The following is a 72,089-nucleotide window of genomic DNA, read 5'->3' on the forward strand; positions in this document are numbered from 1 at the left end:
AAATGTGAGGAATAATTTCATATGATCAACCAATCTTGCGATATACTCAAGGATTTTGCAAGGCATATAAGACAAGCTTTTGCAATTCATATAAGTCATGCTATCGATGTGCATAATTCATTTTTATTCATGATAAGGCATATAAGACAAGCTTTTACAATTCATATAAGTCATGCTATCGATGCGCATAATTCATTTTTATTCATGATACGTACAAGTCATCACTTATCCCCCTTTGTCATCAACAAAAAAATAATGAGATGAGACTTGAAACACAGTTTGTGATCATATCATACAAAATTTGAATTCATCATACAAAGTTAATTTTGAATTCGTCAGCAATTATCCAGAATTTAACAATACATCTCAACAAAGGTTCAGTTTTTGTTCAAAAGAAGATGACAAACTTCTAACTCGACATCAAAGAGTAATCAGAACAGAATAAGAAAATGTATCTATTAATCCTTAGGAGGTAATCCACAGTGCTGATATATGACATCTATTTTTTGATTCATTTGTTGTAGTTCCTTCAAAATTTTAATTTGCTGGATTTGAATTTGTTCTTGCTGCGATTTGATCTGAGACAATTCTACCATAATGAGTTCTTCGGAGGATGAAACAGGAGCCGAAGGTGCTGCGCCAAAGGGACTAGGAGGAGGAGATTCATTTCCCCTAAGAATTGGTGTTTCAAGGTGTTCTACTAGTGGGGGAATTGGATCAGTCCTTCTAGGTTGCCTAACCCATATACCGTTGCTAAATGTGCACCTAAGTCTTTTCAGCAGATTTCTATTGATGATGTTATACCGATCATTTTTGAATTGTTTCTTCATCGGGTGGGATACAAATGTCATGGGCAAGTAGGAATCGAGTGATTAACCCTCCATGTGGCAACATAGTGTCTTTAGCTATAATATCCTTCATGTGTTGCCGTATTGAGTATCCAAAACAGTTATGTTGACTAGTCATAATCCAATACATTGTGCTTATTTCTACTAGACTCATTTCATCAAGATGAAATTGCTTAGGGAATAGTATGCTTGTTATGATATGATGAAGGATTTTAGAGTTAAAGGGCAGTAAGTGCTCGCAACTCTTGGGTATTATGCTGAGGTCCGGATTTGCAAAAATAGTTTTGATGGCTTCGGAGTAAGTTGCTCCGATTATATTGACATCCCATTTACCTCTAAAATAGCATCCCCTATCTTTTTCAGTGATTCCAATTAGTTCAAAAATAGTACTATCAAAAATTCTAATTTGTGTTCCTAGTAGGTAAGTACTTAGGCTATCATTATCCACATATAAGTTTGCATAAAATAGTCTAACTAACCTAGGATAAATTGGTTCATTTATTTGTAGTAGAGGTAGGGCATCTAGATGTGCAAACCACCTAATGGGTTCAAGGTTTCCTAGTTCATTGAGATCAACGTGTTTACCTTTATGGATACATCTTGTTTCGAAGTTTGGAAACCTAAGAGCTACTTCTTTGGATCTAAAAAGGTCTTGGTCATATGAATCTCCTTCAACCCTTTTCCATTTTGATCTCTTAGGAGCCATTATCTAGACAAGATGATAGATGAAACAGTAAAGAATAGGTAAAATAATGAGAAGAGAGGAATGATTTTAGATTTTACCTTAGTGAGGATTTCTTGGAAGATGGAGAGCTTGGACCAACAAAAATCCCTCTCCAAGGCTTCTAAATGCTGGAATGAAGGTTTAGAGAGGTTGTGGGAGAGTTTGAAGCAGGTTCTCACAGGTTGGGGGCTGTGTCACCGTCGGCCCTAACCCCTCGGCTTATAAAGGGGCTCTCGGGCGGTGCCACCGCCAAAACGAGCGGTGCCATCACCTGGCGCCCGAGCGCTCAAGCGGTGCTACCGCCGATTCTGGCGGTGCCACCGCTGGCTTGCTGCGGAAGAAAATAAAAAATTCTTTCTTCCCCCCCTTTTGTTTTTCAGAAGTGTTTGACTCAAGATATGTGGAGATATTGGGTTGTACTTTAATATATTATTTGGAATCGAAAGAGAAGGATGAAATCAACTCCACAAAAGAATGGAACAAGGATGATACATTTTTCAAAAAATACATTCAAACAAGCTTATTTTCAGGGACAATTTAACATGCCTAGTTCCCTTCTAATGAATTCAAATTGGTCTTCATTTAAGGCTTTTGTGAAAATGTCAGCTAATTGATGCTTTGTGTCAATAAATTCTAGAACGATATTATTGTTAAGGACATGATCGCGTATGAAATGATGCTTAATATCGATATGCTTAGTTCTAGAGTGCTGAATTGGATTTTTGGTAAGACATATGGCACTTGTATTATCACATTTTATGGGAATATTTTTTAAGTGAATTCCATAGTCTTCTAATGTATTTTTCATCCAAACAACTTGTGTACAGCATGCACTTGCAGCAATGTATTTGGCTTCCGCCGTAGATAGTGCAACTGAATTTTGTTTCTTGGAAGTCCAAGAAACAAGTGCATGTCCTAAAAATTGGCATGTTCCGGATGTACTTTTTCTATCTATCCTACATCCGCCAAAATCGGCATCTGCATAAGCTATTAAATCGAATTTATCATATTTTGGATACCACAATCCTAAATTTGGAGTTCCTTTAAGATATCTAAATATTCTTTTGACGCTCTTAAGATGAGATAATTTAGGATTGGATTGAAATCTAGCGTAAAGTCCTACACTAAACATGATATCCGGTCTAGTCGTGGTGAGGTAGAGTAGACTACCTATCATTCCCCTATATGTTTTTTTATCAAAATTTTCACTATTTTCATCCATATCTAACTTAGTCGAAGTACTCATAGGGGTGTTTATCGCTTTTGAATTATTCATGTTAAATCGTTTTAACAATTCTAATGTATATTTAGATTGGTTCAGAAATATACCATCACTAAGTTGTTTGATTTGTAATCCTAAAAAGAATGTTAATTCACCCATTAAACTCATTTCAAATTCATGACTCATACATTTGGCAAATGATTCACATAGCGATTCATCTGAAGAACCAAAAATAATATCGTCAACATAAATTTACACAATAAAAAAATTATTTTTAAAATATTTGATAACTAATGTAGTATCAACCTTGCCTTTGGTAAAATTATTTAAAATAAGAAAGGAACTAAGTCTTTCGTACCAAGCTCTAGGAGCTTGTTTCAAGCCATAGAGAGCCTTAGTCAATTTGAATACATGATTAGGAAGAAGAGAGTTTTCAAATCCAGGAGGTTGTTCGACATATACTTCTTCGGAAATAAAGCCATTCAAGAATGCACTTTTGACATCCATTTGAAATAGTTTAAAATTATTACTGCTAGCGTAGGCAAGGAGCATCCTTATGGCTTCTAATCTTGCCACAGGAGCAAAGGTTTGTTCATAGTCGATACCTTCTTCTTGGTTGAAACCTTTGGCCACTAATCTAGCCTTGTTTCTAACCACGATACCGCATTCGTCTTGCTTGTTTCTAAAGACCCATTTAGTACCAATGACTAAATGGTCACTAGGTCTAGGAACAAGTTTCCATACCTCATTCCTCTCAAATTGGTTCAATTCCTCTTGCATTACAATGACCCAAAAATCATCTTTTAAGGCCTCATCAATGCATTTAGGTTCAATTTGAGAAAGGAAGGTGGCGTTAGCACAAAAATTCTTGAAAGAAGAACGAGTTTGAACCCCTTTTGGTGTATCTCCTATAATTAGCTCCTTTGGATGAGCATCTATATACTTCCATTCCTTGGGTAAGGAAATTTCGGAAGAAGATGCATCCAAGTTACCATTTTTAGGAGGGGGTTCATTTAAATTCAAATTATCAAAACCAAGATCATCATCAAAATTATTTTTCTTTAAATTAGAAATTTCATTAAAAACTGCATGAATAGACTCTTCTATTACTAAGGTTCTTTTGTTAAAAACCCGAAAAGCCTTAGAAACGGAAGAGTAACCAAGAAAGATGCCTTCATCGGATTTAGCATCAAATTTTTCTAAGGCATCTCTTTCGTTCAAAACAAAGCATTTACAACCGAAAACTTTAAAATAGGAAATATTTGGTTTTTTGTTATTCTATAATTCATAGGGAGTTTTTGATAGGGACGATCTTATTAGAACCCTATTCATGATGTAGCAAGCTGTATTCACGGCTTCGGCCCAAAAATACTTGGGTAGACTATATTCATTTAATATCGTTCTTGCCATTTCTTGTAGGTTTCTATTTTTTCTTTCAACTACTCCATTTTGTTGAGGATTTCTCGAAGTGGAGAAGTTGTGATTGTATTCATTAACTTCATAAAAATTTTGAAAGTCACGGTTTTGAAATTCGCCACCGTGATCACTCCGAATTGATGAAATCATGAAGCCTTTTTCGTTTTGAGTGAGTTTACAAAATTTAGAGAAATACTTGAAACAATCACTTTTGTGAGCTAAGAAATAGGTCCAAGTGTATCTAGTATAGTCATCCACAATTACAAACACATATTTGCTTCCTCCTAGACTTGTCGTGTCAATTGGTCCAAATAAGTCTAAATGAATCAATTGTAATGGTCTAGTGGTGCTAATTTGAATTTTTGGTTTGAAACTAGTTTTTATTTGTTTACCTAGTTGACATGCATCGCATACTTTGTCCTTAATAAACTTCATATTTGGAATTCCTCATACTAATTCTCTAGATGAGATCTTAGATATTAGTTTCATGCTTGCATGGCCTAGTCTCCTATGCCAAAGCCAAGCATCATCATTTAAAGCGGAGAAGCACATTTCATTACTTAGTTCATCAAGGTTGATGGTATAGATATTATTTTATTTTAATGCAATCATAGTTATGTTATGGTTTGGTTTTTCAATAATACACATATTTGATTCAAATCTAACGATATAACCTTTATCGCATAATTGACTAACACTCAAGAGATTATGTTTCAATCCATCAACTAGTAAGACATCATCAATAGAAAATTTTAATTTGTTACCTATGGTTCCCTTGCCAATGATTTTGCCTTGGTTGTTGTCTCCGAAGGTGACGTACCCTTCTTCTTTGCTAGTGAGCATAGAGAAATAAGATGGATCTCTAGTCATATGTCTTGAGCATCCACTATCGAGATACCATCTCTTGTTCCTAGCTTGTGATGGTGTATGTTTCTACAAGAAGGGATTATTTTTAGGTACCCATTTTCTTTTGGGTGCCTTAAAAACTGATCTGACTTGTTCATCATATTGCATAGAATTGATCATAGTTCCTTTAGGAACCCAAATTAGTTTGTTCGGACTAATTTTCTTGAATGGACATTTATAAGTTTTATGTTCATATTTGCAACAAAAGTTGCAATTGCTTTGGTGCCGAACATGTAAGACAGGGCCTTTAATGAAGGTGGTTGGATTTTGGTGAGGACTTCTCACAAATCCGATTTCACTTCTTTTAGGAACGTGACCCTTATTTGTAAGGATCATGTTTAAAGACTTACTACCAACCTCAAATTTCTTCAAGGTGTCCTTAAGTAGCAAGTTCTCCTTTTGGAGAGTTTCTAGATCATGGCATTTTATACATGGAGCTAAACTATCATGATATTGAGTCTTTAATTTATCGAAATTACAAGTGAGACTATCATGCTCCTTTTTTAGCAATTTGTATTTTCTACTAATTGTCTTACATTCATCAAATAACTCATGGAAGGCATTTAATAATTCATGATATGGTAAATCTGCATCAATTAAATCCGTTACCTCTTCCCCGATGGCTATTAGGGCGTAATGAGCAACTTGCTCGGTGTTGGACTCCTCTTCTTCGGACGCGCTTGAATCATCCCACGTTGCCTTGAGCGCCTTCTTCTTTGATGTTCTCTTTTTGGCTTGAGGACAATCGTTCTTGTAGTGTCCCAGTTTTTTGCACTCATAGCAAATCACTTGGTCCTTCTTGTGTTCAAATTTATTTTTTATATTATTTTTAAATTTGTTCTTTCTTAAATATTTTTTAAATTTTTGAGTCAAAAGTGCAATGTCATTGTCACTGTCCTCATCACTTGATGTTCCTTTCAAGTGATCTTCTTGTGATGTGAGTGTCATATCCTTCCTGTTCTTTGGAAGGGGTTTCTCGAGCTCGTCATGAGCTTGACATGTCATTTCGTAGGTTATTAGAGACCCAATAAGTTCTTCAAGAGGAAATGTTTTAAGGTCTTTGGCCTTTTGAATGGCCGTAACTTTTGGATCCCAACTTTTATGGAGGGATCTTAAGATTTTAGTTACTAGTTCAAAGTTAGTAAAATCTTTACCAAGAGCTTAGAGTCCATTGATGACATCCGTGAACCGGGTGTACATGTCTCCGATGGACTCACTTGGTTTCATTCGGAAAAGTTCGTAAGAGTGCACAAGGATGTTGATTTTGGACTCTTTCACTCGGCTAGTGCCTTCATGAGTGACCTCAAGAGTTCTCCAAATATCAAAAGCCGAATCACAAATTGAAACACGATTAAATTCATTTTTGTCTAGAGCACAAAACAAGGCATTCATAGCCTTTGCGTTTAAAGCAAAAACCTTCTTCTCCAATTCATTCCATTCGCTCATCGGAAGAGAAGATTTTTGAAATCCGTTTTCGACAATAGTCCAAAACTTGAAATCCATGGAAATGAGGAAGATCCTCATACGAGTCTTCCAATAAGTATAATCCGACCCATTAAACATGGGTGGACGTGTGATAGAATGACCCTCATGTATGCCGGAGTAAGCCATCTCTCTTGGGTATCAAACCGAATATGAGAGTGAACCTCGCTCTGATACCAATTGTTAGGATCGGAGTGGCACTAAGAGGGGGGGGGGTGAATTAGTGCAGCGGATTAAAATTTTGGTTTCGACAAATCTTTTGATATGATAAAAATCGAACTTGAAAAGCTTAACTTGAACGCGTGTTCGTAAAGGAATGCAGCAAGGGTAATGAGAAAATAAAGCACGTAAGAAGGTTTGCAGTAATATAAATAGTAATAATAAAATGCAAACCAGAGATCACACCGATTTTAAAGTGGTTCGGTCAAATGACCTACATCCACTTGCGAGGCCCTCTTCGATGAGGCTCCCACCTTCCACTAGCAAATCTCTTGAAGGGGAAGGGCAAATACCCCTCTTACAATATTTTACAAGCGGTTCACACTCTTACAAATTTTCAGCAAGAAAGAAGGAGGTGAACACTCTAGCAAATTGAAAACAAGACTTGCTAAGACTTTTCTAAGACCTTTCTCTCAATCAATTGTTTCTCAAAAAGTTGTAATCTCAGCTAAGAATTAAGGGGTATTTATAGGCCTCAAGAGGATTCAAATTTGGGCTCCAAAATTTGAATTCTCTTTGGTTCCCGATGCTGGCGGTGCCACCGCCTGTCGGTGTCTGACACTGACAGTGTACTGGCGGTGCCACCTCCCAACCAAGCGGTGCCACCGCCTGGCTCTCGGGTGCTGGGCGGTGCCACCGCCCAGCTAGGCGGTGCCACCTCTTGGCTCTTGGGTGCTAGGCGGTGCCACTGCCAGACCCTTCGGTTCATAGGTTGGGCTTTAAGTTTAGCCCAAACCAAGTCTAATTTTGGGCCCAGTTGGCCCCTAACCAGGATATAGGATTATCTTTTAATCGTAATCCTAATTACATGTGAACTACATAACTAAAAACATCCCAAGCAAGTTTTCAACCGCGAACGTCGAGTCTTGTTCCGGTGAGCTTTCCGACGAACTTCCGGCGGACTTCCGATATGCTCTCTCGGGTTTCTTCCGACGGACTCCCAGTAGGCTCCCGATCTTGTGACGACTTCAACGAGTAGCCGAGCCTTCTCGGTGATCTCCGCGAACCTCCGACGATCTCTTCAGCGAACTTCCGAAAATTTTGACAAGTTCCTGATTTCTTCTCGGTTGGTTTCGGCAGCATCTCCGACGATTCTTCGGACTCTTAAACGTCCATCAAACTTGACTCCGGTATTCTTGCTTTATGTTTTCTAGTTATCGTAGTTAATCCTGCATACTTAACTCAATAATATGGATTAGATCAATTAACCCATCAATTGATTTTATCATCAAAATCCGAGATTCAACACTCATCACTTGATGTTCCTTTCAAGTGATCTTCTTGTGATGTGAGTGTCATATCCTTCCTGTTCTTTGGAAGGGGGTTCTCGAGTTCGTCATGATCTTAACACGTCATTTCGTAGGTCATTAGAGACCCAATAAGTTCTTCAAGAGGGAATGTTTTAAGGTCCTTGGCCTCTTGAATGACCGTAACTTTTGGATCCCAACTTTTAGGAAGGGATCTTAAGATTGTATTTACTAGTTCGAAGTTAGAGAAATCTTTACCAACAGCTTTGAGTCCATTGATGACATCCGTGAAACGGGTGTACATGTCTCCGATGGACTCACTTGGTTTCATTCGGAAAAGTCCATAAGAGTGCACAAGGATGTTGATTTTGGACTCTTTCACTCGGCTAGTGCCTTCATGAGTGACCTCAAGAGTTCTCCAAATATCAAACGCCGAATCACAAATTGAAACATGATTAAACTCATTTTTGTCTAGTGCACAAAACAAGGCATTCATAGCCTTTGCGTTTAAAGCAAAAACCTTCTTCTCCGATTCATTCCATTCGCTCATCGGAAGAGAAGATTTTTGAAATCCGTTTTCGACAATAGTCTAAAGCTCGAAATCCATGGAAATGAGGAAGATCCTCATACGGGTCTTCCAATACGTGTAATCCGACCCATTAAACATAGGTGGAGGTGTGATAGAATGACCCTCATGCATGCCAGAGTAAGCCATCTCTCTTGGGTATTAAACCAAATATGAGAGTGAGCCTTGCTCTGATACCAATTGTTAGGATCGGAGCGGCACTAAGAGGGGGGGGTGAATTAGTACAGCGGATTAAAACTTGTAAGTTCGAAAATGATTCCGTAAAAATGCAAGGAGATTTCGCTTTGATTGTAACTTGAGTAAAGAAACTAGAAACGATTGCAGAAAGGTAAGTACTCATAGATTCAATGAACACGCCAATTTAAAGTGGTTCGGTCAAATGACCTACATCCACTTGCGAAGCCTTCTTCAATGAGGCTTCCATCTTCCACTAGCAAATCACTTGAAGGGGAAGGACTAATACCTCTCTTACAACCTTTACAAGTGGTTCACACTCTTACAATTTTTCAACAAGAAGAAAGGAGATGAACACTCAAGCAATTTTAAAACAAGACTTGCTAAGACTTTGCTAAGGCTCTTATCTCAAACTAATGCTTTTCAAAAGTTGTATTCTCTGCTGAGAATTGAGGGGTATTTATAGGCCCCAAGAGGATTCAAATTTAGGCTCCAAACTTTGAATTCTCTTGGGTTTCTGAGACTGGCGATGCCACCGCTTGTCGGTGGCGATGTCACCGCCTGTCAATGTCTGTCAGACGGTGTATTGGCGGTGCCACCGCCTGATCTCAAGTGCTGGGCAGTGCCACCGCCTAGTCTAGCAGTGCCACCACCTGACACTTCGGGCTCTGGGCGATGCCACCGCCCAGTCCGGCGGTTCCACTGCCCGTCCCTACAGATTTCTGGTTGGGCTTTAATTCCGTCCCAAACCAGGTCACTTTTGGGCCCAATTGGCCCCTAACCAAGATATAGTTTTGTTAATCCCTTTTGGGCTTTAATCCCTTAATCCTAACCCTAATTACATATGAACTACATACCCAAAAACATAATCCTAAGCAAGTTTTTAACCGGCAAACGTCGAGTTTTGTTTCGACGATCTTTCCTGCGATCTTCCAGCGGACTTCCGATACACCCTCGGGTTTCTTCCGACGGACTCCCAGTAGGCTCCCGATCTTGTGACGAATTCAACGAGTAGCCGAGCCTTCTCGGTGATCTCTGCGAACCTCTGACGATCTCTTCGGCAGACTTCTGAAAGTTCCGATACGTCTTCGATCTTTCTTGGTTGGTTCCGACAGCATCACCGACGAATCTTCGGATTCTCATCGAACTTGACTCTGGTATCCTTGCTTTATGTTTTTAAGCTATCGTAGTTAATCCTGCACACTTAACTTCAATAATATGGATTAGATCAATTAACCCATCAATTGATTTTATCATCAAAATCCAAGATTCAACACGGACAACATAATTATTGCTTAGTATTAATTGTCTAGATCAAAGTGTGTTTTTACATGTACAGGATTAACTACGATAGCAAGGCATGAAGCAAAATGAAGTCTCGTAGTCAAGGATGTGATTTCGTTGGGAGTTCGAGAGTTCGTCAGAAGTCCGGACGTTCGTCGAAAGTTCTACCGAGAAGTCCCGGAGCTTGCCAGAGAAGCTCGTCGGAACTCGCTAAGAAGATCATCATGAAGTCCAGGAGCTTGCCAAAAGTCCGTTGGAACATTGTCGGGAGATCATTGGAAGCTCGCCGGAAGAAACCAAGACTTAGGGACTTGTTTATCTTAAGTATGCTTTAGATTTCATAGTTAGTATGTAATTTGGATTGGATTTAGGCCAACCCAATTAGGGGCCAGTTGGGCCCATGTAAGAACTATGTTGGGCCCAATGAAAAGGCCCAAACAGTGTCCCAAGAGATGATACCGTCGTGGCACAATCTCCGAGACTATGTCAGGTAGTGGTACCGCGAGTTTGGGTGGTGGTACCGCCCAGACACAGCCTCCGAGAGGCTGCAGACGGTGGTACTGCCAATCTGGGCAATGGTACCGCCAACACAACCTCCTAGGTAGTGGTACCGCCCAGTGTAATGTCAGTGTCAGACTAACACAAGCGATGGTGCCGCCCAACACAAGCAGTGGTACCGCCCGGACCAAGGAAACCCGGGATGAGATGTTTTTAGGCTCCAAGTTTGAATCAACTTGAAGCCTATAAAGACCCCTCTCATCCCTGGTTAAATACACAAGAACAAAGAGTTTAAAAGTGAAGAAATGCTATTGCAATCAGTTGAGAAATCCCCTCCTCTAAGTCTAAGTTTAGAATTCTGTTTAGGAGAAGTGAGTGCTTGTAAGGGTTGTCTCCTAAACCCAATAAAAGAAGAAGAGGGGTGTAAGAAGGAGGTTGATCTTCGTCTATTAAAGAAAAATCAATAGTGGATGCTAGTGGCCTCAACGGAAGAGGAATCAGCGAAGTGAATGTAGGTCACGACGACCGAACCACTCTAAAATATAGTTTACATTTTACTTTGAGCAATTTATCGCAAACCTTTTTAATAGCTTACTGCTTTCAATACATTTACAAATGTGTTTCAAGTTTCCGAAATTGGTTTTCAACGTACGAAGAAATTTTTGTAACCGACGAAATTTTTACCGCTGCATTAATTCAACCCCCTCTTAGTTCCGACCACGTTCCTTAGCCCATAATAGCAACTCCCATACAATACGTCGCCACCACAGTAGTGTTGCCAACTATAAAGCCAATGACCCATATGCGAGCAACAATAGCAGCCCCTAGCAAGGCAACGATCACAACATGTCGTCGCCCCTCCACGTGGGACAACACCCTACCAATGCCCGAACACAATAACTCTGCTTTTTGTTTATTCCTCATGAGTGAGACATCTCCACCGTCCGCAAACAAACAAATAGTTTTGGAGAAAAAGTCTAAACAGATCATGCAAGCATCATATGATCGAAATAGAAATAATAATTTGATATAATCAAAATAGATCTAATGCATAAATAGATTAAAAATAGATCTAATATATAGATAGATCTAGTTTCAATAATAATATATGATAATTTAGATTTTGATGACATGATTCTGATACCAATTGTAAAAAATAAAATTATTATATAAAAATTTAATGTCAGAATTGAAAGGTATTTTGATTTGCATACCTCGTTAATCAACAAAAGAAAGGAGCTAGTCTCTCGTTTTCTTCTCTTTATATTTTCAGAACTAATTAATGGAATAGGGACCTATCAAAAGGTGAAGGAAGAAATCTCCATAATGATATGATCTATAAAAGGTTTTACCTATATATATATATATATATATATACACACACAAAAGAAATTAGAGAAATGTGGAGAATTTTTACCATCTCCTAAGATATCCTAACATAAATAAATTTATAATCTATTGATAGATAATCTTAATTAAAATCTTAATATATCTTAACCTAGCAGAACGATGTGAAGATTGTTTCAGCAAGTACAAGCTCAAAATTAAGCAGCATGCTTATACTAATGATGTGCTTAGTGCTGATCAAGGATTGAAACTCCTGAAAGTAGAGTTGTGCAGCAAGAAACATCACTGTCAGATTCAAGAATACAGCACCGAAGTCTCGAAGTTATTAGCAGTATGCAGTATCAATGTAGCTAACAGGTTTGGAAGGGTTATTGGGCTAATCACGCCCATTAATTAATGAAGTCCTCTTATGATATTGTCATGCACCTTTTGCACTGAAAATTATCATATTGAGTACTACCTCAGCCTACAATTATTATAGAGTTGAGCCGTGGAAGGCGCATCGGTTTGTGATATCCTCGTGGATTTGATGCATGATCAACGATTGTCTCATTTTTGCTTCTGTTTCTTATTGCTCTCTGTAGCTGCTTAACAGACTGTTCATCTTTCTTTAACCATCGGCAAAACGATGGCCGTGGTGAAAGTGTACTGTGATCAAACCCTGATGCTGCATTGAATACATTAACGACTTCCATCCACAGCGTTGGTAGGAAGGTGGAGACCCGAGCCACCCCATGGTCGGGACTCAAGTCACGAATTGGACCGTGATGACGACGTCCTGTGATTCGACTCAACTGAAATAACCGCGCCGTAGTGTATCTTCATATTTTATTAAAAATATATATACTGATTTGCCAATGTGACACCTTGTTGCTAATGAACTGACGATTACGCTTTAAAAGACATTTTAATTGGATAAAAATGAATAAAAAAAGTTTATTATACCATATGAAACTTTCTGATTAGATATTAATGAATCAAAAAAAATTTTATTATACCATCAAATCTAGAACCTTATTCTTTCCAAAACTTGTGTTATCTTTTCATACATATAAAATTTATATTATCTTTCCAAAATCACTCTTTTATATTTATTATAAAAAATTAACCAAAATAAAAATATCAAAAAATTTATTAAAATAAAATTTAAAAATTCCATCCAAGAAAGAATAAAAGGTTAAAGTAAATCTTATATCAAATCTATGAAAATAAAACCAAAAGAAATATCTTGAATAAGTCTAATGATCACTTACAACTTTTATCAAACAAAAATTAGACTTGAAATGAATTTGATTACATCTTGCCGATTGAAACAAAAAATGTTTGGCTGAACAAAACATTTGTCCGAATCACCCAACAGCAACTCGGCCCATTGACCCGTTACTCATTCTCCAGCTCAATCAATGCTAGGAAGTAGAGATAACAGGAGATTGGATTTATTGGGATGCCCATAATTTACCCAATCCACTTAAATCAAATATAGATATTAATTATGAGATGAATTCAAAAAGAAAAATAGGCAATGGAAGCATAATTCAAGGGTACAGATGATGTCAAGGCAAAAACCACAAGTTTCACATGAGAAGCAAAAGCTGCATTGCAAAACTAAGCCTGTGCTGCATTTTGAGAGCCTTGCAATTAGATGCTGATATCCCTCTGATATCTCTTTCCCCTATATGCAGTAACCATTGCTGGTAACATACTGCAGCTTTAAGCTTTAAATGAATTGCTTGTCATGCAGGCTGTTCTCTTATCCTCCAAAGCTGATTCTTTGTTGGAGCAGCAGTTCCAGTAGTCTGAGAAAATAAGTGACGTCGAGTCCAAAGTAGTCCAACTTTTCGATATTACATGCAAGTAATGCACATAACATGCAGCCTGACCCATGACATTCCACAGAAACAGCTTTGGATTTCACAGATTATGCAGTCGCACCAATTCAGAGCTTTGACGCAAACAGCTCACAGGTGATTATGTCCTCCATAGATGCAGATCTACCTGAGCTCAGCACTGGAATGAGACTAAAGATTGGCTCCTTCCCCATCTCAAAACTTTTGCTGTCCTCTGCAAATGCTGCAAAGACCTCATAAAATATGAGATTTAGGGTCTCCGCTGTCATGGAAAGATATGCTGTGTAGTAGAACTTCAAGTGCTGCACATTAAAGAATTCCATTTAGATTTATGAAATAATTCTAAAGGAAAAGAAAAGGGAGCCCAAGAAAAAGAACAATGAATCAAGAAAAAGTTTACACTAGACTAAATTAAAAGCGCACTGAGGTTCATAGTTTAGAACAGAGCCTGCTTCTATGCAATTGGGATGCTATACAAAGCAGAATTTGAACCAAAAAAAAGACAAGATGAGCACATTTTCATTATTATGTGTTTAGATAAATAGCCTTTAGTTATATTTAGGTACTAATGGCTAATCATATGCACACAACATAAATATTTCTGATGTAAAACACAATGACTGGTACAGTTTGTGGCATACCAATTTTTTCAAAAGGCGCTTGGACTCTCACCGAAGCGAGCTTGCCTCGTAAATTAACAATTTATGTTTCATCTCACTATGGCTGGTACAGTTTGTCGCATACCAATTTTTTCAAAAGGCGCTTGGACTCTCACCTAAGCGAGCTTGCCTCGTAACATTTCCAGGTGAGGCATTTAATAGAGGTGCCACTCTGGCATGTGCTTGAGCCTAGGCGCTAGGTGACTCAGGCATGCACCTGATTCAATCGAGTCCAGGTTCAATCAATTTCACATAGTTGGCTCAACTTAACCAACTAATCACAGCACAACACTACTCCCCTCGCCCTCCTTGCACCTGACCTAGTGTAAGGAATCAGAAACCCTACCGTGAGCTGCATTCGCCCTATGGCAAGCCACCTTCGCCCTACGCTACCGGATCACAAGCTTCCTCTGCCCTACATCGTCGGATCGCAAGCTTCAACCCACATCACCAAACCGTGGGCTTCCTCCAATATACGCTGCTTGACCACGAGCCTCTTCCTCCCTATGTCATCGAACTGCAAGCCTCCTTTGCCCTATGCTGTTAGACCACGAGCCACCTCCACCCTATGCCACCATTTGTAGCTTCGTTTATCTGTCGTTTGTGTCGACCAGCTTCATTTTGCTGTCAGTTGCCACTTTCCTTCGAACTAACCACCACCTTCCTCCATCAATTACTTCTCCATCTCCTCCTCTTTCTCAGTTTATAACTAACAACAGCTTTGTTATATGATCATATTTATCAATCATAATACATTTTTTAAAATTTTAATACTTGGGAGCGCCTCGTTTCGCTTGGGCGAACACGTAGGTGAGCACCTAGTACCTCAAGCGTGGCACCTTAGTGCCTTTGGTGGCTAGCACTTTTGAAAACACTATGGCAAATAAATCAGCACTAAAACAACACAGATCCACTGCACAGTAATTTAATAATATCTATGCAACTAGTCTTATGTTTTATGTGATCATATCATGGGGAGAAGGGAAACAGACACGTATAATGATGGTTTTCTCAGATTTACAACAGAAAATATTATATATTGCAGAAGTTTCAATCTCCTTCCTATATCATCAACAGAAAATTACACAAACATTTCCAAGTCATGAAGAAAATTCAGTTCATTGTATTATAAATTTTCTCAAACTGACTATATCCTCCCTGGTTCACTATGTTAAAAAAATCACATGTAACATAAGAAGGGAAGCATGATAATAAAAAAATAGGCCTAATGGCCTTCTAAGATTCTACGATTATTTACATTTAGTTCAATTAAATGATGGAAGCATGGTAAAGTGCTACCAATTGAAGCCAAGTCCAGGGAGTCAGTTTATGATGTTCTCTACATTTAGTTGCGAAGTCCTAGACAAAATTGGGTTCAATGAGAAACCAATTGTAACTTGTAGTTCAAAAGGCTAGATCAAAACCTAAACAAGGTTACATCTTGAAATGAGAGGACAAATGATAGTCTAAAATCAAAGAAAAAAGAAGAGGTCATAATTATTGTGCAGAACAATCATATGTGTAAACTTCTAATAAGAAAAATAAACACATCAACAAGTTTTCCCAATCAACTGGAAATTGTACCAATGAAAGAAGTTACCAATTTTAAAAAATAAAGTCCATATGAAACTACCAGGCGATGATAGAGTGGTCTGATGGGACTGAAAGTACTCCAAATGATAAAGGAGGGGAGAAGAAATAATTCTCAAGATCACCAAGTGAAAAATGAATATAGGTTTCAACAGCTAGTCAGAAAGCAATGTTCACTGTTATGAAAAACCCTTTCCATAGAGCAATAGAGTCCTAAAGAACTTATCCAATCAAACAAGAAGGTATAGTTATTTTGCGGTGATACCAGTGAAAAAAATAAAGCCTCATAGCATTTCGGAGGTGAGGCAACATTAATTTGAAACTGCCCCTTTTCCATACAGCAATAAAGCCCCATAGAACTTTTCCAATCAAACAAGAAGTTATATCATGGTTACCTATGTTATTGGTGCAAAGAAAGAAAAGGCCTCCTAGCATTTTGAGGTAAGGCTGCATTAGTCTGAAACTGCATATCCAGCGTTTAGAGAAATGTTCAGCAGATTTTATTCTGACATTATTTCTTCAAAAAGTGCACATGACCTAAGAGGTCAAAAGCCGCTGGATCGAAAGGAATTCAACAGATTTTGGATTGCTACTCTAAAAATAGGAGTAAACCATAATTAGCAAAAATTCTTGTTCTTCAGCAGAACATTTGCTATCTAAATAATCAAAGTCATCAAATAGAACAAAATATTAATATCAGTCTTATCTAATTAAAAGATATTTTTACTTCAATTAATAACCTAAGTGAGACTACTGATGCTAATTACAGGCTCCAAACTGTAAAACCAAGTACCAGAAGCAAGTCCAAAGGCAATTTCATTTTAGTGAGAATCTTACCATCAAATCTCCCCAAAATAAATAGTTGTCCAAAAGGACCTTATTGACAAGAAAGACACAAAACTTTGCAATCACTCTTATGTGATCGCCAGAGATAAGTTCTGGTTCAGTATTAGGGCAGATCTTTGCTGCCACATCTTTTGTAATAGAAACTAAGGCCGCACAAATCTTTCCACTGATGGTGTAAGTCTGAAAATCCCAAACCATTTCTTTGCTATCTGATCCTAGCAAATTATTTCCAATTCCATAATCTCCGTTTTCTGGAATGTAGAGAACAGGTTTTACTTCAACAAGAGCTCTGCAAAACAGTTCAATGTCATAAACGATGAACACAACATGCAATAAAGAATATACAGTTATGACAAGTAATCACACCCTTTGGGAAGAGCAGGTGCAAGAATATATAAGAAAATTGGGCTGGCCACTCTTTTCACATCGATCGAATCAGAGTCGTCATCAAAGAAAGATTCCATTTTGTGCTGAATTTCAGTTCTCTCACAGAATGTGAGAGAGGCAGCACAATATACTGTCAAAAGAATTGCACAGGAAACAAGGGAGCTGTTGAAGCAATTAGCTATGGCCTCGCTGTTTAGTAGTGCTTGCTCTATTTCAATAGCCGGACCTCCTGAACAAAGTGTCATTGTTGGGGGATCCAGCCCCAACTGCCCAGCCATATGGAGAACTTCTCCATGCAAAGTTGCCTAAATAGTGAGGAATCAAATTCAATTACTCATGCCAGTAAATAACAAGATTATGAACTGTAAGCAGTGATTAGACCCAATATGGTAGCAACTTTATCTTAGAAAACATTAATATTACCTACTCAGGAAACTAAATGTGTTGTGACCCTATCTAGAAACCCTTAGAGATCATAGCTAACAATTTAAAATATCCAAGTGGTATCCTAATTACCAAAATATCCTATAAAACCTCAGAGCAACGTTAGGAGGCATTAACAGAAATCCTATCATGAGAAGAACAGAAGAGAAATGAAAAAGGCAAACAAATAGGAAAAGCAACAAATGATAGAAATCAGTCTTCTAGAGTACATACAAGTTTCTGTTTGCCACTTAATGTCAAGCGTCAATGACTGCAAACTCTAAAACGATATGACAATATAACAATATATACAAAATCTATAAGCATACTACCATTTAAACCTAACCAAAAACAAGAATCCAGAAAATAAACAACAAAAGTTTTCATTTTCTAGAGAAATACCCATTAAGATATGCATCAATAACAGTTATCAAATTCTTTTCATTATAGTATCAATTTCTTGTAATATGGTAAGGAAAAGATCACTATAATGCAGAACATTGCTTGCTAACGCACATGATGACAAAGCACAATAACAACTAGAAAACACTCAGAATAGCAAGATTTGAAATATCATATCGTACTGGCATTTCGACATTCGCTCAATACGGTACGATACAATATACCGTTCGGTATACCGCTCAGTATATATATATATAATTCGGCGACGTCGCCTCGTTTATACATATGTATACATATGTATACATACATACATATATATATATATATATATTCGGTGATGTCGCCTCTCTCTTCTCTCTAGGCGGAGCGACATCGCCTCGTTTATATATATATATATATATATATATAAGATTTTTTTATATATAAATTATTTTTATAAAAGGCAACGTAACGTCACCTTTAAAATATTTTTTTTTCCTTCTTCGGGCGACATCGCTAAGGTGACACGACGTCACCTTTTTCGACGACGTCGCCTTTAAAAAAAATAAAAAATTATATATATATATATATATATATATATATATATATATATATATATATATATATATATATATATATATATATATATATATATATATATATATCATCCGGTAACGAGCGGTCCGTGTACTGATCAGTTGACGGACCGGTACGTACCACTCGGTACGGACGGTATTATTCGAAACTGCATACCTTGCATAATAGATCATGGCAAGTTTTAGTAACAGCTATCTTCTTTAGTATGACTAATTCTTAAGATGCATGAATAGGGAGTCAGTCTAAACATAACTGTTAGCAGCCACCTTGAGTCATGAAAATTGGTTTTTCATATGCCAACTAGTGATGGTATTTTAACCAGTGGATCTTTCTTTCATCATGTTGATAATAGTAGAAGTGCTATTGTAATGCCAGTGATCCAACCTCTGTGATCACATGATAATCACCAAAGTGTATACCAATTAGAGCACAAATATGAATGAAGTAAACATTCAAAGGTACAAGAAATAAAGATGTAAGGAGTCCCATGGAATTTGACAAAAGTCAAGCATAGGATCTCACATTTTTTACTTGTCAACAGCTGGGCTACTTGGATGTTCTCCAATCATCAGCAAATTTATAATGTTGAACAAAACTCTATTATAGGTTCTTAATTTATAATATCTTTTTCTTAAGGACATTATAGGACAAGGCTGTTATTATCGTAACTGGGACTAAATTTCGTGTAAAAAAAAAAACATATCAAATGATATCAAGTCACAAGAAGATTACCAACAATGTGTCTAAATAATTGAGTGTATATGTAAGCAACCAGCGAATGTTTACTGAGCTTGCTTCAGATTGTAAACAGCTTAATATAGAAGCAGGGTCTATGGACCAGTAAATATAATCAAATGAAGTCTGCAAGAATAACAATGAGGAGCTCAAGTACATGAGAAACTACTTTCAGTGTCTATCTTAAATCCTACCAGGAATATGCGCCTACCTAATCACGGCAAAGTGAAATAAGCTTATTGTTCATTTTCAATATATAACCTTTGAGATCTAAACACATCATGTTTCAGTATCAGATGAGATTTCGATGAACTGCATATCTACAAACATTTTAAGAGATTTCATCAACCAAGGACAATAAGAAACATAGATAAACTTACGGAACATCTTAATACAAAAATACATTTCATCGACACTAAAAAAATTCCCGCAAGATTATATGCTCTGCTCAGGATTGGCTGGTCAGTGCAATCACAAGGAACTTACAATCAGTTCTGAGCTTTGATGAACTGAACATTCAACTGAATGAGAACTCTACCTGGCTGTATGGACCAATGCAACTAGGTGCCCAGCATGAGATACTTTGTACATGTAGAACTCTTTTGCTGTGATCATTGGCTACTAAGACTTCAACGAAGGCATTACCCAGGCCAACCTGCACCAATGGCAGTTCAATTGTACTTCTAGATGGGACACCCAAGAAGCATTTCTTCTCTGTGATAAACTTCACATACACTTCATTAGCCAATGTAAAATCCTTCATATTGGAAATGTAGAGGTGAATGTATATAACGTTCAGCCAATCAAAGCCATCTTCGTTTAGTTTCAATTCAATTTTTCCAAGAACAGAAATGAGATCTTCCTGCAAGCCTGCCAATATAGTTGTGAGCAATGGAACTTCCATTGAGAGTATCAAAACAAAAAAGGTAAAGCACTCTAACCATCTAAAGTCTTAGAGACATTCTGAATCCAACAACCAATAGAAAACTTGTCCCTGCTGCCTCTTGAGATGCACAAGTTCAGGTTCTTAGTTGTACAATTACCAAGCTGAGAGCACGCAGAAAGAGACTGCACCATATGATCTGGTGTAGAATCTCCTTGTACTTCACATACATATCCCACCTTGCCTGAACCAATGTCACAACTGCCGGAAGACAGAGGCTCCATCTTATGTTGAAGATGGAAAGCCAAGGGATGAAGGAAACCAACAGGTGCAATGTTATCTGGTGAGTGCAGAATCACCTCAAACTTGTCAAGAAAAATCCTAGCATTCTGAAATTTATACATGTCAGACTAGTTCTAGTATATACACAATACATAAAGAAAGAATCTTAAGCCTACTTCTTTCCTAAAATTGCCAGTTAATGACAAATAGATTTGCTAACCCCTAAAATTGAACAAAAAACCTTAAGCCTACTTCTTTCCTAGTTAATGACAGATTTACAAGAGCACATAAGAGGTTTAATTTCACAAGTCCAAATTTCCAGCACTTGTTCACAAAAACAAAGAAATCTATAACTGTAATACCCTAATTTTAATAAGGGGTAGATTGGTAATTTTATTACATAAGCAAACTTAGGGTTAGGGTTGATCCCTCTCCCCCTTTATTTTATAGCCGCCATCTCCCTCCTCCCGTGGGAAAGAGAGCAGCCCTTGAGGAAAGAGAGGAGTAGCTAGGGCGATGACCTACAAAAGTCCAAGGTAGGGATCTAAATCCTTTGTTTTTCCGTCTTATGATTATAAGATATAGAGATTCAAATCCTTGGTTTTCCTTCCTATCCTTTGTTTTTCCTATCTCATGATCATAAGATGCAGAGATCTTTTTTGATATTCTATATTCTTATTTCTCTTCTATCAGCAGGCATTATTTTAATCATTTTTTAAAATAAAAGATTGTGATCATGATATTGATTGGGTTATATTTTAAATGAATAGAAGTGAAAATTTGTCAAAGATTTAACTGTTTTCATTGTTTCTTATGCCTATGATATTAGTTGAGGTTCAAGATTGTTTCACCAAGTCATTTTTCACCTCTATTAACGGGATTAGATTATAGTATCTTGAGTGTTAAAACAAAAAAACAAAAACAAAGGAGAGAAGCAAACCTATAGCAAGACAACCACAAAGAGGTCAGCCACTACAAGTTTGCAGAAGTCTCACCCATACTTCCAACCACAAAGTGCTCCTAAGCCTAAACATGTTTGCAGCCACTAAGCCCATATGTTTTGATATGCTCAAACATGCACGTCATTGAACACATGCATATAACTCCAACCCATAACTTCCTAAAGAGTATGGTAGACTGCATATGCAATTAAAGGTGGTTAGTGAGAGAAACTTCAACTTATGATATGTTGACCCATGAGAGAATGACAGGTATACATGATCTTGATTCAGGTTTTGGGCCTATTCACAACTTGTACGTCTCATTTCATCTCATATGGATCATAGAATCTTACTCCAACGATCGTTCAAAATATAAGGATTTGTCTTAGAAGCTTTATCACTAATACATATAATGAGAAGATGTAACGTATGAGAATTGAATTCAACTGGTGCTTATTTTAATGTAATATGACTAATGTAGTGTGATACAGTGAGCTTAATGTCAGTAGCAAGTTAATTTATGACAGTGACATTAACTTATACAAACTGCCTGAACCTACTAGTAAATAACTTGGCAGAATATTATTGGTTTTAATTAAAATATACATGATAAATTAGGGAAAGAATATAGATCAGATTAAAGGAATTAGTCAATACGATTTTAGTAATGATGAATAAAAAAAATCTCTAGTTAATTATAAGAAGAAAGATAATTAAGCCTGGAACTCAAGATTATCAAAAATTTGTATGTATCATTTTAAAGTTTATCAAAAATTTGTTTGAACCTGGAAGATGATACTTGGTTGAGGTACATATCAAACAGAGGATACATTGCTAAGGAATTTACAATTTGAGTGAAAAAGAAATGATACTAAAAATAGAACATGGGTTAATGTGCAAGAAGGGACATTTGTGGGAAACAAGTTACAAACATATAAATTTAAAAAAAAGAAAGATGGATCAAATGACTTCAAAAAAAAGTATCTAATTATGAGCAGGAAATAGTAAGTAATAAAAAGAGTATTCACCCTCTTGGATAATTAAATCGTTATTATAAAAGAAGGTCTCCTAGAGCCCATTAATTGTGGATAACAGGAATATATATGTTTGATTCTCACAACCCACCTATCTTTTGTCATCTCTTGCTAGCTCTATATTAGGATGCATCATGACTAATTTATTACATGTTAAACTCACAGAATTAAGGAGAATCTTGTATAGACTAACTAAGCAAAAGCACCATGAGTTGAAAAAAAAGGTTATAGGTTTAAAATGTGTGCATGTGTATGGGTAAGGATGTTGATTATGTAATAAAATGACATGTGATGAATATTACATGTTGGTTAGGTAAATCAAATTTACTAAACAATCCCAATATGATATGAATAAGTGTCACATTTGTAATGATATGCCTCAAAAATATATAACTAGATATTTTGTTAATTAAATTGAGAGATTGATTATGATTAGTAGGCAATACAAGATTTAATTGCATGAGTATTTATAGTGCATATAATTGAATGAAATAGGAAGTAGATAATTAAGTTAGAATAAGTTTGAATAAATTCCTGGTTAATGATTAACTTGAATAAGTAAAATAGAAACATGGATTGAAGTAACACATAACCCTTAAATCTTTTTAAGCACTAAGTTTAAGCATATATTTTGTTGCATGTAGAATTTTTATGTTTGAAATAATAGATTTATTTTGTAAAATAATGAGTATGTATATTTCATGTGTTATAGCATCTATTGTGGTTAATTATTAATTTAATGTCATGTAGGAATTTCATAAGTTATGATTCAGTGTCTCGAGACTTGATATTGCCATGCTATTTATTTTTTTACCAGGCATACATTTAATCGATCAATTGACTATGATGAATCGTGTTTAAAGTATAAATATTGTTTTATTGACATGTGCTATGGTGAATTCTTATATGACTTGTGTTATGAGATTCAGTATAGTCAAATAATTAATTTTTTAGTTTTATGTCATGTATCAAAAATCATTAACCATGATTTGGTTTTCCTTAAAGATGTATAATGGTGCAGTGTTGACATGAGACAAGTGATTGAGCAGTTGTATTTATTATATATATAATTTCAATTTCAATTTAGGTTCTTGATAGTTCTCTTACCACAGGCTTATACCCCATTGCAGATTCCAATAGTAAACATTTTGATCAACAAAGGGATTGCATTTAAGTCCACCAAGACAGATAATGGGATAGTATGTTTTACCCGGTGATAGCCTTAGCAAGAGAACTAGAAAGAATACTTATGTTAAAATGAATTAAGTTTCATGAATATTATGTGAACAACGGTGACATACTATCATCATGTAAGAAATGTACCCTTGGGTGTAAACCCATGACCCAACAAGTAGGATGTCCACCAAGGATGTTGTCCACAAGGTGGAGCTGGTTCCCTCAGGTTTAGTACGTACTTGAATTCTATAATTATTTTTATTTTATTTGTGAATAAGGGATTATTATGTATATAGTATGACATGTGATATGAAAGGAAGAACAAAGAAAAAAAAAGAGAAAGCAATATGATGTGTGATATGGATTTGATCCTTCTTATGTGATGTGCATCAAACATGATGTGTTCTTTCTTAGAATACTATTATTTCATGATATGCAATTGAAGTAAATGTTTGAATAAGTGTGCCTTATGTATTATTGATATGATTGCTTTTTGTGGCATTTCTGAATCATTTATTGTGAGTATACTAATGCTATACAAGTATACTCCTGTTAATCTGTAAATCTTGTTTGTTGATGCTGTGCTCATGCATGACATAGACCCTTGTAATTGTTGACATTGATTTAGCATATTGCTACATGCTTCCTTTGAACTCTATCCTACTCTCTACTAGACATTTGTGCTCAAAAAACAAAAGAAACTATAAATTTGTTTGAAGGTAGCATGGTATCTGGAGCGAGAGATAGGGGATATTCATGGTAAAGATGGATTTGGTAATTATCATTATTGTAACAAATGTATTAATTTTTAAAAAAATTATACAGTCCTGTGAAAAAGGATTTTGTTCATGCACGGACTGATCTTCTCCAGAATGAGTTAGGTCAGCTCAGGGCGTGACAATAACAAAGTCATTGATAAATTCCAAGATGATTCTAATGTGATCAAAGCTGGTTATTGGGAATGCATCTTTGTGTGCACATATTTGCATGTCAACATGACAGAGTTGAATTATGTACAGATAACAAGCTACATAAACAGATAATGTGCAGAAACATGATTTGGAATTGAGAACTCACTTTAAAGAGAGGGCAGTCAAGTGTTAGTGTTTCATATTCTCCTCCTTCGCCACAGACATTTATACCACATAATCTATCCAAAAGGAGAGATTCAATATTATTGTATAGAGATAAACCAATTTCTTCACTAGCAAGACAAATTTGACAAAATCAATTATTCTACACAAAACCGCATCACTAGTAAATAAAAGGACACATCTTTCTGGAGGTTGAACAGCATGATAAATGATAATAAAACATAGTCATGGATTAGTACTTTAAAGAGCAACTATAAAACAGAAGTAGATCAATCCAAATGCAAGTCTAGTTTCAGCACAACAATGTCCAAGTGTATGTTGAAAGAACTAAAAAACAATCTGTCATTGTTATTCAATATCTCAATCATCCTAATCATATCTAAATTGAATTTTAAATGGTTGATGAATGTTACTCTGCAACTTACTGCTTTAAATCTCGTAGCTTCTTGTAGTAATAGTTCATTTATGTGCTGAAATTTCATCCATTTTAGACCAAAATCAACTTAAATTAAGATTCTGCAAAGTTATTTCTCACTGCTCAATAAATCAACAGTCACTAATGATGATGGGCCCTGACATACTCTTTAATTTGGAGCAGATACGGTATCAGATCTGCAAGTTCTCGTCCTAAATGCTTTGCAGGATTCAACCCCATAGCTGCGACCTGTGTGACAAACAAATCAATGCATCAAAACAAACTATCATAGTTAAGTTTCTGCGCTAGGGACATAACTTGTTTGAGATGTTTCAAAGTGCAACCTAACATACAGAATAGATTCAGAAAATGTCTGATACAAAATAGGCAAAGAGAATGTCATTTTGAGACAGCAGGAAAAGATTTATGAATTATTAAAGTAAATATAATTAGACTTCTTCCTGTTAATGGACAGACATTTTCCTATCTCATCAAATTTGATTCCATTTTCTGTCAACATAAGACCGGTAGTATACTAATTTAACCGTACGATGACTATTGTTTACCAGATTCCATCTTTCTCAAGTGTTCGTGTTTGTTTTAGTGATCAGATTGTCTAAGAGATATTATAAAGATAACATGCTCAATGCAACAGAAACTAACAAATAGCTAGAATCACTCTATTAAAATAACTCATTTGAATCACCAAAGACTAATAATACATGTCACCTAGGGTGATGTAAATGAAGACTCATGTTAGTTCCTTTTTCTTACTTATCCTCAACATATGCAAGCTTAAATGTGAATAAAAAGACTTGGTTTTCCAATTTAATAAATAAGGTTAAAAATGGGTCACAATCTTCTTCTACGTACTTACAAACAGGAAAAACAGAAGTTGAGCAAGTTTGACACTATCCTAATCATCCATTCCATATTTAAACAAGTCGAATAGAAATATACATAAAGACTAAGTATATGAATCCCAATGAATATTCAACTATTCAATGAGCCCAAATTACATAAAGAATTGAATCTCAATACACTTAAGCAAGAAGGAAGAAGTAAAAGAATTTTCTACTCATCTGATGCCAAGACCCTAGCTGCAACACCTCCCCTTTCTTTTATCATTATTTACCTCCCAGCTAGTTTACATTTTTTAACAGTGGGAGTTATCATTCCATAAATCTGGAAGAACTGATCTCCATACCTCATCTTTATCAACTTTTTTAGTGGACAAGGAGAAAATAACAATGCAGATCCTTTCTAGAGACTGAGGATTACATTTAGATCCATCATGATGAGGTAAGTATATTGACTTCTACTGCACAAGGATCAGATATCAAAGCAGGTCTTTTCTCAAGAAGTGAGGATTAGATTCAGATCTATCATGATGAGATAAAACATAGGGACCAGATCTTGAAATTTCAGCCACAGATCACAAGTCATTTAACATAGAACAGTTAACAGATTGCAAATCAGTTAATAGCATCGAATGCAAAATACAGCTTCCAGTACCTTAATAGTGATAGCTATAATGCCCCTTTCTATCTGATAAAAACCAGCAGGGGAGAAAACCAGTTAGCAACAGGTGAAATTTTGCATGTAAAAATTCATTGATATAAAGATTCATTCACAAACTAACGAGCAATGCAAAGATTACCATTTCCTCAAGGAGTAAAGTTTGATCTTGTTTCCACAAATAAGCCAGAGACACGAGGCCTAACCTTGAACAAACACTCTCCACTCGCAATCTCTGATAATCTGATGCAATTGCACCTGAAGAAACTGCTGTGATAGAGGGAATCTGCTTTTTAACTTCATTTAATAAAACAAACATATCTTCAACTTCATCTCCTGAAGTCATTTTGTAATTAAGATGTTGATGCCTACAGTTGAAACCGACATAAACCAATGGCAGTAAGTTGAGCTTAATAGCAGAGGATGCAAATTAAGAAGATATACACAAATAGAGCCCCAGACAGCAATTTTATGTGCAGATTTTAAAAAGAATAGTATTTTTGCTGTTTTGCAGTACATTGAAATGTAAACTTTCTTGTTAGAGGTGTTAAAAGAGCATTTGAAGACAATGTCCTAACAAGGTTACATATTTGAAATTGTAAAAATAACTCATAGGAATCTCCATTTGAGTAAAATTCCAAATGACAGAAAACAGGGAGAAAATTTACAGAACATCAACCAGAAAGAAACAAGGATACAGAGTAAATGCAACAGCAGAGAAACATACTGCAGTCAGAAAAGATAAATGTTCTGAGTTCAGAACTTTTGTCCAGCATACTATTTGTGAAAGCAGAACCTCTGTTCCATAAGTTGCAGAACAGGCCTCTAAATGAATCATGCTTCTTTAAGCAACCGTGCATCATTATGAGGGTGGGAGTACATCCATGAAAATAGGAACAATCCTATAATGCTTCTTTTAGCAACTATGCATCATTATGAGGGCAGTACATCCATGAAAATAGGATCAATCCTATATTATAATCCAACAGTTTGATAATAAAACAGATTGATAATCATTTTGTCTTTAAGACAGAAATGGAGAAAAGATTAGTAAGAGAGATGTCTAAAGAGGAAATGAATAGCAAAGCTTTGATAAAGAATCATTATTGAAAAGGGGTTGTTGAATGTATATAATGCCTATGCTAAGGTCACTAATATGCCGAGTTATCAAGACCCAAATATGGTCACAACATAATCTGATAAGGTTGCTCTTCAGCCTGACAGATAAGAAGAACCACACCAGAATCAGCATAATCAGACCGAATTTTAATATAATTATGGGTCAATGACTAAACCATTGATCTGCTTCAATGATCTAAAAAGCACTATGCGCCAAAAGACGCTAAGGTCCCAAAATGCCTGAGGCACTAGGCGCTCGCCCGAGCGAAGCGAGACGCTCTGAAATATTAAAATATAAAAAATATATAATATAATTGATAAATATGATTATATAAATAAAAATATGACATTAAATTAAAATGATCTAATAATTTTAAATAAACAAATATTAGCAGTGTTAAAATCTAAATAGTATATTATCAATCTAGTAAATAGAGATTACTTAGTACAGTAGTTAACAGTCTACTGTTAACAATATATTATTTACTGTTAACAGTAGTTAAAGAGGAAAAAAGAACTTTTAACAATAGCAGAGGGGGATAAAAGTATCACCGACAGTAAAAAGTGGGGAAGGAGAAGGCAGCGGTGATGAAGGAAGCTGCGCACGACAACAACAGCAGCGGAGGATTCAGCTTAAGACAGTCGCAGTAGCTGCGAAAGCTATGAGTGATAGCGGGGAAAGCTACAGACAACAGCAGCAGCAGTGGCAGCGGCGGAAGCTGCGGACAACAGTAGCGATAGAAGCTCCAAACGGCGTCCATCGGGGGTGAAGGAACCTAAGGTCCTCTCCCTCAACAATGGAAGGAACTACACACAGAGCGATAGTGGAAGGAAGCTACGGGCTCTTGTTAAAACGTCGGACTTGTCCGCTGGAGATAAAGGAAGGCTCAATCCGCTATGTCTACGGTAGAGGCAATGGTAAAAAGCATCAACGACGGAGGTAGAAGCAGCGCTAGGGTTGGCTCGAGGTCGCATGGGCATGCAAGGGTAGCTTTTACGGGTAAGAAATTGGTTAGTTGATTCAATCGAACCAACTAACCACTGTTGAACCGAACCAAACTTAAAAGTCTGATTTGGTTGCTTTATTTGAACCGAGTGCTCACCCGAGGCGCCCGACACCTAGGTTCAATGGAGCACCCAAGTGATACCTCACTGAAGCACGCCGCCTAGTCCACCCACGAGGCGCTCGGGCTAGGCAATGGAGCACCCAAGTGATACCTCACTGAAGCACGTCGCCTAGTCCACCCACGAGGCGCTCGGGCTAGGCGTTTATTTGAACCGAGTGCTCACCTGAGGCGCCCGACACCTAGGTTCAATGGAGCACCCAAGTGATACCTCATTGAAGCACGCCGCCTAGTCCACCCACGAGGCGCTCGGGCCTCGCCTAGCCCGAGCGCTTGGGCGCCTATTTAAATCACTGATCTATTTGTAAAATATTCTGTTGGAGATTAGATCTGATACCATTCAAATAAAGGGCATAGTCATCACTGCAATGAATAAGCCCATCTCTATTCATATGCAACATTATCATCATAACATAACGATAACTGGAACATAGCTTTTCTGGTCTATTTAAGGGACTAAAATAAAGGATTAAGCAAAAAAAGGACCAAGACTACATATGAACCTTCAAATGTTGTAAGCCTCAGTTTTCTTTTTGGCCTCATTGTGGAGACATTTGGCATCTATCAGTTCTCCACTAACATCAAAAGGGCGATGAGTACGAAGCTAGCTACCTAAGAACAACATTGTAAGTCCTAAAGACATTGCAGTTGAGATACATCTATGTTCCAATCCGTTGATATGGTTGTCTTCATTCTTGAAGTTCTGTTAAACCAGTGTTCAATATCATTGAGAAGGAACAAGCTGTACCAACATTTGTTAATTCTATAATTAAGAGAAATCTTTTATCAATTTATTTTTTCTTTCTATAGTGTTGGATATGACACCTTTGAGTTATACCTAGGAGCCACCCATAAGGAAGAGAGAGAAGATTTTGATAATAAGCCACTTCCATCAAAGGTGGAATATTGATCTTAAAAACAAAGGGAACTGACTACAAAATTAGCCATCTTTCATTTCTCTCTCACTGAAAGGATAATGGATTAATAAAATGTCCACCATTTATCCAATAGAGTAAGTACAAGCCGACTTCCTCAGTTCAAAATTAACTACAAACATGTTGCAAGTTGCAATTCTGAATGTTTTAATTTACAAGATTATCTTATTGTTTAATGCATAAAGAACAAGAAGGATAGAATCTATAACTACAAGAGAAGAAAAGTTAACATATAAGGTTACTAATAAATAGAAGTCATGTAACTGACTACAGAAAAACTGCAAGAGCCACAAGACCTTTCACATGGACAACAGAGATACATCCAAAAGAGCATAAGTAACAGAAAGTTACCAAAGAAAGGAAGGCATAAAGTAGGTTGAAACAGGAAGTTAAGTGCAAATTGAACAGTTATATAGCGGAACTTCCAAAAGTTAAGTGCACACCTTGTGGCTGAATCAAGGGAAGGAAATTACAAAAGAAACACCATTAACATAATAGAGGATAAAAAGAATATATATATATATATATATATATATATATATATACACACACACACACACACACACACACATATATAAAGAGAATAAGCCCAGATAGCACACACCTTGTGGATCCTCGTATCCTCCTTCGGAACAATGGTAATCCCATGCATTCTGCATAACCAACTACTATCTGATGTCCAACCTAATAGAATGGCAAATGTATCAAAAGAACTTTGAGATATAAGCTAATTTGAAACAACAGTGGACAGAAAATACAGTATATCCATCATACAAGATTACAGCCAGTGTCAACGGAACAGCATTTGTGGACAGAACCCTCTTAAATCTAACATCAACATGCCTAAGTGTTCCTCTGTTAGAAAAACAGAAAAAAAGTAAAAGCAAAAAAATAAAAAAAATTACGCCTAAGGTGGTCCACAAAAACTTGTTTCAAACCACCGCTTTCAACTACAATAGAGGTTGACCAAGTACCATGGACAAAGGATTCCAGACCTTTTCATGTGATATAACAACCTTTTATCATGACAGAAATCCAACCCTAGCAACAGAAATATTGAATAAAATGTTACTAGAATATCTTTGCATTAGGTCATACATTTCCAAAACTGACTTTTGAGTTTATTTGCTATAACATCAAACCCTCAAGTTGCTTTAAATTCATTTCTCACGAAGAAAATATGAACTTCACATAACTCAAAGTTCACAGGTTAAAAATCCGAGCAACTAAATCAAACTCTACTATGACGAGATCCAATCAAGTAGCATCATTTACAAAACACGAAAAACTGAGGATGCATTCTGCGAGCGGCGCAGCACCAAAGCAAGAACCAATGAAAGGGGAAAGGAATAAATAAGAACCAAACATGAAGTACCACATAGCAGAGGCTTACAGTTTGATACATGTAGCTATCGAGCTCGTCCACCGAATCATCCAGGGGCATGAGATTGGCCAAGGCAACGATCTGCATATCAACGGAAGGCCCATCAAACTTGTGAAAGAACAACTCATCAGGAATTCGACCGAGGTGACCGAATAGACTGACCTCGTGCCCGTAATCGATGCATCGCATCATCGCATAGCAGCTGTCCTTGCCGCCGCTCACCAGTGCCACCACCTTCATTGCTCCTCCGCTGGATCGATTCCTTCTCGTCAGTCTCCGTTGTTGTGTTAGGGTTTTATCGCGAGGGTTCAGCGTCGTTCCAGCGAGTGAAAACGGATCAAATCTCTATTGGGTCGGATCTCGGTTCCTCCGGATCAGCAACTGTGTCCATACTCTATTAAGCCGATAACGGAGCTCCGATTCCAGTTTCCTTATCACGTAAGTTTAAGACGGAGAAAATAGATGCAATTGGTAGTTGTAGACATTGTGTATAAATATCTGTACATGATTTGATATACATGCGATGGTAATTATCTTTTGATCATTCGGAGACAGAGTTGACACGTGCACACAGGTTTTTTATTGGAAATGATACGTAGAACGTAATGTCTAATATCATGTTAATTTCCGAACATGACAAATAGTCTACCAGAGATGCTATGTTAGCTGGGCAACTAAGTGAAAAATTCCTTCGTTAAATTTATAATTATACAATTGATAATATATAAAATAATCTCTTCAATAACTTTCTTTTCAACCGATTGAACTTGTACTTTTTTTACTCCTCCCGAATTATCATATTATAAATCTATCTTAAATATGAATATTATAATTCATTAACAATTAAATTTATAATCCAAACTAATATTTGATAATATTAAGAAATATTCGAGATAAAATTCACATCCATAAAAATTTTGTATAGTTTAAAATCATACATCACATCACTCAAACATTTATGAAAATTCAAACTAACTTAATAAAATACTAATCATATTTATAAATCCTCAAGCATAAGAATTTATACAATCAGAACTCCAATGATTTATCATAAGTTCATATCATCGTAAAACTAACTTAACATTCTAAAATTCTAAACGTGAGAGGTCTTTTAAAACTTTTACATGATACATCTGTTAGGATTGAGTCGACACTAAAAGGGGGTGAATTAGTACGTACGTGAAAAACAACGTCGATTTTAAAAAATTACATTTAATGAAAACTGTATCAAAAGGTGTTTAACTTTAGAAACGTTCGTAAAAGTGTGCAGCTAAAGTAACGAGGAAGTAAAGTAGTTTCAAAGTAAGTAAATAGCAGCGAAGAAAGAAAGCACATTAATTTATAATGGTTCGGTCGTTGTGACCTATGTTTATTTTCGATTCCTCTTCCGGCGATGTCATCGGCGTTCACTTATGGTCTTCCTTTAATGGGCAAAGACCAACCACCCTCTTACAACACTATCTCCTTTTCACGGGTTTATGTGATAACCCTTACAAGCCTCACACCTCACTTGAATGATCACAAGACTTAGAAATATAGGAGGACACTTAGCACTTTTACAACACTTTCACACCCCAACACTTCAAGATTTTTGTTCACACTTTGTTGCCCTTTTATGCAGAAAAGAGTGGGGAATTTATAGGCCCCAATGACTTCAAAATTGGAGTTAAAAAGTTTCTCATCTCGAATTTCTAGGGTACTAATGGTACCACCGCCATTACTGGGCGTTACTACCACCTACAAACTGACACTAAGCAGTACCATCATCTAGTCTGGTGATACTACCGCTTGACAAAGCCTCGGAGACTGGGCTTTGACAATACCACCACTTGACAAAGCCTCGGAGACTGAGCTCTGATGGTACCACGGCCTAACAAGTTGGTACCACCACTTGACAGCATTAACTATCGATGATACCATCGCCTAGACCACTTAGGAGACCGAGTCTCAAGCAATGCCACCGCCTAACGTGGCTTTGGGTCACTGAATGGGCTAAATAGCAAGCTCAATTCAATCCTAATTTGGGCCCAATTGGCCCTTATCTGAGTTAGTAGGGTTTCTCCCAAGCCTAACTTAAATTAAGACTTAACTATGACAATTAAGGCATTACCTAAGTAATCTTTGTCTGTTGTGTCAATTGTTCTTCCGACGAAACCTCGATGAACTTCCGTGAAATCTCGGTAAGCTTTTGGAGAACTCCCGATAAATTCTTAGCAAACTCCCGACAAACTCTCAGCGAACTCTCAACGAACTCTCAGCGAGCTCCCGATAAACTCTTGGCAAGCTTCCGGCACATCATCCGAATTTTTGATGTATCGTCCGATCTTTGACTCCGGCCCAACATCTGCTTTATGCCTTATTTATTATCATAGTTAATCCTGCAACAATCTCTTGGATTAGATCAATAATTTATCAATTGATTTCATCATCAAAATCTGAGATTCAACAATCTCTCCCTCTTTGATGATGATAACCAATTGATGACAGAGTTAACCTTAACTCCCCCTATCTATATGTCATATTGAGATAAGGTAAACTTGAATTCAAAAGGAATCACAATCGTTGAATTTAAGTTAAACACTTTCAATCATAGTGATCAAATGCAATATATCATATCAAAATTTCATATGTTGTGCATCATTATAGTTTCAAATTGAGACATGCACAATTTCAAAACATTACATTCCATCCTCACTTCATGCATGATATCAAAAATAAATCAATATCACTATGGGCATAACATACATGATACTAAAGCATTCATGATACCAAAATTAATATCATTTTGGACATAACATACATGATGCTAAGATATTAAAATTGTAAGCATTTATCACTTCATGCATGATACCAAAATTAAATCAATATTTTGGTCATGATACCATTCATTCATCATTTCTCCTTCTTTGTCATCAACAAAAGGGAGAATCATTCAATAATTTATGCAAATATTTTAAACTATTTAAGTTTTCCACTAATTTATGCAAGCTAGCAAATTTATGAAATGAGAAGTTAAGCAAACACTTTGCAAGATAATTCCTTTTGCTTTTTGAAATGGGCAAGCTAGCATTATTGCTTTAGATGTACATACTAAAAAATTTATGAATCAAATCTTTTTCTTGTAAATAGAAGGAAGAAGGATTCATAGGAATTGATTATTACATAAAAGATCAAGTCATTAATCTAAAAATCTATGAATCATGGCTCCTCCTTTGCAAATAGAAAGAGGAAGGACTCATGATCATCACATGAAAAATAAGGAAACAATTTAAAAGGAAAATTCAACCGAGAAAGTCAAAAAATGTACAAAGGAATTTATGTATTCAGAAGATTTAACATACCTAATTCTCTTCTAATAAAATCAAATTATTCCTCAATCAATGGTTTTATAAAAATATCAGCTAATTGATATTTTGTATCAATAAATTCTAGAGATATATCATGGTTATTAATATGATCTTTTATAAAATGATGCATAATATCGATATATTTAGTTCTAGAGTATTAAATAGGATTTTTTGTTAAACATATTGCACTAGTATTATCACATTTTATAGGTATATTTTTCAAGTGAATTTCATAATCTTCTAAAGTATTTTTCATCTAGATAACTTGTGCACAACATGCACTTGCTGCTATATATTCATCTTTGGTCGTAGATAATGCAATTGAGTTTTGTTTCTTAGAAGACTAAGAGATAAGTGCATGACCTAAGAGTTGATATATAATCGATGTGCTTTTTTTTATCTATTTGACAACCAGCAAAATTAGCATCAATATAAGCAAGTAACTCAAAGTTTTTAGAATTTGGATACCACAGTCCTAGATTATGAGTTCCTTTTAAATATCTAAAAATTATTTTAATAGCTTTTAATTGAGATTGCTTAGGATTAGATTGAAATCTAGCACATAGTCTAATACTAAACATGATATCGAGTCTAATTGCTGTAAGGTATAATAAACTACATATCATACCCTTATAAGTCTTTTGATCAAAATATTCTCCATTAATGTCTATATCTAATTTTGTAGAAGTGCTCATTGGTGTATTAATAGCCTTAGCATTGTCCATATTAAACCGTTTTAATATATCTAATGCATACTTAGTTTGATTAACAAAAGTTCTATAACTAAGTTGTTTGATTTGTAAATCTAGGAAAAAAGTTAATTTGCTTATTAAGCTCATTTCAAACTATTGACTCATATTTTTAGCAAATGATTCACATAAAGTTTCACTTGAAAAATTGAAAATGATATCATCAATATAAATTTGGATAATGAGAAAATTATTTCAAAATATTTAATAAACAATGTAGTATCGACCTTACCTTTCATAAAATTATTTTGAATAAGAAAAGAACTAAGCCTCTCATACCTAGCCCTAAGGGCTTATTTTAATCCATCGAGTGCCTTAGTCAACTTAAACATATGATTCGGAAAGTTAGCATTCTCAAATCCGGGAGATTGTTCTATATAAACTTCTATGGAAATAAAGCCATTAAGAAAATTACTTTTAGCATCCATTTGAAATAACTTAAAATTATTACAACTAGCATAGGCAAGGAGAATCCTTATGGCTTCAAGTCTAGCCACAAGAGCGAAGGTTTCTTCATAATTGATACATTCTTCTTGGTTGAATTTTTCATAATCGATACCTTCTTCTTGGTTGAAACATTTGGCCACTAATCTAGTCTTGTTTCTAATTATGATACCAAGTTCATCTTACTTTTTTCTAAAGTCATATTTAGTACCAATTACCAAATAGTCACTAGGTCTAGGAACAAGCTTCCACACCTTATTTCTCTCAAATTAATTTAATTTCTCATGCATTGCAATAATCGATGAATAATCTTTCAAGACCTTGTCAATGCATTTAGGTTCAATTTGAGATAAAAAAAACTACATTCGCACAAAAATTTTTAAGAGAAGAACGAGTTTGAACTCCTTTTAATGTGTCTCTAATTATTAACTCTTTAAGATGAGCATTTTGTTGAATCTCGGATTTTGATGATGAAATCAATTGCCAATTGTTTGTCTAATCTGTGTGTTGAGATAAGTGTGCAGGATTAACTACGATGAAAGTAAGACATGCAGCAGGAGTTGCGCCGGAGTCATGACAATGATCACGTTGGGAGTTCAAGAGCTCGACGGAAGTTCGGACAGTCGTCGGAGGTTCTGCGGGAACAAATCCGAGAAGTCCAGAAGCTTGCCAAAGGAGCTCGTCGGAACTTGCCAAGTGGATCGTCGCAAGTCCAGGAGTTTGCCGGAAGTCCGCAGGAGGATCACCGAGGGTTCGTCGGATGATCGACGGAAGTTCGCCGGAAACTTGCCGGAAGAAGCGATTGACGCACCGGAGCAAGCTGCAGAATATGTCTTAGGAAATAATCGTAGTTAGCACATTGATTAAGTTAGAAATGGGAGGTGATCCCATTAGCTTAATCTTGGGGCAATTGGGCCCTTGAAAGAATCAAATTGGGCCGAATGGATTAACCCATTCGGACCCTGATTGCTGTGGGAGGTGCAAACCGCCCAAGCTAGGAGGTAGCACCGCCCAGACTATGTCTCCCAACGAGACTGGGCGGTGCAACCGCCCCAGCCAAGAGGTGGCACCGCCCCGGGCTCAGTCTCCGAGCGAGACTGGGCGGTGCAACCTCTTCTGCCAAGAGGTAGCACCGCTAGAGCTCAAGTTTCGAGCTCTGCCAGGCGGTGGAACCTCCCCAGTCAGGCGGTGCAACCGCCTAAGCTTGGTCTTCGAGATCTGGCAGAGAGGTGCAACCGCCCCTGACAGAGGTGGCACCGCCCAGAGGCTCAGTCTTCGAGCTCTGCCAGGCGGTGCAATCGCCCCAGTCAGGAGGTGCAACCGCCTGATCCCGGAATTCCGGGAATTGACAGATTTGAGCTCCAAATTTAAACTGGGTTGGGGCCTATAAATACCTCACTCATTCAGCACTGAAAGCACAGAACACACACTCGAAATCTTGTTGTCTTTCTATGGTTCTTAGAGCTCAAAACTGCTAGTTCTCCTCTTTTTGTTCTTCAAAGTTTGAGTTGTAAAGAGAGGAGAGAAAACTTCTGTAAGGGTTGTCTCCTAAGCCCGTCAAAAGGAGTGAATCTGTAAGAAGGTGGTTGGCCTTCGCCTATTGAAGGAAGGCCTCTAGTTGACGTCGGTGACCTCATCGGTGGAGGAAGCCAAAAGTGGAGTAGGTCAAGATTGACCGAACCACTCTAAATCTCGGTTTGCATTTCCTTTAAGCGTTTTACCTTCACTGCAAACTTCTCAATAGTTACTGCCCTCTGCGATTTTACAAACAAGTTTCAACGTTTAGACGTAAATATGCGTTTAAACGTAAATCTGCGTTTAGACGTAAATCTACTTTTTCGTATGATCATCATATTGCAGATTGCATTTACGCTTTGAGCTTTACCAATACTGCACACTGCCTTTATACTCCTGCTTAAACTGCGTTTTATCTAATCAAGTGATTTACGAATCAACATTTAGACGTAAATCAGTTTCTTCGTACGAACTTCGGATTTCAGTTTGCGCCGATATTCTGGTTTTCATCATAGCTGCAAACTGCCTGCTTAGTTTGACATTAACATTGATTAGTATCAACTTTCATACAGAAGTTGTTTTTATCGGTCGAACGCAGCTTTCGATTTTAATCGCAGAAAGTTTTCCGCTGCACTAATTCATCCCCCCCCCCCCCCCCCTCTTAGTGCTCTCGATCCTAACAATTGGTATCAGAGCCCGGTTAACTCTCAAACGGATTAAAACCCAAGAGAGATGGCTTACGCCGGAAACCAAGAGGGTCATTCTATTACACGTCCACCCATGTTTAATGGGACGGACTACACCTATTGGAAGACCCGAATGAGGATCTTTCTTATCTCTATGGATGTTGAACTTTGGAATCTTGTCAAAAATGGTTTTTCGAAGTCTTCTCTTCCAATGATCGATTGGAATGATTTGGAGAAGAAGGCTTTCACTCTTAATGCAAAGGCTATGAATGCCTTATTTTGCGCACTTGATAAAAACGAGTTTAATCGTGTTTCTATTTGTGAAACTGCATTCGATATTTGGCACACACTCGAAGTGACTCATGAAGGCACAAGTAGAGTGAAAGAGTCAAAAATCAATCTTTTGTTACACTCTTTCGAACTTTTCCGAATGAAACCGAGTGAGACTATTGGCGACATGTTTACCCGTTTCACGGATGTCGTCAATGGTCTAAAAGGACTCGGAAAAAGTTTTTCGGATTTTGAGCTCGTAAATAAGATTCTAAGATCCCTTCCTAAGAGTTGGGATCCTAAAGTCACTGCTATTCAAGAGGCAAAAGATCTAAACAACTTCCCTCTTGAAGAACTAATTGGGTCATTAATGACCTATGAGATGACTTACAAAGCTCATGAAGAGCAAGAAGACATCCTTCCAAAGAACAGGAAGGATATGACACTTAGAACTTTGGAAGACCACTTGAAAGAAAACTCAAGTGATGAGGACTGTGACGATGACTTGACACTTCTAACAAGAAAATTTAAAAAATTCATTAAAAGAAACAAGTTTAAGAATGACACTAAAAATAAACTTGAACCCAAGAAGGACCAAGTTATTTGCTATGAGTGCAAAAAGCCGGGATACTACAAGAGTGATTGTCCCCAAGCCAAAAAGAGAACAACAAAGAAGAAGGCGCTCAAGGCAACATGGGATGATTCGAGCGCATCCGAAGAAGAGGAGTCCAACACCGAGCAAGTTGCTCATTACGCCTTAATGGCCATCGGAGATGAGGTAACGAATTTATTAGATGCTGATTTATCTTTCGATGAATTATTAAATGTCTTTCATGACTTATTTGATGAATGCAAGATTATCAATAGAAAATACAAATTGCTAAAAAAGGAGCATGATAGTCTTACTTGTGATTTTGATAAGTTAAAAACTGAATATCATGATAGTTTAAATTCATGTATCAAATGCCATGATCTAGAAACTCTCCAAAAAGAAAACCTGCTACTTAAGGACACCTTGAAGAAATTCGAGGTTGGTAGCAAGTCATTGAACATGATCCTTGCAAACAAGGGTCACGTTCCAAAAGGGAGTGGAATTGGATTTGTGAGAAGTCCTCACCTAAATCCAACCACCTTCATAAAAGGCCCCATCTTACATGTTCAACACCAAACCAAATGCAACTTTTGTTACATATTTGGACACAAGACGCATTATTGTCCATTTAAGAAAATAAGTCCAAACAAACTGACTTGGGTTCCTAAAGGAACCATGATAAAATCTATGCAACGTGATAAATAATGTAGATCTATCTTTGAGGCACCTAAAAGCAAATGGGTACCTAAAAATCATCCTTTCTTGTAGAAACCCACACTATCGCAAGCTAGGAGCAAGAGATGGTACCTTGATAGTGGATGCTCAAGGCATATGACCGGAGATCCATCTCAATTCTCTAAGCTCACTAGCATAGACGAAGGCTATGTCACCTTCGGAGACAACAACAAGGGTAAAATCATTGGCAAAGGAACCATAGGTAACAAATCCAACTTCTTTATTGAAGATGTTTTGTTAGTTGATGGTTTAAAACATAACCTCTTGAGCATTAGTCAATTATGTGATAAAGGATACACTGTCAAATTCGAATCTAATGCTTGCATCATTGAAAAACCACATAAAAACATGTCCATGATTGCATTAAAACAAAATAACGTATACACTATTGACATAAATGATTTGTGTAATGAAATGTGTTTTTCGATTTTGAATGAGGATGCTTGGCTATGGCATAGAAGATTAGGTCATGCTAGCATGAAACTAATCACTCAAATATCATCTAAAGAACTTGTAAGAGGAATTCCTCATATCAAGTTCATCAAAGATAATGTATGTGATGTTTGCCAATTAGGTAAACAAATTAAGGGTAGTTTCAAGACTAAGAATCAAATAAGCACCTCTAGGCCCTTACAATTGATCCATATGGACTTGTTCGGACCAATCTCTACATCGAGTCTAGGAGGTAGCAAATACGCCTTTGTCATTGTTGATGACTATAGCAGATATACATGGACCTACTTCTTAAAACAGAAAAATGAATGCTTTAGATATTTTACCAAGTTTTGTAAACTTGTTCAAAATGAGAAGGGTTCTATGATTTCGTCAATTAGAAGTGATCATGGTGGAGAATTTCAAAACCATGATTTCCAAGAATTCTGTGAACTCAATGGATACAACCATAATTTCTCTACTCCAAGAAATCCTCAACAAAATGGGGTAGTAGAAAGAAAAAATCGAAATTTACAAGAAATGGCAAGAACCATGTTGAATGAACATAGCCTACCCAAATATTTTTGGGCCGAAGCCGTAAACACTACATGCTATATTTTGAACAGAGTTCTAGTAAGACCCCTACTCACCAAAACTCCTTATGAGTTATGGAATAACAAAAAACCCAAAGTTTCATATTTTAAAGTCTTTGGATGTAAGTGTTTTATCTTGAATGAAAAGGATAACTTAGGAAAATTTGATGCTAAATCCGATGAAGGAATCTTTCTTGGTTATTCTTCGGTTTCTAAAGCTTTTCGTATCTTCAATAAAAGAACTTTAATTATTGAAGAATCTATTCATGTTGTTTTCAATGAGATTTCCGAAATTAGGAAAAATGATCTTGATAATGATGTTAATTTTGATTCCTTGAATTTAAATGAAACCCCGTCTCCAACTGGCAACTTGGATGCATCCACTTCCCAGATTTCCTTACCCAAGGATTGGAAGTATGTAGATGCTCATCCTAAGGAGCTAATCTTAGGGGACACATCAAAGGGGGTTCAAACACGATATTCTTTTAAAAATTTTTGTGCCAACGCCACCTTTCTCTCCCAAATTGAACCCAAATATGTTGATGAAGCCATGAAAGATGATTCATGGATTATCGCAATGCAAGATGAATTGAATCAATTTGAGAGAAATGAGGTGTGGACGCTTATTCCTAGGCCAAATGACCATTTAGTTATTGGTACTAAATGGGTCTTTAGAAACAAGCAAGATGAAAATGGTATCGTGGTTAGAAACAAGGCTAGATTAGTGGCCAAAGGTTTCAACTAAGAAGAATGTATCGATTATGAAGAAACCTTCGCTCCTGTGGCTCAATTAGAAGCCATAAGGATGCTCCTTGCCTACGCTAGTAGTAATAATTTTAAGTTGTTTCAAATGGATGTTAAAAGCGCTTTTCTTAATGGCTTTATTTCCGAAGAAGTCTATGTTGAACAATCTCCTGGATTTGAAAATAATAGTCTCCCTAATCATGTGTTTAGATTAACTAAAGCTCTCTATGGTTTAAAACAAGCTCCAAGGGCTTGGTATGAGAGACTTAGTTCTTTTCTCATTGAAAATAATTTCATAAAAGGCAAGGTTGATACTATATTATTCATCAAGAATTTTGAAAATAATTTTCTCATTGTTCAAATTTATGTTGATGATATTATCTTTGGTTCTACGAATGAATCTCTTTGTGAATCTTTTGCTAAAACTATGAGTCTTGAATTCAAAATGAGTTTAATGGGAGAGTTAACATTCTTCTTAGGTTTACAAATCAAACAACTAAACAATGGCATCTTTATTAGTCAAACTAAATATGCTATGAATTTACTAAAGAAGTTTAATATGAAGAACTCAAAAGCCATTAACACTCCTATGAGCACCTCCACTAAGTTAGAAATTGATGAAAGTGGAGAAAGCTTTGATAAAAAAACTTATAGGGGTATGATAGAAAGTTTACTTTACCTCACTGCAATAAGACCAGACATCATGTTCAGTGTAGGACTTTGTGCTAGATTTCAATCAAACCCTAAGATATCTCATCTCAAAGCAGTTAAAAGAATACTCAGATATCTTAATGGTACCACAAATCTAGGATTATGGTACCCAAAATCAGAGAATCTTGAGTTAATTGCTTATGTTGATGCGGATTTTGCTGGCTGTAGATTAGATAGAAAAAGCACATCAGGAACATGTCAATTCTTAGGACATGCCCTTGTTTCCTGGTCATCTAAGAAACAAAACTCGGTTGCACTATCAACAACCGAAGCTGAATATATTGCAGCAAGTGGATGCTGTACACAAGTTGTATGGATGAAAAACACCTTAGAAGATTATAAAGTTCATCTTAAAAATATTCCAATTAAATGTGATAACACAAGTGCAATATGCTTAACAAAGAACCCTATACAACACTCAAGAACAAAACATATTGATATCAGACATCACTTTATACGAGATCATGTTACGAATCATGATGTAATCATAGAGTTCATTGATACTAAACATCAACTAGCTGATATCTTTACAAAACCTTTAAGTGAAGAACAATTTGATTTCATAAGAAGAGAATTATGAATGTTGATGTGTCCGAATACTTAAACCAGTTAAAATTATTTTTCGGACTTTATTGAATGATCAAATCACTTGATTACTATTACATGCCTTGGTATCACTTGATCAAATAACTTACTTATGTCCGAATGCATGGAAGAGTTCATTTCATTTTCGGATTTGCTTAACAATTTGAATGCTAAAACTCGGATTTTCCTGTACACTCTTATGTAAATTTTTTTTGGAAAAATGAGTTTCCTCCTTCATGCACAAAGAATTATAACATACAAGGAGAAGAGGTATTCAAAGCATTATACGTGTCATGCCTTCCTTTATGTGCTTGATAACCTGCATATATTGTTCTCCTGGAATCACATCTACCATTTTTTTTTGTTGATGACAAAGGGGGAGAAATATATGAATTGATATGGTTGCTATCACTGATGCTGATATGTTTGCTATCACTGATGTTGATATGGTTGCTATCACTGATGCTATGATTAGGCCATACTTGCATCACCAAGAAATATATGATTGCTATCATTGCTATATGCCCTGTATCAAGATATCAAACAAAAATTTACATCGTACGAACTGATATCTTACCATGTGATGCAATGCTACACTTGCTAAATATTCATATCATGTAATGATATCAAAATCTTGCTTCACAGCTTTACATGTCGATATCTTATAATATGATGAATTGCTACAATTACCATCATTCAAACTTGTTATATTTGAAAATGAATGTCAAGCCTTGACATCATCTTCAAAGAGAAATATCATGATAGGAATCATGATAGGAATATGTCTCTTGAATTTATAAAGTTTTTAAATTCAAGAAGTATGGCATATAGACAGGGGGAGTTAAGGTTAACTCCATTATCAATTGATTGTCATCATAAAAAAGGGGGAGATTGTTGAATCTCGGATTTTGATGATGAAATCAATTGTCAATTGTTTGTCTAATCTGCGTGTTGAGATAAGTGTGCAGGATTAACTACAATGAAAGTAAGACATGCAGCAGGAGTTGCGCCGGAGTCATGATAATGATCACGTTGGGAGTTCAAGAGCTCGACGGAAGTTCGGAAAGTCGTCAGAGGTTCTGGGGGAACAAATCCGAGAAGTCCAGAAGCTTGCCAAAGGAGCTCATCGGAACTTGCCAAGTGGATCGTCGCAAGTCCAGGAGTTTGTCGGAAGTCCGTAGGAGGATCACCGAGGGTTCGTCGGATGATCGACGGAAGTTCGCCGGAAACTTGCCGGAAGAAGCGATTGACGCACCAGAGCAAGCTGCAGAATATGTCTTAGGAAATAATCGTAGTTAGCACATTGATTAAGTTAGAAATGGGAGGTGATCCCATTAGCTTAATCTTGGGGCAATTGGGCCCTTGAAAGAATCAAATTGGGTCGAATGGATTAACCCATTCGGACCCTGATTGCTGTGGGAGGTGCAACCGCCCAAGCTAGGAGGTAGCACCGCCCAGACTATGTCTCCCAACGAGACTGGGCGGTGCAACCGCCCCAGCCAAGAGGTGGCATCGCCCCGGGCTCAGTCTCCTAGCGAGACTGGGCGGTGCAACCTCTTCTGCTAAGAGGTAGCACCACTAGAGCTCAAGTTTCGAGCTCTGCCAGGCGGTGCAACCTCCCCAGTCAGGCGGTTCAACTGCCTGAGCTCGGTCTTCGAGCTCTGGCAGAGAGGTGCAACCGCCCCTGACAGAGGTGGCACCGCCCAGAGGCTCAGTCTTCGAGCTCTGCCAGGCGGTGCAACCGCCCCAGTCAGGAGGTGCAACCGCCTGATCCCGGAATTCCGGGAATTGACAGATTTGAGCTCCAAATTTGAACTGGGTTGGGGCCTATAAATACCCCACCCATTCAGCACTGAAAGCATAGAACACACACTCGAAATCTTGCTGTCTTTCTGTGGTTCTTAGAGCTCAAAACTGCTAGTTCTCCTCTTTCTGTTCTTCAAAGTTTGAGTTGTAAAGAGAGGAGAGAAAACTTCTGTAAGGGCTGTCTCCTAAGCCCGTCAAAAGGAGTGAATCTGTAAGAAGGTGGTTGGCCTTCGCCTATTGAAGGAAGGCCTCTAGTTGACGTCGGTGACCTCATCGGTGGAGGAAGCCAAAAGTGGAGTAGGTCAAGATTGACCGAACCACTCTAAATCTCGGTTTGCATTTCCTTTAAGCATTTTACCTTCACTGCAAACTTCTCAATAGTTACTGCCCTCTGCGATTTTACAAACAAGTTTCAACGTTTAGACGTAAATCTGCGTTTAGACGTAAATCTGCGTTTAGACGTAAATCTGTGTTTAGACGTAAATCTGCTTTTTCGTATGATCATCATATTGCAGATTGCATTTATGCTTTGAGCTTTACCAATACTGCACACTGCCTTTATACTCCTGCTTAAACTGCGTTTTATCTAATTAAGTGATTTACGAATCAGCATTTAGACATAAATCAGTTTCTTCGTACGAACTTCGGATTTCAGTTTGCGCCGATATTTTGGTTTTCATCATAGCTGCAAACTGCTTGCTTAGTTTGACATTAACATTGATTAGTATCAACTTTCATACAGAAGTTGTTTTTATTGGTCGAACGCAGCTTTCGATTTTAATCGCAGAAAGTTTTCCGCTGCACTAATTTACCCTCCCCCCCCCCTCTTAGTGCTCTCGATCCTAACACATTTATATACTTCCAATCCTTAGGTAAGGATTCTTTGGAAGAAGATGCATCCAAATTGCTAGTAGGAAGAGAGGTTTCATTCAAATTTGAAGCATCAAAATCAAAATCATCATCAAAATTATTTTTCTTAAATTCGGAAACCTCATTGAAAACAACATGAATAGTTTCTTCTATGACCAAAGTTCTTTTATTAAACACGTGAAATGCTTTAGAAGTAGAAGAATATTCAAGAACATTTACAACCAAAAACTTTACAATCAAATTTTCCTAAGACATATTTTTCGTTTAAAATAAAACATTTACAACAAAAAACTTTAAAAGACGAAACATTAGGTTTTTTATTATTCCACAATTCATAAGGAGTTTTAGAAAGTAATGGTCTTACTAGAACCCTATCCATGACATAGCATGCCATGTTAATAGCTTTAGACTAAAAATATTTGGGTAGACTATGTTCGTTTAAAATGGTTCTTGTCATTTCTTATAAACTCATATTTTTTCTTTCAACTACTTCATTTTGTTGTGGGTTTCTTGTAGTAGAGAAATTATGGTTATACCAATTTGATTCAAAAAATTTTTGGAAATCATGATTTTGAAACTCACTATCGTGATCACTATGTATAGATACAATCATAAAGCCTTTTTTATTTTGAACAAGTTTACAAAATTTTGAAAAATACTTAAAATAATTACTTTTGTATGCCAAAAAGTATGTCCAAGTGTATGTACTATAATAATCAACAATTATAAAGGTGTATTTGCTACCTCCTAGGCTTATTATATTAATTGATCCAAATAAATCCATATGGATCAATTGCAACGGTCTAGAGGTGCTTATTTGATTCTTTGACTTGAAACTATCTTTTATTTGCTTTCCTAGTTGACATGTATCATATACTTTGTCTTTGATAAACTTGATGCTAGGGAGTCCTCTAACAAGTTCTTTAGATAAAATTTAGGAGATTAGTTTCATGCTAGCATGACCTAACCTCCTATGCCAAAGCGAAGCATCATCGCTTAAAGCCGAAAAGCACATTTCATTACAAAGATCGTCAATGTCAATAGTATACACGTTATTATGTTTTAAGGCAATCATAGATGTATTTTTGTATGGTCTTTCAACAATGCAAGGATTATATTCAAATCTTATGATATATCCTCTATCACATAATTGACTAATGCTTAGAAGATTATGTTTTAAACCATCTACTAATAACACATCTTCAATCAAGAGGTTTGATTTGCTACCTATGGTTCCTTTGCAAGTGATTTTACCTTTGTTATTGTCTCCGAAGGTGATAAACCATTTGTCTTGGCTAGTGAGCTTAGAGAATTGAGTTGGATCTCCAGTCATGTAGAGCATCCACTATCAATCTACGAAGTTGAACATGTTAGGGGATTGGATGTCGATGTCACGACTCGAGTCTGATGAGCTGGCCAATAACTCCAGATCGAATTCTAGCATTGTGCATGTGAGGTTTAACTCAGTGGTGTCTCCACATCGTGATGAGTTTTCGACTTCATCCACGGGTAGCATTGTGCATGTGAGGTTTAAACTCAGTGGTGTCTACTCGAGCCCTCTCACCCTGCTCAAATGCTAGGTCGGCTCTAATACCAAATGCCAATAACTCCATTTTGGTCCTTCAACCACGGACCAAAATGCTTAAGTGAGAGTTATCATAGTATACTCATCAAGCCCATATAAGCCAATCATACTCATAACCCACTTCCGATGTGGGACTAATGGGATGTTATAGTCAGGCCGGAGGATCGGTCGACGTGTCGGTAGAAGGCTTCGTGTTGTGAATTCGGGCATAGGGCCAAGAAGATCGGACATTGCGCCAAGGAGATCAGATGTTACGAGAAGACAACATGTCGATTGGGCAATACGCTGAAGGAGAGGACGATAAGCCAAAGGATCGGACGAAGCGTCGAAAGAATCAATGACATGCTGGACAACATATGATTCATAATTTGTCTAAATCAAGTTAGTTTAGGTCATAATTGGGTTAGTTTAGAATGTAATTAAGCTAACTCAATTAGGGGCCAACTAAGCCTAAAGTGGGGCTATTTTGGGCCAAGAGAAAGGCCCATTCATTGACCCAAAAGTTGGGTCATGCGGTGGCATCGCCGGTCCAAGCGGTGTCACCATTAGTGACTCAATCTATGAGATAATCTCCAAGACTATGTTAGGCGGTGGTACAGTCAGTCTGGGCGATGGTACCACCTAGACATAGTCTCCCAGATTGTGTCAGGCAATGGTACCACCATATTGGGCGGTAGTACTGTAATATCCCTCACTTTTAAAAATTATTAATAAAGATTTATTTATAAATCAGAGGACCTATATGTAAATATAGAAATTTCAAGGACTAAACTGTTAAGTTACAAAAAAAAAGGAGAAAAAATCGAAATTTTCGGTTTTATCCCACTGCCTCCCACGATCTCTGCTCGAACAGAGAGGAGCGGTGGGGGCGTGGGGAGAAGAGGAGAGGAAGAAGAGGGAGAAGAGAAGAAAAGAAGAAGAAGAAGAAGAAGAAGAAGAAGAGAGGGTAGAGGGAGAGGAAAGAGAGATAGCTGCAGCAGCACCTCTGTTTCGTGTAGAAGGAAACAGAGGAGTTCATGTGTGGGGCATCGGGGAGGAGAAGGGAAGAAGAGGAGAAGAAGAGAAGCAGAGGAAGAGAAGCAGAGGAAGAGAAGCAGAAGAAGAAAAAGAAGAAGAAGAGGGAAAAGAAGAGAGGAGGAAGAAGAAGGATAAGAGAAGAATAAAAGAAGAAGAAAAAGAGAGGGAAGTGGGAGAGGAGTGGGAGGTGGCAGTAGCTAGGGCTGTAGCACCTCTGTTTCCTACAGGCGAAAATAGAGGAGACGAGGTGTGGGGCGTTGGGGAGGAGAAGAAGAAGAAGAGGAAAAAGAAGAAGAGAAAAAGAAAAAAAAAGAAGGATGGCTGCGGCATGGGCTGCAGTGAGAAGGTGTGGGGTGTCGGGTAGGTGAAGGGAAGAAGAGGAGAAGAAGAAGGAGAAGAAGGAGAAGAAGAAGAAGAGGAACAAAAGAAGTAGAAGCGGGTGAAGAGGCGGCACCTTTGTTTCCCGCAGGAGGAAACAAAGGAGAGGAGGTGCTGTTCGTCGGGGAGAAGAAGGGGAGGAAGGAGAAGAAGAGAAGAAGAAGAAAAGAAGGAGAAGGAAGAGGAGAAGGGAAAAAAGTAGCTGTGGCTCCGGCTATGGCAGCTGCAGCTATGGCAGGGAAAGAGGAAGAGGAAGGAAGAAGGGAAGGAGAGGAAGAAGAGAAGGGGAAGAAGAGGCTGCGGTCGTGGCTGAGGCTGCGACTGCAGCAGTGCAGCTAGGAAAGAAGAGAAGGAAAGGAAGAAGAAGAGAAAGGAAAAGGGCAGAAGAGAGGAAGAGGAGAAGGGGAGGCAGCTGCGGTAGTGGCAGCTGCAGCTGGAAGAGAAGGAGAGGAAACAGAGCAGGGGAGGAAGAAGAGGATGCGGCTATGGTGGCTGCGGCCATGGCTGCTACTGCGGCTGTGGCTGCGACATTGGCTGCAGTAGCTGCGACAGTGGTGGTGGCTGCAGCAGCTGCTTTTGGGGAAGAGAAAGAAAGGAAAGCGAAAAAAAAGGGGGTTGTGGTCGTGATTGCGGCTGCGGTGGTGGCGGCTGCGTCTGCGACAGTTGTGTTTGGGAAAGAAAAAAAGTAGGAAAGAGAGAAGGAAGGAAGGAAGTAGTATAGTGGAAGGGGCTGTGGTTGTGATAGCAGTTGCGGTCGTGGCTACGACTGTGGTAGTGGCAGCGGCGATGGCTGCGATAGCTGCGTTTGAAAAAGAAAATGAAGGAATAAGAGTAAGAGAGAGCAGGTGACTATGCCTCTATGTTTTGCATGAGCTGCAGTTGTAGAGAAAAAAGAGAAGACATGTAGAAAATGAAACAAGGAGAGGACATGGAGGAAAAGTAGAAGGATTTGGGCTGACACCTTCTTTGGATCTTTGGATCAAAATCTTTGAAAGACAAGTGTTCCGATCCTTCCTATTACAAGCTTTCTAATCTTTCCTATTTCAAGTGTCCTGATCTTTCCTTACTATAATTTTCTCTCTATATTTGCTTTGAATATGAGGAACTTTGAATTGTTCTAGCCTTACATTTGATATATCTCCTGTTTAGACGTAACGATTTGAATCTGCGTAACTTTTAAGATTCTGACCTTTTGATACCGAGTTGCCTATAAGTCTTTGTTGGAAGACTTATAGATCTTTCTTTTGATATATGGACTCGTAGATCTTTCTTTTGATATATGGATTGAAAGATTTGGAGTCCAAACACCTGCCTAGTTATCTGTTGAATCTGACCTTATGAATTCTGCCAAACAGAGATTTTGTTCTCCGACCCTTGTCTACCAAATTATTTGTAACTCTCTATTGGACAATTCAATTCATATGAAGCTTATTTTATCTGAAAGTAGATTGAAATATCTTTCCAATGATATATTTCTGAGTAAATTGGAGCACGATTGATAGTTTGAATCATTTGTTCAATGTGCCTCTTGAATTCTACCAAAAATCGAGCTTTGGTCGATTTCGCATATTCTGGTTTTATTTCTTTGGAAATTGATATCCTTTAGCTTTCTTATTCAATTGAGCTTTACATTACTACTTTGAATTCTTGTATGCTCTTGTCCTTAAAATTATTTGCATTCTTGAAAACTATTGTGTAACGTTTATGCTATATCGTATTGACTCATATAGGCACATGTATATCCCATTGTTCCGCATTTGCTTTCGATATGTGCCTATTCCAGTTTCATTCCTTTGGATATTGAATTCATCTAACCTTTTTATTTGAATTGAGTTATATGTGATTGCTTGGAATCCTTGAATGCTCTTGCTTTCATTTCCTATCAAATCTGAATACAATTATGAAAGATTATTGTTTACTTCGTATTGACTCGTAAAGGCACATGTACGTTTTGTTGTTCCGCGTGTGCTTCCGATATGTGCTATTTATTGTTCATACTGTCCCATTGTACTCTGGTGTTTGTGGGATATTGTGAACCTTTGCCAGAAATGGTGAATAGAGTTATGCATAGAGCCTGTGATGCTCTGTCGACCTTTATGACTTCACTCAGACGTGGGTGGATGGAGCTCCCAAACGTGGGAGACCTCGCAGACGTTGGAGACTTATGTTTGGTGGTCATTCAGAAATGGATGTACCATATTATGTTATGGTCCCACTTCACCTTCTGTATGTTTGATATGGTATCCAGAGCTTTGGTTATGTGTTTCTATACATGCTTTGGATAAGAATGAAATGAATGCAACGTCAATTCGACGTTTGAGCTTCTGTTTCGTATTCGTTCTTTGAAATGCTCCGAAATGGTCCAAACGCCATTGATATGTTCCGAAATGTTTCATTTATCATTGATATGCTCCGAAACATTTCATGCGCCTTTGATATGCACCGAAATGTTTCATTTGCTATTGTTATGCTTCGAAATGTTGATATGCTCCGGAACATTTCATACGCTATTGATATGCTCCAATTACTCTATGCTCCATCTGTTATGAACCAAATAGGTTTTGAATGACATGACACATATGATTTTATATCTAATGAGATGGTATCCTTGAGAATTCTTTTATTCTGCCTTGCATTATGATATCTTACTTGTTTGAAATTGTTCCTTTTGTTCTGAATATGCTTTGTCACTTGCTGAGCTGTTTTTAGCTCACTCCGTTGTTATATAAATCTTTTAGGTCAAGCTGTCACTCTTTGAGATGTTTTGAATTGGGCTGAGGTAGTGGAGAGCTATTCAGAATTATGTGCAAGTCTTATTGGTTATTATGTTATTATTGTATAAGCATATTTTGTATGTAATGAAATGTTGTTGATGAACCGAAATAGATATACCTTGTAAAAGTGTTAGAAGATCTCTCTTATTTGGAATTTTGGAATGTTAAGTCTAGTTTACGATGATATGAACTTGTGGTAAATGGTTGGAGTTCTGATTGTATAAATTACTTAGCTTGTGGATTTATAAATGTTGTTCATGTTTGGTAAGTTGGCTTGGGTTACCATAAATGTGAATTATTGAGTGATGTGATATATGATTATAAAATGCATAGGTTTCATAGATGTGAATTTGATATAATTTTTTTAATGTCCTTAAATGTTAGTTTGGATCTTGGATTGGTTTGTGGTGAAAATTTTAATATTATCGATATTTTTGAGGGGTGTGACAAATATGGTATCAGAGCATAATTTGAGGATCACTGAAACATTTGATATGTTGATGTGCAAAATATATTTAGGTCTAGTGAACTATATTGATCGGTGAAAAATTTCTTCGATGCATTTTAGGAATCTAGGATGATGAGGACATTTGGTCCTCCTATTTCATTTGTTTCTGATTAATTAAGGGGGATGAAAGGGTTGATCGAGGATACGAAATCAGAGTAGCGCAATGAAAGCATGGTGAACCTAATTTCATTGGTGGTAGAAAAATGGATGATACAAACGGAGAAGATATTTGATATACAAAATTGTTCTGATGATCAAAAGATTTCTTTTGCCACCTTATATTAGAAGTTGAGGCTGATCATTAATGGCAACAATGAAAAAAATTTTTAGAGATCAGTGGCAAGAATGATAAGGACAAGTTTACCAATAAAAATATGATTGAAAATGAATCAAAAAGTAATAATAAGAGGGTCAAGACATTTGGATTTGAAATGGGAAGTCACCATAAAAGACTGAATCATGTGTGAATTACAAGTTAAATTATGAAACAAATTTATGTTTTCGGGTGATTGGAGTCTATTTTGTTTGTAGAAAGTTGGATCATAAAATAAAAGACTGCCCTTTGAATAAGAAGAAAGAGTCACTGTATCTTAAATCATCAGCCCATGTCAGAGTGTATGCTATCACTGAATATGATTCTAAAACTTCTGAATTAGTAGTCGAAGGTATTATGCATGTTTTTGAAATAATGCAAATATTTGTTTAACCATGGATCCTATCTACGATTTGATTCGTAATATTTTGCTTATCACTTGGGCACTCAACCTAGACCACTTTTTGCATATTAGATCAGCCCATCTTTTATTTTGAAAGTATTGGACATGATTTATCTCCTTGCCTAATGTATCCCAGGATGACTTGCCCGAATTACCTCCAAAACGTGACTTTGCTTTTGATTTGGTCTTTGGGACAATCCCAATATCTAAGTCTCTCTACAGAATGACATCATTTGAGTAAGTGGAATTAGAAAAGCAACTACAAGGACTATTAAATAAGGATTTTATTTGGCTTAATATTTCATCATGGGGTGCTCCGATGTTAGTTAAAAAGATGGATGAAACATTGAGGCTTTGTATTGATTATAGACAGTTTAATCAGGTGACCATCAAAAATGAGTATTCTCTAAAGTGACGACTTGTTTGATTAACTACAGGGTGTACAGGTATTTTCAAAGATTGATTGAAGGTCGGTTTACCATCTATTGAGGATCAAGGAGGTGAATATTTTGGTCACTCTTGGATAATTGTGTAATTGTATTGTATTGATGAAACTATTTGAGAGCAGGAGGAGGAAATAAAGAAATCATGATCCTCATCTTTTCATCGATTGAGCTATGATCAATTTAGAGGACGAAATTTTCTTATAAGGGGGGGAGAGTGTAATATCCCTCACTTTTGAAAATTATTAATAAAGATTTATTTATAAATCGGAGGACCTATATGTAAATATAGAAATTTCAAGGACTAAACTGTTAAGTTACAAAAAAAAAAGGAGAGAAAACTGAAATTTTCGGTTTTATCCCCCACCGCCTCCCACGCTCTCTGTCGAACAGAGAGCAGCGGTGAGGGAGTGGGGAGAAGAGGAGAGGAAGAAGAGGGAGAAGAGAAGAAAAGAAGAAGAAGAAGGAGAAGAGAGGGTAAAGGGAGAGGAAAGAGAGATAGCTGCAGCAGCTAGGGCTGCAGCACCTCTGTTTCGTGTAGGAGGAAACAGAGGAGTTCATGTGTGGGGCGTCGGGGAGGAGAAGGGAAGAAGAGGAGAAGAAGAGAAGCAGAGGAAGAGAAGTAGAAGAAGAAAAAGAAGAAGAAGAGGGAAAAGAAGAGAGGAGGAAGAAGAGGGAGAAGAGAAGAATAGAAGAAGAAGAAAAAGAGAGGGAAGTGGGAGAGGAGCGAGAGGTGGCAGTAGCTAGGGCTGCAGCACCTCTGTTTCCTGCAGGCGGAAACAGAGGAGACGAGGTGTGAGGCATTGGGGAGGAGAAGAAGAAGAAGAGGAAAAAGAAGAAGAGAAAAAGAAAAAAAAAGAAGGATGGCTGCGGCATGGGCTGCAGTGAGAAGGTGTGGGGTGTCGGGTAGGTGAAGGGAAGAAGAGGAGAAGAAGGAGAAGAAGAAGAAGAGGAAGAGAAGAAGTAGAAGCGGGTGAAGAGGCTGCACCTCTGTTTCCTGCAGGAGGAAACAGAGGAGAGGAGGTGCTGTTCGTCGGGGAGAAGAAGGGGAGGAAGGAGAAGAAGAGAAGAAGAAGAAAGGAAGGAGAAGGAATAGGAGAAGGGAAAGAAGTAGCTATGGCTCTGGCTGTGGCAGCTGCAGCTGTGGCAGGTAAAGAGAAAGAGGAAGGAAGAAGGGAAGGAGAGGAAGAAGAGAAGGCGAAGAAGAGGCTACGGCTGCGGCCGTGGCTAAGGCTGGGACTGCAGCAGTGCAACTGGGAAAGAAGAGAAGGAAAGGAAGAAGAAGAGAAAGGAACAGGGTAGAAGAGAGGAAGAGGAGAAGGGGAGGCAGCTGCGACAGTGGCAGCTACAGCTGGAAAAGAAGGAGAGGAAACATAGCAGGGGAGGAAGAAGAGGATGCGACTGTGGTGGCTATGGCCGTGGCTGCTACTACGGCTGCGACGTTGGCTGCGGTAGCTGCGGCAGCGGTGGTGGCTGCAACAGCTGCTTTTGGGAAAGTGAAAGAAAGGAAAGCGAAAAAAAAAGGGGGCTGTGGTCGTGATTGCGGCTGCGGTGGTGGCGGCTGCGTCTGCGGCAGCTGTGTTTGGGAAAAAAAAAAAGTAGGAATGAGAGAAGGGATGAAGAAAGTAGTATAGAGGAAGGGGCTGCAGTTGTGACAACAACTGCGGTCGTGGCTACGACTGTGGTAGTGGAAGCGGCGATGGCTGCATTTGAAAAAGAAAACGAAGGAATGAGAGTAAGAGAGAGCAGGTGACTATGCCTTTATGTTCTGCATAAGCTGCAGTTGTGGAGAAAAAAGAGAAGACATGTAGAAAACGAAACAAGGAGAGGACACGGAGGAAAAGTAGAAGGATTTGGGCTGACACCTTCTTTGGATCTTCGGATCAAAATCTTTAAAAGGCAAGTGTTCTGATCCTTCCTATTGCAAGCTTTCTAATCTTTCCTATTTCAAGTGTCCTGATCTTTCCTTACTACAATTTTATCTCTATATTTGCTTTGAATATGAGGAACTTTGAATTGTTCTAGCCTTGCATTTGATATATCTCCTGTTTAGACGTAACGATTCGAATTTGTGCAATTTCTGAGATTCTGACCTTTTGATACCGAGTTGCTTATAAGTCTTTGTTGGAAACTCTGATTTGTTCACAACTGATTTCATTGGAAACTAGACTTGTAGATCTTTCTTTTGATATATGGATTGAAAGATTTGGAGTCCAAACACCTGCTCAGTTATCTGTTGAATATGACCTTATGAATTCTGCCAAACAGATATTTTATTCTCCGATCCTTGTCTATCAAATTATTTGTAACTCTCTGTTGGACAGTTCAATTCATATGAAGCTTGTTTTATCTGAAAGTAGATTGAAATATCTTTCCAATGATATATTTCTGAGTAAATTGGAGCACGATTGATAGTTTGAATTATTTGTTCAATGTTCCTCTTGAATTCTGCCAGAAATCGAGCTTTGGTCGATTTCGCATATTCTGGTTTCATTTCTTTGGAAATTGATTTCCTTTAGCTCTCTTATTCAATTGAGCTTTACATTACTACTTTGAATTCTTGTATGCTCTTGTTCTTAAAATTATTTGCATTCTTGAAAACTATTGTGTAACATTTATGCTATATCGTATTGACTCTTATAGGCACATGTATATCCCATTGTTCCGCATTTGCTTTCGATATGTGCCTATTCCAGTTTCATTTATTTGGATATTGAATTCATCTAACCTTTTTATTTGAATTGAGTTATATGTGATTGCTTGGAATCCTTGAATGCTCTTGCTTTCATTTCCTTTCAAATCTGAATATAATTGTGAAAGATTATTGTTTACTTCGTATTGACTCGTAAAGGCACATGTATGTTTTGTTGTTCTGCGTGTGCTTCTGATATGTGCTATTTATTATTCATACTGTCCCTATGTACTTTGGTGTTTGTGAGATATTGTGAACCTTTGCTAGAAATGGTGATGAGAGTTTTGCATAGAGCCTGTGATGCTCTACCGGCCCTTATGACTTCACTCAGACATGGGTGGATGGAGCTCCCAGACGTGGGAGACCTCCCAGACGTGGGAGACCTCCCAGACGTGGGAGACTTATGTTTGGTGGTCATTCAGAAATAAATATACCATATTATGTTATGGTCCCACTTCACCTTCTGTATATTTGATATGGTATCCAGAGCTTTGGTTATGTGTTTCTATACATGCTTTGGATAAGAATGAAATAAATGCAACGTCAATTCGATGTTTGAGCTTCTGTTTCGTATTCGTTCTTTGAAATGCTCCGAAATGGTCCAAACGCCATTGATATGTTCCGAAATATTTCATTTATCATTGATATGCTCCGAAACATTTCATACGCCTTTGATATGCATCGAAATGTTTCATTTGCTATTGTTATGCTTCGAAATATTCCATATGTAGTTGATATGCTCCGGAACATTTCATACGCTATTGATATGCTCCAATTACTCTATGCTCCATCTGTTATGAACCAAATAGGTTTTGAATGACATGACACATATGATTTTGTATCTAATGAGATGGTATCCTTGAGAATTCTTTTATTCTGCCTTGCATTATGATATCTTACTTGTTTGAAACCGTTCCTTTTGTTCTGAATATGCTTTGTCACTTGTTGAGTTGTTTTTAGCTCACTCCGTTGTTATACAAATCTTTCAGGTCAAGTTGTCACTCTTTGAGATGTTTTGAATTGGGTTGAGGCAGTGGAGAGCTATTCAGAATTATGGGCAAGTCTTGTTGGTTATTATGTTATTATTGTATAAGCATATTTTGTATGTACTGAAATGTTGTCGATAAACCTAAATGGATATACCTTGTAAAAGTGTTAGAAGATCTCTCTTATTTGGAATTTTGGAATGTTAAGTCTTGTTTACGATGATATGAACTTGTGGTAAATGGTTGGAGTTCTGATTGTATAAATTACTTAGCTTGTGGATTTATAAATGTTGTTCATGTTTGTTAAGTTGGCTTGGGTTGCCATAAATGTGAATTATTGAGTAATGTGATATATGATTATAAAATACACAGGTTTCATAGATGTGAATTTGATATAATGTTTTTCAGTGTCCTCAAATGTTTGTTTGGATCCTGGATTGGTTTGTGATGAAAATTTTAATATTATCGATATTTTTGAGGGGCGTGACAAGTACCGCCCAATATTAGTGCTACAAGCGGTGGTAGCACCAGTACCCCGGAAACTAGGTCTGAGATACTTTTAGGCTCCAAGTTTGAATCAATTTAGGGCCTATAAATTCTCCTCTCATCCCTGCTCAGATTACACAAGAACTGAGAACAGAAACAAGGGAAAATTCTATTATAATCTTGTGAGAGTTCTCCTCTTATAGTCTAAGTGTGATTTCTGTTTAGAGATAAGTGAGTGGGGGTGTAAAGGTTCTCTCCTGAGCCTATCAAAAGGAGAATAGAGTTGTAAGGGTAGTTGGTCTTCACCCATTGAAGGAAGACTATTAGTGGATGCTGGTGGCCTCAACGGAAGAGGAATCGGGAGTGGATATAGGTCATAACGACCGAATCACTATAAAACTTGATTTGCATTTCTATTTTTCTTTTCATTCCCTTATTGCAAACTACTTTACTTCCTCATTACTTTAGCTGCATACTCTTACGAACATTTTCAAAGTTAAGCATTTCCGATATTGATTTTTATCGAAACAAAGATTTTTCGAACTGATGTTATTTTTATCGTAAACACTAATTCACCCCCCCTTCTTAGTGCCGATTCGATCTTAACAATTGGTATCAGAGCCACATTTTTTTCTTATTTGGTTTAACAACTAAGAGAAATGACTCTTTTTGGCTTTCAAGAGGGTCACTCTATCATTCGTCCTCCTATGTTCAATGGGATGGACTACACTTATTGGAAAACTTAGATAAGAGTTTTTTTGCTTTCATTAAACCTCGATTTATGGAATATCGTTGAAAATGGATTTCAAAAGTCTTCTCTTCCAATGAATGATTAGAATGATTTTGAGAAGAAGACTTTCTCTTTGAATGCCGAAGCTATGAATGCTTTATTTTGTGCTTTGGATAAAAATGAATTCAATCGAGTTTCTATTTACGAAATGGCTTATGAGATTTGGCACATACTTGAAATCACGCATGAAGGCACTAGTATAGTAAAAGATTCAAATATTAACCTTTTGATGCATGATTTTGAATTATTTTGAATAAACCCAAGTTAAACTATCGTTGACATGTACACCCGTTTTATAGATGTCATCAATAGTTTCAAAGCACTTGGTAAATGTCTTTCTAACTTTGAACTTGTTAACAAAATACTAAGATCCCTTCCAAAAAGTTGGGATCCGAAAGTGACAGCAATACAAGAGACAAAGGATTTAAACATATTTTTACTTAAAGAACTTATCGGGTCTTTAATGACATATGAAATGAGTTGTATGGCACAAGACGAACATAACAACAACCTTCCAAAGAACATGAAGGATTTGATACTTCGAACAATAGAATACCACTTGAGTGATAACTCAAGTGATGATGATGATGACTTTGAACTTCTCACTATAAAATTTAAAAAGTTCATGAAACAACAATTAAAAATAAAAACGAACTTAAATTGGATAAAATAACTTGCTATGGATACAATCAGTTAGGGCACTTCAAAAGCAAATGTCCGCAAATGAAGAAGCTACAAAAGAAAAAGAAGACTTAAGGCGATAGTGGAGGATGAAATGAGTGCATCCGAAGATGAGATTGCAAACCACGCTTTGGTGGCTTTTGACAACGAGATAAGTGACTCAACCAAAACTCCTTTATCTTATTTTGAAATTACTTGATACATTTCATGAGTTGTTTTTCAATTAGTTTAGAAAAATTATATATAAATTATTAAAAAAATGATCATAAAAATTACATGTTTTATGATAAAGGAACAAAAAGTTAGATTTAAATCTAATGTTTGTACACATAATAAGATTAATCCTATGTATGTTTTTAAAAAGTAATAAGGCGTATCTTGATGATATCCGTATTGCTTTTTGATGTTGATTTTAATTGAAAATGCTTTATGTTTAATGAAATCATGTTCGATGATTTAATGATGCATAATGATGTATGACGTAATGAAAATATTAAAAGTTTTGGTACCATGCTTGATGATTTTATACTATGCATGATGATTGAAGAATTCATATGCATGAATTAAGATCTTTTTCTCCTATATTTCTTTTTGTCATTTACTAAAGAGGAAAATTATCTAAATGAATCATGATTGTTCTTTTGATTATAAATTAAAAGTTTTTGATGAATCAAGATTTTTCATACTTTATTCTCCTATGATTATTTTTGTTATTTACTAAAAAGGAGACTTTGTTAGGAACGAGTCGGCACTAAGATGTGGGGTGAATTAGTGTAGTGGAAAAAACTACGTCCGTTCTGAAATACTTTTCATATGATTAAAATCGATCCCAGAAATATGCTGAAATTGAAAGCGTGTTCATAAACGTATTGAAAGTAGTAAGCAAGTAAAGTGGTTTGCAGTTAACATAAATTACTAAAAAGAAATGCAAACCAGATTTTTATAGTGGTTTGGTCGTCGTGACCTACATCAACTCTATCGATTCCTCTTTCGTCGAGGCCACTGGCATCCACTATCGGTCTTCCTTCAATAGGCAAAGACCAACCACCTTTTACAACTTGATTCTCCTTTTACCAAGTTTAGGAGATAACCCTTACACCCTCACTTGCTCCTCTCTCAATCTATTCTAACACTTAGAATGTTGAGAGGAGTTTCACACACAATTACAATAGAGTTTTCTTTCCTTTTTGCTATAGGTTATGTGTTGCTTAACTAGGGATGAGAGGGATATTTATAGGCCTCAAGTTGATTCAAACTTGGAGCCTAAAAAGGTCTCATCCCAGGTCCTGACGGTACCATCGCCTACAGCACTAACACTAGGCGGTATCACCGCCTAGTCTAGTGATACCATCGCTTGGAAGACTGTGTCTGGGCGATACCACCGCCTGACATGACCACTAGGTGGTACAATTGCCTAACATAGTCTCGGAGACTGTGCCACGACGATACCACCTGTTGGGTCACTGTTTGGGCCTTTCATTGGGCCCAACACAGTGCATACATGGGCCCAACTAGCCCCTAATTGGGTTGGCCCAATTCCAATCCCAATTATGTGCTAACTATGAATTCTAAGACATTTACTAAGCTAAACAAGTCTGTAAGTCTAGTTTCTTCCGGCGAGCTTCTAGCGATCTTCTAGCGAATTTCTGATGATCTCTCGGCAATGTTCCAGCAGACTCTCGGTAAGCTCCTAGACTTCACAACGATCTTTTTGGTGAGTTCCGATAAGCTTTTTTGGCAAGCTCCTGGACTTCTCAATCAATTCTGGCAAAACTTCCGACGAACGTCCGGCCTTCCGACGAACTCTCGAACTCCCTATAAAATCGCATTCTTGACTCCGGGACTTTATTTTACTTTATGCCTTGCTATCGTCGTTAATCTTGCATACGTAAAACACACTTCGATCTAAACAATTAGTACTAAGCATGAATCATGTTGTCCGACATGTCATTGGTCCATCGATGCTTCATCTGATTCTTCGACGCATCGTCCTCTCTTGCAGCCTATTACCCAATTGACCAGTTGACCTTCGCAACTCCGATATTCTTGGCGCAATATCCGATCTTTTTGGCCCGATGCCCGAACTCATGGCCCAAAGCCTTCAGTCAATATGTTGACCAATCCTCCGACCCGACGTCTAATCTTCTAACATGTTTCTCCGGCCCAACATGATTCTTCCTGCTTTAATTATCTCTCCCTGATCGAAGCATCTTACGTCACTCAAAATGCAGATCAAATCATAAACACTTATCAATTGGTTTCATCAAAAGCATAAGTATTGCATGCATAATTCGAAATCATAAATATTTTATGGTATCAATTTGTCAAATTACTTCCTACCATGCATGATCAAAACTTCTCCCCCCTTTTATCATTGTAAACAAGAAAGAATAAGAGAAGAACATAATAGTGTAAAATATTTCAATCATTTCAAGGCATACAAGTCATAAATACAAAGAAATCATGTCATGAAAGATAAGACCACTTGAATACCGAAAGACATGATTCATATAGTAAATCTCTTCTTTAAATAAAATACCAAGAATAAAAATCATAGGTGTACAAGGAAGAGATATTGAAAAAAAATTTCAAGTAATAAATCTAAGAACTCGCAAGAAAAATAATGATTCGTTTAGAAAATCTCCTCTTAAGAAAATTCCAAGTAGAATCGTAGGAGAACGATTAATGAAAAATCTTGATTCATAATAAATCTTAATTTGTAAATATCAAGGAATCAAGATCATGATTTAGATAAAAAAATATTTAAATTTAAATTATCAAATCAATTTCATGGTTCACAAAATTCATACCATAAATAGATTTATTTTTTTAATTCCAATGATAATATATTTTCCTTTTTATGTGTTTCATTTTAAGTGATTGATTTCATATAAGCATGCTTAAGTTTTTCGTATAAAAACCATACATCATAGTTTAAAATTGAAAGAGCAAATATCATCATGGATATCACATAAATCACCCAAAAATCACCATTACTTCAAATCATCATGCATAATTAAATATAAAATCGTCAAGCATGATACTTACATTATTTCATATAAGCATGCCTTTTTCATTTATGTCAAATAAAAAATATGCATCATTTTTAAAACCAAAAAAGCTACTTTCATTATGGTAAAAATCGATAATCCATAAATTGCAAGAATCATCATGCATAATTTAGAAAGCTAAACTCATTAAGTATGATTTCAAATCATCATTACATTATTTCATCAAGCATGAATTCATTAAACATAAATCATCTTCAAAATTACTAGCTTGATCCCAATTTTTTTGTATTTTTATTATATTATTAAACATGCAATTTTCAAGAAAAATAATTATTCTAAACTTAATTAAAAATAACCCATGAAAAGCATCATGTAATTTCAAAGTAAACTAAGAGCATTTTGATTACCTCATCGTCAAAAGCCGTTAAGGCGTAGTTTGCCACCTCGCCTTTGTTAATTTTCTCCTCATCTTCGGATGAGCTCGATTCATCCCAAAGTGCTTCCCTCTTCTTGCGCTCATAGTAAGTAGTTGCATTCTTTTTACTTTTTAATTTTTGTTTCATGAACTTTTTAAATTTCATAGTGATGAGTTTAAGTTCACCATCACTTGAGCTTATGCTCGAGTAGTCTTTGATTGTTCTAAGTCCGAAATCCTTCCTGTTCTTTTGAAGGTTGTTCTCATGTTCGTTTTGTGCGTTGTGCGTCATTTCATATGTCATCAATGAACCAAAAAGTTCTTCAAGTGAAAAATTACTAAGATTTTTTGTTTCTTGTATTGCCATTACTTTCGATTCCCAATTTTTAGAAAGAGATCTTAAGATCTTGTTAACGAGTTCAAAATTAGAAAAGCATTTGACAAGAGCTTTTAAACCATTGACGACATCCATAAAACATGTGTATATGTCAACAACAGTTTTACTTGGCTTTATACGAAAAAGTTTAAAATCATGCATTAAAAGATTTATCTTAGAATCTTTTACTCTACTAGTGCCTTCATGTGTGATTTCAAGAGTGTGCCATATATCGAAAGTCGTTTCGCAAGTAGAAACCCGATTGAATAATTTTTATCTAAGGCGCAAAATAGAGCATTCATAACTCTAGCATTTAAAGAAAAAGTCTTCTTCTCCAAATCATTCCAATGGTTCATTAGAAGAGAATGCATTCAAAAACCGCTTTTGACAATATTCCATAAATTCAAATATAAAGAAAGTAAAAAAACTCTCATTTGAGTTTTTCAATATGTGAAAAATTATATATAAATTATTAAAAAAACGATCATGAAAATTACATGTTTTATCATAAAGGAACAAAATGTTAGATTTAAATCTAATGCTTGTACATATAATAAGATTAATCTTATGTATGTTTTTAAGAAGCAATAAGGTGTATCTTGATGATTTCCGTATTGCTTTTTGATGTTGATTTTAATTGAAAATGCTTTATGTTTAATGAAATCATGTTTGATGATTTAGTGATGCATAATGATATAAAATGTAATGAAAATATTAATACACCCCAGATTTAGTGATGCATAATGATAGGGGTAAAAACTGATTGGACATAACACCCCAGATTTGACGTAATACACCCCCATGTCAGACACCCCTATGCGGCACACTGCCCCAGGGAGCGAGCATTAACACCGACACGACACGCACCCATACCCACTGTACCCAATCGACCTCCTCGGCTGACCCCTCACGACCGGCTGAGGCAGGGGGAGGCGCTGACTAATGCTCCCCATACCCTGCGGAAGCTCGACCTTCCACACAACGCCCACGACGACGACAGACGCCATCAGAGGTACGACCCTACTCCTGCAGGACGACACATCAGGTAACATCAAACCCCCTTTATAAATACTCCCTGGCTTCCAACGGCCTGGGGGGAGGATGGCTCACAAAAAACAACTCCTCTCCGCATCACTGACTTGATCGTCGGAGGGGTCGGGCCGAGCTACCGACCCGACCTGTGTGCAGGTACTCGACCGCTGCTGAGTCCACTCGGCGTCGCAGAACTTTCCAGCCAGATCCCCTGCCTCAGCCACCTCAAGATTCCAAGGGGAGCCACGTCTGATCCCAACCATTTGGAGCCCTGAACCAGCCGTGTCGACCCGAAGGTCACGGCTCGAAAAGTTACTTACCGTAACAGATTGGCGCTAGCAGGAGGGCCGCCCAAATGTCAAGCGATCAGCGAATCCACCTAGGCGGACCCTCAACCGCTGGGCTCCCCACCCCGGGGGAACACCCCCCACATGACGAAACTCGCGACGAACGCCCCGCAGCGGTGTCGGAACGCTACTGGCAATTGTTCAACGACCCAGGCTTGTCGCCTCCCCACGGCGCACCTGCCGGCCCATCGTCAGTATCGCCCGAGGCCTTTCACGACCTCCCCCACCAAGTCCAAGCCTTGACAAGCATGGTCCAGACCATCTTCCCGATCGTCTCCCAGCGGACCCCTCTGCATGCGACCCGGCCTTCACAGCAACGGGGGACCCATGTCCGGACCCACGTACCACTTCCAGAGCTTCCTGGCTCACCTCGAAACCCCACAACTCGGCCCGGGAGCCGGGAAGCGAAAGACACGGCGAGCCGCCCCGAGCCCGAGGCTCCGACTGCCGATTCGACAAATGCCCTACGAGCTCAACTGCGCCTCGTCAGTCAAAGGCTTGACGAGGTACAACAGGAAGTTCGTAAGTCAAAGGGAGAGCTCGGGGCGGACGGACACCAAGGATCTCCGTTCACCCCCGAGATACAAGATCAGGCGATCCCGCCGCACTTCCGCCTCCCCTTGCTGGACGCGTATGACGGCACCACCGACCCAGCGGACCACGTGGCCGCTTTTCGCGCCCAGATGGCGCTATTCGGGACCTCTGACGCCCTGATGTGCAGGGCGTTCCCAACAACTCTGCGGGGGCCAGCCCGCACATGGTACAGCGGCCTGAAGCCAGGGACCGTCGCCTCCTTCGATCAGCTCGCCAAGGATTTCGAGCTTAATTTCCTGGCATACGCCCGACCAAAGCCGTCCATGGCGTTACTCCTCGAGCTCAACCAGAAGGAGGACGAGCCCCTCTCCCATTTTGTGAACCGATTTACGACACAAATTCGTGGATTGTCGGATGCTCACCCCTCTCTCTTGATGCAGGCATTCATGACAGGCCTGCGGCCCTCCAGGTTCTTCTGGTCGCTCGTGGAGCGGCCCCCCGCCGCGGTCCCCGAGATGCTCCAGCGTGCCAGTCAGTTTATCGCCGCGGAGACTTGGATGGCTGGAAAGCGGGAGGAGCACAAAAAGGTCAAGTCGGAGCCACCCCGACAGTAACAACCCGCCGCTTCCCGGCGAAAGATGGACAGACCTGACCCAAGGCCTCCTCTTCCCGCCTTGAATTCATCCCGAACTGAAATATTCCTACACAAGAAGGGGAAGGGGCTGCTCAAGGACCCTCACCCAATGAGGAACCCGTTGGAGCTCGCAGACCGTTCAAGGTATTGCCGATTTCATCGGCAGCACGGGCACGACACTGAGCAGTGCTACGAGTTGAAGAGGCAAATCGAGGAGCTCATCCTCAGAGGTCACCTCGGCCAGTACCTCCGGCCGAACAAAGAGCAGTCGCCTCGCCTAGAGGGCCCCGTCGAGCGACACATCGATGTGATAGCCGGGGGCCCCACATTAGGAGGAGGCTCCATGTCGGGCAGGAAGGCGTATGCCTGAGCCGCTCCCGATGAAGCCTCGGGACACGAGCCCGAGCCCGAGATTACCTTCCCAACCGGAGTTGCCGAGCGACCCGACCATGACGACGCCTTGGTGATATCGGCCAAGGTAGCCAACGCGCAAATGAGGAGGATCATGGTCGACACGGGGAGCTCGGCCGACATACTCTACTTCGACGCCTTCCAGAAGCTGGGCTTGGCCAGGGAGAATCTGAGCCCAATGTGCTCGGCGCTCACCGGTTTCTCGAGAGATTCAATATCACCCCTGGGGGCTGTTACTTTGCCCTTGACTCTGGGGACCCCGCCAAAGTCGAAGACGGTGATGACCACTTTCTTGGTGGCCGACCTTCCCAACGCTTACAATGCCATACTCGGTCGGCCGACCCTCAACAAGGTCAGAGCCGTCGTCTCGACCTACTACCAGACCATCAAATTCCCAACCAGTGCTGGAGTCGGGGAAGTCACGGGAAGCCCCCGAGAATCCAGGCGGTGCTACCTTACCGCCGTATCATTGGGCAAGAGAGCCAGGACCGAGGCGCCCCTGGAGGATCCGCGGGAAACGAAAAAACCGGCTCCTCATCCCGAACCGAGGGGATCCACTCTCGACATACCTTTGCGAGAAGCTCGGCCAGAACAGACGGTCAGGATCGGATCGGAGCTGCCCGAGCGGGAACGAGAGCAGCTCGTTGGTCTCCTGCGGGAAAATGCCGACGTCTTCGCCTGGTCCCCATCGGACATGACGGGTGTCGACCCAGAGGTCGCGGAGCATCATCTCAACATCCCACCTGACGCTCGCCCGGTGAAGCAAAAGCCCCGGCGCCAGGCCCTTGACCGACAACGCGCCGCACAAGAAGAGGTGGACCGGCTCTTAGCAGCAGGCTTCATAAAAGAAGCCAAATATCCTCAATGGCTGTCCAATGTAGTCCTGGTGAAAAAACACAATGGAAGCTGGAGGATGTGCGTTGACTACACCAGTCTCAACAATGCATGCCCTAAAGATTGCTACCCCCTCCCGAAGAACGGTGAACAAGATGTTCGCCCATCAGATCGGGAGGAACATGGAATCTACGTGGACGACATGATCGTGAAAAGCCGAGAGGCCGGAACGCACCTTGCCGACCTGGCCGAGGCGTTCGCCACGCTGCGCAAGTTCGGCATGCGGCTCAACCCCACGAAATGCGCTTTCGGCGTCACCTCCGGGAAATTCCTTGGGTTCATTGTGCATGAGAGAGGAATTGACGCCAACCCGGAGAAGATTCAAGCAATAGTCAGTATGCAGTCCCCCGGGATGATCAAAGACCTACAGCGACTCAACGGGAGGCTTGTTGCCCTGTCTCGCTTCCTCGCTCGATCGGGCGATCGCTGCCTCCCATTCTTCAAGGCGCTCAAAAACCCGAAGAACTTCCAATGGACACCGGAATGCGAGGAGGCTTTCAAACAAATAAAGCAGCACCTAGCCAACCTCCCCCGGCTCGCCTCTGTCTCCCCAGGCGGTAGCCGACTTCATCGCGGAGTTAACTCAGATGGAGGACAGAGATCTCGAGCAAACCCCCGAAGCCTGGACCCTACACGTGGACGGCTCGGCTAACTCGAGGGGTGCTGGCGCGGAGCTGGTTCTCCTCGCCCCAGACAAACGCTCGTTCGAGCGTTCCCTCCGCTTCGGGTTTAAAGCCACCAACAACGAGGCGGAGTACGAGGCGCTCCTAGCGGGGTTAAGGCTGGCCCTCGAGATGTAGGTGGCCGCGATACACGTCCTCACCGACTCGCAGCTTGTGGCTGAACAGCTCAGCGGTGGATACGAAGCTTGGGACGCAACCATGGCCAAATACCTGGCACGGGTAAGGGACCTAACCGCGAAGTTCCCTTACTTTACGTTATCTAATGTTCCGAGGGAGGAAAACAAGCGAGCCGACGCGCTCGCTAAGCTGGTGGCAAGACCAACCCCCGAAGCATGGTCGGAGATTGAGGAGCTCCCTGCTCGCACCATCGAAGTAGCAACTACGGCCCCAGGCAGTGCGCCGTTCACGTGGGTACAAGAGCTGCTGCGCTTCAAGCGGGATGAAACCCTTCCCCTCGACGAAGTCGCAGCTCGACGCCTGCGTCGTACGAATGCGTGGTACACCAAGGAGAGTGGCTGGCTTTACAAACGGTCCTTCACCTATCCCCTCCTGCGATGCTTGGAGCCTGATGAAGCCCAGACGGTCCTAGCTGAAACTCACGAGGGGGTCAGCGGCGAACACATCGGCGGGCGAACCTTGGCGCATAAAATACTCTGCCAAGGCTACTACTGGCCGACCATGTGTCGGGACGCGAAAGCTTACGTACAGCGGTGCAGTTCGTGCCAGCTACACGCCCGCACACCCCGACAGCCCGCGGTCCCGCTCAGCCCCATCGATTGCGCATGGCCATTCGCGCAGTGGGGGTTGGACCTGCTTGGACCCTTCCCATCGGCTTCTGGGCAGCGGAAATACATAATCGTAGGAGTTGACTACTTCACAAAGTGGGTCGAGGCCGAGCCGCTGGCGACGATCACGGAACACCAAATGGAGAAGTTCGTCTGGAAAAACCTAGTGACTCGGTTCGGGCTACCCAAGGTCATTATTACGGACAACGGACCTTAGTTCGCCGGCAGGAGGTTCCGGGAGTTCTGTGCCGGCCATGGCATCCAACTGAGGTTCAGTTCGGTGGCCCATCCTCAGACGAACGGACTGGCGGAGGCAACCAACCGATCCATCTTGAACGGACTTAAAAGAAGAGTATCTGCGGCCCGATCGGCCTGGACGGACGAGCTCCCCAACGTACTGTGGTCGCTGCGCACCACCCCCAAGGCCGCTACTGGAGAGTCCCCGTACAGCTTGACGTTCGGGACTGAGGCTGTCTTGCCGCCCGAGATGGTTGTCACCACCCTACGGACAAGGAGCTATGACGAGGAAGCCTCGAACGAAGGACTTCGTGCCAGCCTCGACGTACTCGAGGAGCGACGCGCCGACGCGCACCTAAAGGCCCTCTCTCACCAGAGAGCCGTCGCTAGGGTCTACAACAGAAAGGTACAACCTCGACCGATCAGGTTAGGCGATCTAGTCCTACGAAAGGCCGAGGTCAGTGATGTTAGGATCGAGAGCACTAAGAGGGGGGGGGGTGAATTAGTGCAGCGGAAATCTTACAGCGATTAAAAACGAAAGCTGCGTTCGTTCGATAAAAAATTATTATGATGCAAAAGCCGATTTACAGTTTGTATCTAAGTGTAGTTTGCACAGTTTGCATCTAAATGCAGTTTTGCGTCTAAATGCAGATTGCGTCTAAGCGCAGTTTACGTCTAAACACAGTTTGCGTCTAAACACTGTTTGCGTCTAAGCGCAGTTTGCGTCTAAACACAGTTTGTGTCTAAGCGCAGTTGGCGTCTAAGCGCAGTTTGCGTCTAAGCGCAGTTTACGTCTAAACGCAGTTTGCGTCTAAACACAGTTTACGTCTAAACACAGTTTACGTCTAAACGCAGTTTGCGTCTAAACGCAGTTGGCGTCTAAGCGCAGATGACAGTTTGCAGTTATAAATGGAATCAAGACGTAAACGTAAACTGCACAGAAACTCGTTCGTAAAAGCGCAGAAGACAGTTTGCAATTATAAATGGAATCAAGACGTAAACGTAAACTGCACAGAAACTCGTTCGTAAAAGCGCAGAAGACAGTTTGCAGTTATAAATGGAATCAAGACGTAAACGTAAACTGCACAGAAACTCGTTCATAAAAGCGCAGAAGACAGTTCGCAGTTATAAACAGATTCAAGACGTAAATGTAAGCTGCAATGTAAAGATCGTACGAAAACACCTTTTTACGTCTGAATGCAGATTCAGAAAGATTAGAACTTAGAAACTTGTTCGTAAAAGCGGAGAGAGCAGTAGCTATGTAGGAGGTTTGCAGTAATGATAAAGTGCTCAAAATAAACGCAAACCAGAGATTTAGAGTGGTTCGGTCAGTCTTGACCTACTCCACTTTTGGCTTCCTCCACCGGCGAGGTCACCGACGTCAACTAGAGGCCTTCCTTCAATAGGCGAAGGCCAACTGCCCTTTTACAGTTTCTCTCCTTTTAACGGGCTCAGGAGACAACCCTTACAGATCCTTTCTCTCCTCTCTTTACAACTCAAGACTTGAAGAACAGAAAAGAGGAGAACTTTTGGACTTTACACAAATTTGAGCTCTTAGAATCACCGAAAAGATCAAGAATTCGGTGTGGATCTCTGTCTATTCAGTGCTGAATGGGTGGGGTATTTATAGGCCCCAACCCAATTCAAATTTGGAGCTCAAAACGATCAAATCCCGGAATTCCGGGATCAGGCGGTTGCACCTCCTGATTGGAGAGGTTGCACCGCCTAGCAGAGCTCGAAGACTGAGCCTCTGGGCGGTGCTACCTCTGTCAGGGGCGGTTGCACCTCTCTGCCAGAGCTCGAAGACCGAGCTCAGGCGGTTGCACCGCCTGACTGGAGAGGTTGCACCGCTTGGCAGAGCTCGAAACTTGAGCTTTGGCGGTGCTACCTCCTGACAGAGGAGGTTGCACCGCCCAGTCTCGCTCGGAGACTGAGCCCTGGGCGGCTTCACCTCCTGGCTGGGGCGGTTGCACCGCCTAACCTCGCTGGGAGACTTAGCCTGGGTGGTGCTACCTCCCTGCCTGGGCTGTTGCACCTCCCACAGCAACCTGGGTCCAAATGGTTTACTTCATTTGACCCAATTTGATTCTTTCAGGGGCCCAATTGCCCCAAGATTAAGCTAATGGAATCACCTCCCATTTCTAACTTAATCAATGTGCTAACTATGATATTTCCTAAGACAAACTCTGCAGCTTGCTCCGATGCGTCAATCGCTTCTTCCGGCGAGTTTCCGGCGAACTTCCGTCAATCATCCGACGAACCCTCGGTGATCCTCCTGCGGACTCCCGGCAAACTCCTGGACTTGCGACGATCCAGTTGGCAAGTTCCGACGAGCTCCTTTGGCAAGCTTCTTGACTTCTCGGATTTGTTCCCGCAGAACCTCCGACGACTGTCCGAACTTCCGTCGAGCTCTCGAACTCCCAACGTGATCATTCCGGCGCAACTCCTGCTGCATGTCTTACTTTCATCGTAGTTAATCCTGCACACTTATCTCAACACACAGATTAGACAAACAAATGACAATTGACTTCATCATCAAAATCCGAGATTCAACAATCTCACCCTTTTTGATGATGACAATCAATTGATAATGGAGTTAACCTTAACTCCCTCTGTCTATATGCCATACTTCTTGTATTTAAAAACTTTATAAATTCAAGAGACATATTCCCATCATGATTCCTATCATGATGTATTTCTTTGAAGATGATGTCAAGGCTTGATATTCATTTTCAAATATAACAAGTTTGAATGATGGTAATTGTAGCAATTCATCATATTATATGATATCGACATGTAAAGCTGTGAAGCAAGATTTTGATATCATTACATGATGTACACATTTCGAATATTTTAGCAAGTGTAGCATTGTATCACATGGTAAGATATCAGCTCGTACGATGTAAAATATAGCAATGATAGCAATCATATCAACATCAGTGATAGCATACATATCAGCGTCGGTGATAGCAACCATATCAATTCAATATATTTCTCCCCCTTTGTCATCAACAAAAAGTATGATAGACATGATTCCAGGAGAACAATTTAAGCAGGATATCAAGCACATAAAGGAAGGCATGATACGTATATCTTTTCCCTTTGTTATGTTACAATTCGTTGTGCTTGAAGGAAGAAACTCATTTTTAAAAAAAATTTTCATAAGAGTGTACAGGAAAATCCGATTTTTAGCATTTCAAATTGTTAAGCAAATCCGAAAATGAGATAAACTTTTCCATGCATTCGGACATGAGTATGCTACTGATTTCAAAGCATAATTTATAATTGACACATCATTTCCAACATGTTATTTTAATCAATTGATACCAAGGCATGATAGTAATCAAGTGATTTGATCATTCAATAAAGTCCGAAAAATAATTTTGACTAGTTTAAGTATTCGGACACATCAACATTCCTAATTCTCTTCTTATAAAATCAAATTGTTCTTCACTTAGAGGTTTTGTAAAAATATCAACAAGATGATGTTTAGTATCAATGTCATATTACTGACTTATCAACTACATTGGTATGTCACTTTATATTTATCAAGGCACAAGGTTTTCAAAACATTTAATTTCAATGTAAAATCCGAGATAAACAACAAGAGATGTTTGTAACTTTGCATATGCTTACAGATCAGGGTAAATAAAGAGTAACATACGGAGTTTACAACAAATCAGGTAACCAAGACAAAGTTCTTTATGGTGAGTAACATAAGAAGTTTACAACATATCAGGCAACCATATCAAAGACAAAGTCCTTCATGAGGAGTTTACAACAACGGATGATAGTGTTCATACAAGCTCATTCATGAGGTGGAAAGTTAAAGTGCCTAAATAAAGAGTCAAATTGTCGATGAATTTGCTGCAGCTCAGATAGGATTTGATCTTGTCGATGTTCAAGCCATTCTTGTCTTTGTTCGAATCAGTCCATCTGAATCCCAATATCTTCGACAGATGATGTGTGAGTTTGCTCAAATGAATGTGTTTCCTCAAAGGGACAGATCAGAGGAGATTGGGTACCCCTAAAGACTGGTGTTTCCGGTTCTGGTTCTGGTTGAGGGGGATCAGTTCTTCTTGGCATTCTAACCCAGTTATTGTTTCTATAAAAACATCTTAATCGGTGAAGTAGATTTTTATTAATTATGCTGAATCTATCTACTTTTATTACTTCTTCTTCCGGTGGTATTAGAATATCGTAGGCTTTCATTATTCTAGTTATTATTCCACCATATAGGAGCATCATGTCTTTCTTAGATAGTTCTAACAT

The 72,089-nt window shown here is 38.7% G+C and overlaps 2 protein-coding genes across 3 annotated transcripts; one reads left to right on the plus strand and one right to left on the minus strand.

The window, feature by feature from the left end:
* Window positions 1-13,367: 13,367 nt before the first annotated feature.
* Window positions 13,368-31,639, minus strand: LOC135595176 (diphthine--ammonia ligase-like). 2 transcript variants are annotated; one of them, XM_065085746.1, is made up of 12 exons: window positions 31,486-31,639; window positions 31,333-31,404; window positions 30,544-30,611; window positions 26,904-27,129; window positions 26,759-26,791; window positions 25,410-25,492; window positions 24,812-24,884; window positions 20,360-20,690; window positions 19,957-20,288; window positions 17,262-17,587; window positions 16,887-17,184; window positions 13,368-14,102 (listed from the first exon to the last, which is right to left on the minus strand). In XM_065085746.1, the coding sequence occupies exons 1-12, from the start codon at window positions 31,561-31,563 to the stop codon at window positions 13,890-13,892; spliced, it is 2,133 nt and encodes a 710-aa protein (XP_064941818.1). In that variant the 5' UTR covers window positions 31,564-31,639; the 3' UTR covers window positions 13,368-13,889. The 2 variants fall into 2 exon arrangements, with proteins under 2 accessions (XP_064941818.1, XP_064941817.1); XM_065085745.1 differs by having other exon boundaries at window positions 30,544-30,623.
* A 32,683-nt stretch (window positions 31,640-64,322) lies between these two features.
* On the plus strand, window positions 64,323-64,787 carry LOC135595110 (uncharacterized). The gene has a single exon (XM_065085628.1). It carries the CDS (start codon window positions 64,323-64,325, stop codon window positions 64,785-64,787), a length of 465 nt encoding a protein of 154 aa, XP_064941700.1.
* The last annotated feature ends 7,302 nt before the right edge of the window (window positions 64,788-72,089 follow it).

Source organism: Musa acuminata, chromosome BXJ1-10 (genome assembly GCF_036884655.1).
Source record: "Musa acuminata AAA Group cultivar baxijiao chromosome BXJ1-10, Cavendish_Baxijiao_AAA, whole genome shotgun sequence".
In the NCBI taxonomy this organism is placed as follows: domain Eukaryota; kingdom Viridiplantae; phylum Streptophyta; class Magnoliopsida; order Zingiberales; family Musaceae; genus Musa; species Musa acuminata.

Bases quoted from the DNA above. Each gene is read 5' to 3' on its own strand.
- LOC135595176 (XM_065085745.1), bottom strand. From the start codon at position 31,563: ATGAAGGTGGTGGCACTGGTGAGCGGCGGCAAGGACAGCTGCTATGCG. The intron at 26,792-26,903 runs GTAATCTTTGCA...GGTTTTTATCAG, and splicing joins CTTTACTCCTTGAGGAAATG to ATAGAAAGGGGCATTATAGC. The intron at 17,588-19,956 runs GTAGAGTTCTCA...CTCACTATTTAG, and splicing joins GCATTGGTCCATACAGCCAG to GCAACTTTGCATGGAGAAGT.
- LOC135595110 (XM_065085628.1), top strand. From the start codon at position 64,323: ATGGCGCTATTCGGGACCTCTGACGCCCTGATGTGCAGGGCGTTCCCA.